The sequence below is a fragment of the Garra rufa genome, chromosome 21, assembly GCF_049309525.1.
Source record: "Garra rufa chromosome 21, GarRuf1.0, whole genome shotgun sequence".
In the NCBI taxonomy this organism is placed as follows: domain Eukaryota; kingdom Metazoa; phylum Chordata; class Actinopteri; order Cypriniformes; family Cyprinidae; genus Garra; species Garra rufa.
In genome coordinates, this window is record NC_133381.1 from 3,543,501 (window position 1) to 3,612,557 (window position 69,057).

Genomic DNA, 69,057 nt, shown 5'->3' on the forward strand with positions numbered 1-69,057 from the left:
CCATTGTGGGCGAGGTGCAGGAGTGGGGGTCAGTGATTGAATAGGCCTCTGGAGCAGACCCAGATCACTCAGCATCCACAGAGTTCAACTTAACATTGGCAGAAACAATGTCGAGGAAAAATGTTCAGCTATAAACATGCTTAAGGGCAGATAAACGCAACGAAGACGTACAAAAAAAACCCTGCAACATACAGGATGAAAAACACCGTTTGGTTGGGAGAGAGAAGCCGCTGCGTGTGCAAGCGCCACCATCTTGATTCACAATTTTCAGCCACAATCCTGCAGAATTTCACCCCAGTTTTGAAACTTAACCATCCTGTAGATCCAGTAACGCTTAGAGCTTTGTTAGCTTGTTCAGGTGTTTGATTACAGTTTGAGCAAGACTCTGCAGGACTGAGGTTGGCCACCCCTGTTCTAGTCACGTGAAGGGATTAGAAACTCAAGAACAGCAACGGTTTAGATCTTGCCAGTGATTATCAGTACCAGGTTGGTTAGAGCAAATCTTTAGCCACTTGATGCTACAGAGTTGACTTCAAAAGATAACATGGCAAGACAAGAGCTAGTAATTGAACTGAAATTAGTCACTTAGAGTTGGTACAAAGTTAAGCGACTCCACTTTCCCACCAAATTCTCAATGAAATGTTGGAGCAACTCAAACTTGAGCATCATACTGTGGTTGTCAACCAGGAAGCCTACTTTAAGCAATTCTTTATAAAATAGAGTTCACATAAGGTCTGTCTTTAGGGTTAAGTCAGTCAACTTCCCCATCCCTCCTGATTAAAACCTCAAGTACTAAGAGTGCCAGTTTAGCCACAAGGACAAACACATGTTTAAGTCAAAACAAGACAGAACAAAAACCCGGAAGCAAGAATAGGTTTCTTAAAGTTTATTGAAAACCAGGTGAAGTCTTGTGACGCTCTTGAACCATTAGGGGACCAAGTGAGGCCTTGCCTTCCCACTGAACATCTAGAAAAGCAAACACCTAGGTCAAATACAGCACTTAAAGCATCAAAAGCAACTTTGAAAGCAGCTACCTACCACTGAAAGCAGCAGTTCCACTATCAGGACCACATGTTGAGTCACAACAACCACAAACCTGGTGGTTTCCATCAGCTGCAAACCATCTGCAATGAGACACAAGTTAGACACCACACCTTTAAAACTAAGGTCTTTATTGCATAAACATACCCATTGGCAAAGGAACATGACTTGTGTCCAGCATCACTAGGTACAGAAGCAATAGTGGCCTTCAAGAGACAGGTTATATAGATCTGCAAGAGACTCAATTAGGTCAAACCCAAAGCAGCAGGTAAAACTCGAATTAACTCTTGACGCTCGTAGTACATACAGAATTACTGTTTCCTCCCTGGAACATGAATGCCTCCAGCTGGAACTGGACCTTGTCATACTGGGTTTGAGGCATGAACCGGGAGCTGGAAGACGTAGCCTTGGCATCCACAAAGCACCTTAAAGAACAAGAATGTGAGCTCACAGTTATATGACCTTAAAGGCATAACAGGAGTCCTGAAGAGCCTCAGGCCTGCAAAGTTTAACCCTAAACCTTGATTAAAAGCACTTTGCTTGTGGCATTTCAGTAAACTTTAGAGCTTGATTAGGTTCAGGAATTTGATTAGCGTGGGAACTCAAATGCACTTGATTTTTTTTCTGAGCTTTGGTGTTGTTGACTTTACACTTTAATCTTCTCTTGGAGCTGAACTCCGCAGTCCAGTGCAGGTCAAGATTTGAAGAATCCTGCTTTAGAGCATCAAGTGCAAAGGCTCCACGATGTACTCGGTGACAAAATTACAAGATGCACTTCAATCATGGAGTCACTTGACGCTATAGAGTTGACCCTAGTTATCAATTAGGACTAAGTTGCTATAAATGCCAAAAGCAAGATCAACTCAACAGCATCAACCTCAGCTACAAAGATTGACTCGGTCAACTACAGAACCAAGTGTTGAGACCTTACCCATCATCGTCAGGTGACAACAGCAGATACAATGAGCAACTCAATACCAAGAGTTCAACTTACCCATGATTATCAATGAAGGCATATCTCGGAAGGGAGTTCACATCAGGTACTTGGGTAGCCACACAGCTGTCCACAAACACACGCAGAGGCACATGATTGTACACCTTCACAGACGCCTCAATATTGAAGACATTACCCAGGAAGTAATAGTTTGAAGGCCTCTCATAGGACCAGTCATCTGCAAGAAGAACAGAGTTTAGGCAAAGCCACATTCACAAGGCCAAAGGTCCAAAGAAACTGCACCTACCCAACATGATCTTCAAGGAGAAGAGCAAGACATCTTCACCAACCTCTGTTGAGGCATAAGGAACCCAAGTTGGAACCAAGGCATTGCTGCTTACATTTTGAAGCCTGCAGTTCAAGACACAGTTAGTTGATCTTACAGTTGCAACAAGGCAAGAGGCAACAGTCACTTAAAGGGTCACTTACCTTTGATAGTGGCATTGAACGCCAACAATCGCGCCATCGGCACGGGTAATTGGAGTGCCAGCAAGTGCCTCGGGAGCGTAGGTAAGAGAGAACGTGTAGACAAGCTCATCCTGAGTTACCTGTAAGAGATGGAAGTTGTTACCAAGAGCATTCAACTCAGCCATGCTCTTGAGGTTATGCCACAGAATACTCATTTTGGGTTCCAAGGAACCTTTCAGTGAACGGTTCTTAAAGAACCAAACTCAGAGTGAAGAAATCTTCATTTAAGGGTTTAAAGGACATTCACAGAGTCACAAGTTCTTACCATCAGCACACTGTTGCAGTTCTGTAGTTCATACTCAAAGATGAGCACCCTAGATTCTGGATCCTGACCGACAACAGAACACCCTCCCAAAGACAAACCAGATGGCTGGATGAGGTGACCATTGCTAAACAAGTCCTGCTGTACCTCCACAAGAACACTACTCTCACTGCATTGAACAGCTACGCTACTGGGAGTCACGGGTTGCCTGATCTGGAAATCCACTGCCAACTCACTCTGAACCTCTGGAACAACTGGAAACCTCCAATCTAGAGGCTTGACTGGACCCTGCATCAGCTCCTTCTCCTGAACTCCAAAAGGACTCTGCAAGGCAGAGGTCATTCCCATAGGGTTCCAGAGTCCTCGAGGAGAAACAGCAGGACCTCCGGAAGCTAGATGTGATTTTGGGCTCATGCTCCTTGGACTTTGATGGTACTTCAAACTTCCCTGTGCATTGCTCAGATCAAATACAACAATCACAGCCAGCACTAACACACCTTGCAGGAATGCCATCCTAACAAACCTGGAATCAATGCCACAATACTCACCAGTGCTTGACTTTGCCTTTTATACAGCTTTGAATTAGGATGCCCCCCCCCCCATTTCAGCTTAATTGATTACACTTGATTCTCCTCCGGACCTGGAGAGTTTATCTATTAGCAAATGAGAAAAAACAAACTGGAAACAAGAACAGGTTTAACAAATTTATTGAAAACCAGAAGTCTTTCATTGCTCTTGAACCATTAGGGGACAAAGTGAGGCTTTGCACCTGGAAAAGCAAACACCTAGGTCCAGTACAGCACTTGAAGCATCAAAAGCAAATTTTGAAAGCAGCTATCTACCACTATCAGGACTAGGGGTGGGGAAAAAAATCGATATTGCAATATATTGTTGTGCTCTCTGTCGCAATAAATAATCGATACACTAACGGCCAATATCGATATTTTATTACAACACAAAATGATTAATTTACCCGTCGTCAGTGTCACTGTCACTACCCAATATCTACCATTCTGTTTGCGGGGGGCGCTGTTCGAGTAAATAGGGGTAAAGTGGCGGAAGCAGCGGCCAGTGAAGAACACAAGTTATCTAACAACAACAGAGAAGAAGTGCAGAAAAAAGAGAAGTGAGAAGAATGGCGGAAAATAACGAAAAACAAGTCAAAGACGCACCCGCTAGTTGCCTGTTTCACACATACTCCGTCTGCAATGCGTATGCGTTGAGTATTTTTTTCCGCACCCATGTTAACGGATTAGAGCGTTCACGCTGCACGCGGTTGCTGTCCGGCAGTACGTCCCAGAAGCGGTGTGCAAGTGCATTCAAGTGCATTGAATAATACGTTGTTTATAATACGTTGAGTGTAAACATGAATATATCTAGTATTGTATTAGTGTACTGTGATAAAAGAGTATCACAATGCTGAAAAAGCACGTGTGTATTTGAAATCAAAATAACGGATAAATGGTGTGTTTGTGGTAAACAGCCGCGGATCAGGAACGGACTGCAAACGTGTCCTGTGTGAAAGCAAAACGAGTCCGTGCTGCTTCTGCATCGCATACGTAACGCACACGGACTGCATATGCACTGCAGACGGAGTATGTGTGAAACAGGCGTTAGTGTTCCTCAAGAAGAATATGCCTTGATGAGACCACTGTCCAGGTTAACATAAAGCACTTTACAGTAACTTACTACTGACGTTTCAGTATCATGGTTTACACATGTTAGTTAATGTTCATGTTGTTTTTTAATGTTCAGGCACTTTTATCTGTCTGGCTGTACAGTGTTTACATTTAAGACCAGGAGGCAGTGAGTTATTATGCAAATGCATATTTCTTTGCACAGTGTTGGAAATGTTGGCATTAATAAATGCATAAGATTTCCTTATTATGGGTATTTTTTTCTTTTTCAGTCACATATATCATGATATATCGTTGATGAAATTTCTTCCAATATATTGAATATCGTAGATATCGTGAATCGTGATATTATCATTATCGTGGGCCACATTTCGCCACAGAATTGAATCGTGAGTTACCTGTATCGTCCCACCCCTAATCAGGACCATGTTGAGTCACAATGACCACAAACCTGCTGGTTCCCATCAGCTGCAAACCATCTGCAATGAGACACAAATTAAACACTGCGCATTCAAAACTATGTCTTAAAAATAAACATACCTATTGGCAAAAGAACATGACTTGTGTCCAGCATCACTAGGTTTAGAAACAATAGTGGCCTTTAAAAGACAGATGTAGATATGCAAGAGGTTCCACAGACTATTAACTTCTAATTCTTGTAGTACAAACACTGTACCCTTCCTGGAACATGAACGGCACCCATCCATGGGTTTGAGGCATGAAGCGGGAAATGGAAGACGTAGACTTGGCACCCGCAAAGCACCTGAAAGAACTTAATGTGAGCTTGAGCATTAAGTCACTAGATGTACTCCCAATTCTCAGTGACAAAGAGGTTAGAGTAACTCAAGAAGGGGTAGTTGAACAACTCAAACTTCTAGTAAAGGGGTGGCCAACATTGGTCCTAAAGAGTCAAAGTCAACTTTATTGTCAATTCTGCCACATGTACAGGGCATACAGAGAATTGAAATTGCGTTACTCTCAGACCTATGGTGCAGACATTAAATACAAACAGTAACATTAAATACAGTGAAAAAATACGAATAAGTACAAAAAAACATATAATGTATAAAAATGAAAAATACAATATACAAGTAAGGGCACATGGTAGAGAGTGCAAACCATGTAAACAATATAGTGCAACAGAGCTTGTGTGTAAAAATGTAAAAGTGTCAGAGCAGTCTTGTAACAGTCCTATGAGTAGTGTGAGGTAGTTGGCAGACCAATGCTGCGCAAAGTGACTGGTGCAGGTCAGTGTGTGTGTGTGTGTGTGTGTGTGTGTGTGTGTGTCAGTTCAGAAAGTTTGTGGGGCAGAAGAGGGGAGTGAGGGGAGTGGGGGCAGAGCAGGGAGAGAGTTGAGCTTCCTGACAGCCTGAAGGATGAAGCTGTCCTTCAGCCTGCTGGTCCTGGTCTGGAGACTTTGCAGTCTCCTCCCTGATGGCAGCAGGCTGAAGAAGCTTTGCATTGGGTGGGTGGGATCAGCTGCTATGCAGAGGGCTTTTTTGATGAGACGTGTGCTGTAGATTTCTTGGAGGCTGGTGAGAGGGACACCAATGATCCTCTCAGCTGCTCTGACTATGCGTTGGAGAGTTTTTTGGCAGGATGCATTGCAGGCTCCAAACCACACAGTGATGCAGCTCGACAGGATGCTCTCGATGGTTCCTCGGTAGAATGTGTACATGATGGGGGCTGGTGCTCTAGATCTTCTTAGTTTGCGGAGGAAGTAGAGATGTTGCTGTGCTTTCTTGGCCAGTGCAGTGGTGTTGTTTGTCCAGGAGAGATCCTCAGTGATGTGCACACCCAGGAACTTGCCCTGAGGGGCCCCCGTGTTAAGAATGATGGTGCTGGATGTGTTACTGCCGACCCGTACTGCTTGTGGTCTTCCTGTGAGGAAATCCAACAGCCAGTTATACAGTGAGGTGTTGAGCCCCAGCTGGATCAGTTTTTGAGAGAGCTGTTGTGGGATGATAGTATTAAATGCTGAACTGAAGTCTATGAACAGCATTCGGACATATGAGTCTTTTTTTTTTTTTCAGATGTGTGAGAGCTGAGTGGAGTGCAGTGGAGATGGCGTCATCGGTCGAGCGGTTGGGCAGATACGCAAACTGGAAGGGGTCCAGTGAGGGAGGCAGGACAGACTCAATGTGCTGCATGACTAGCCGTTCAAAGCACTTCATGAGGATGGGGATAAGTGCAACTGGACGGTAGTCATTAAAGCAGGAGGGAGATGACTTTTTTGGGACCGGAATGATGGTGGTGGCTTTGAAACATGTGGGGACGACAGCCTGGGAGAGTGAGATGTTAAAGATGTATGTGAAGACATCAGTGAGTTTCACTGCACAGTCTCTCAGTACACGACCAGGAATGTTGTCAGGACCCGGAGCTTTGCGAACGTTGATCCTGCTGAGGGATCTCCTCACACTGTCCGTGGACAAAGTCATCACCTGGTCACCAGGAGGGGGTGGGGTCTTCTGTGCTGTGGTGCTGTTTTGCACTTTAAAGCGAGCGAAGAAGGTGTTTAGCTCGTTCAGCAGGGAGATGGAGCTGTCACAGGTCTGTGATGGGGGCTTGTAATCTGTGATGGTCTGTATGCCCCGCCGCAGGCTCTGTGTGTCTCTGCTATCTTTGAGGTGACGAGATATTCCTCTGGAGTACTGTCTCTTAGCCTCTCTGATGCCACGGGACAGGTTGGCCCTAGCTGTCTTCAGGCTCGCCTCGTCTCCAGCTCTGAAGGCAGCATTCCGAGCTTTCAGCAGCCTGTATCCATGGCTTTTGGTTGGTGCAGACAGTGATGGTTTTGGTGACTGTTACATCCTCAGTGCATTTGTTAATGTAGGCTGTAACAGTCTCTGTGTACTCCTGCAGGTCAGTGGTGTTGTTGTAAGTGGCAGCCCGCTTAAACATATTCCAGTCTGTGGTGTTAAAGCAGTCATGTAAAGCCTCTGAAGACCCCTCTGGCCACACTTGTATCTGCTTACAAACCAGTTTGGTGACTTTAACGAGCGGTCTGTAAGAGGGCATTAGCATAATAGTGATGTGGTCTGAGGCGCAGAGGGCGAAAGCTTTGTAAGCGCCTCTCTGGGTGGTGTAAACAAGGTCCAGTGTGTTATTTCCCCGTGTTGGAATGTCAGTGTGTTGCTGGATTTTTGGAAACACTCTTTAAGAGGGATGTACACAGCAAACAGCAGCATAGCTGTATATTCCCTCAGTAGATAGAACGGCCGGCACTTAACCATAAATTCCAACACTGGTGAGCAGTATTTGCAGACTACAACAGCATCGTGGCACCAAGCATCATTAATATTGCTCTGTCGGCACGATAGCACGTTAGCTGGTCGAGCTGAATGGCGCGGTCCGGGACACTGTCGCTGAGCCATGTTTCTGTGAACACAAAAACACAACAGTCCTTTGAGATGAACATAGAAGTCAGATGTAGTCCAGTTTGTTATCGGAGCGTACGTTGGCCAGAACGATGGAAGGGATAGTGGGTTTGTGTGGACTAGCTGCTAGCCTAGCTCGGAGACCTCCGCGCTTACCCCGCTTCTGCTTCCTCTCACACCGCTTGAGGTGCCTCCATTGTGGGCGAGGTGCAGGAGTGGGGGTCAGTGATTGAATAGGCCTCTGGAGCAGACCCAGATCACTCAGCATCCACAGAGTTCAACTTAACATTGGCAGAAACAATGTCGAGGAAAAATGTTCAGCTATAAACATGCTTAAGGGCAGATAAACGCAACGAAGACGTACAAAAAAAACCCTGCAACATACAGGATGAAAAACACCGTTTGGTTGGGAGAGAGAAGCCGCTGCGTGTGCAAGCGCCACCATCTTGATTCACAATTTTCAGCCACAATCCTGCAGAATTTCACCCCAGTTTTGAAACTTAACCATCCTGTAGATCCAGTAACGCTTAGAGCTTTGTTAGCTTGTTCAGGTGTTTGATTACAGTTTGAGCAAGACTCTGCAGGACTGAGGTTGGCCACCCCTGTTCTAGTCACGTGAAGGGATTAGAAACTCAAGAACAGCAACGGTTTAGATCTTGCCAGTGATTATCAGTACCAGGTTGGTTAGAGCAAATCTTTAGCCACTTGATGCTACAGAGTTGACTTCAAAAGATAACATGGCAAGACAAGAGCTAGTAATTGAACTGAAATTAGTCACTTAGAGTTGGTACAAAGTTAAGCGACTCCACTTTCCCACCAAATTCTCAATGAAATGTTGGAGCAACTCAAACTTGAGCATCATACTGTGGTTGTCAACCAGGAAGCCTACTTTAAGCAATTCTTTATAAAATAGAGTTCACATAAGGTCTGTCTTTAGGGTTAAGTCAGTCAACTTCCCCATCCCTCCTGATTAAAACCTCAAGTACTAAGAGTGCCAGTTTAGCCACAAGGACAAACACATGTTTAAGTCAAAACAAGACAGAACAAAAACCCGGAAGCAAGAATAGGTTTCTTAAAGTTTATTGAAAACCAGGTGAAGTCTTGTGACGCTCTTGAACCATTAGGGGACCAAGTGAGGCCTTGCCTTCCCACTGAACATCTAGAAAAGCAAACACCTAGGTCAAATACAGCACTTAAAGCATCAAAAGCAACTTTGAAAGCAGCTACCTACCACTGAAAGCAGCAGTTCCACTATCAGGACCACATGTTGAGTCACAACAACCACAAACCTGGTGGTTTCCATCAGCTGCAAACCATCTGCAATGAGACACAAGTTAGACACCACACCTTTAAAACTAAGGTCTTTATTGCATAAACATACCCATTGGCAAAGGAACATGACTTGTGTCCAGCATCACTAGGTACAGAAGCAATAGTGGCCTTCAAGAGACAGGTTATATAGATCTGCAAGAGACTCAATTAGGTCAAACCCAAAGCAGCAGGTAAAACTCGAATTAACTCTTGACGCTCGTAGTACATACAGAATTACTGTTTCCTCCCTGGAACATGAATGCCTCCAGCTGGAACTGGACCTTGTCATACTGGGTTTGAGGCATGAACCGGGAGCTGGAAGACGTAGCCTTGGCATCCACAAAGCACCTTAAAGAACAAGAATGTGAGCTCACAGTTATATGACCTTAAAGGCATAACAGGAGTCCTGAAGAGCCTCAGGCCTGCAAAGTTTAACCCTAAACCTTGATTAAAAGCACTTTGCTTGTGGCATTTCAGTAAACTTTAGAGCTTGATTAGGTTCAGGAATTTGATTAGCGTGGGAACTCAAATGCACTTGATTTTTTTTCTGAGCTTTGGTGTTGTTGACTTTACACTTTAATCTTCTCTTGGAGCTGAACTCCGCAGTCCAGTGCAGGTCAAGATTTGAAGAATCCTGCTTTAGAGCATCAAGTGCAAAGGCTCCACGATGTACTCGGTGACAAAATTACAAGATGCACTTCAATCATGGAGTCACTTGACGCTATAGAGTTGACCCTAGTTATCAATTAGGACTAAGTTGCTATAAATGCCAAAAGCAAGATCAACTCAACAGCATCAACCTCAGCTACAAAGATTGACTCGGTCAACTACAGAACCAAGTGTTGAGACCTTACCCATCATCGTCAGGTGACAACAGCAGATACAATGAGCAACTCAATACCAAGAGTTCAACTTACCCATGATTATCAATGAAGGCATATCTCGGAAGGGAGTTCACATCAGGTACTTGGGTAGCCACACAGCTGTCCACAAACACACGCAGAGGCACATGATTGTACACCTTCACAGACGCCTCAATATTGAAGACATTACCCAGGAAGTAATAGTTTGAAGGCCTCTCATAGGACCAGTCATCTGCAAGAAGAACAGAGTTTAGGCAAAGCCACATTCACAAGGCCAAAGGTCCAAAGAAACTGCACCTACCCAACATGATCTTCAAGGAGAAGAGCAAGACATCTTCACCAACCTCTGTTGAGGCATAAGGAACCCAAGTTGGAACCAAGGCATTGCTGCTTACATTTTGAAGCCTGCAGTTCAAGACACAGTTAGTTGATCTTACAGTTGCAACAAGGCAAGAGGCAACAGTCACTTAAAGGGTCACTTACCTTTGATAGTGGCATTGAACGCCAACAATCGCGCCATCGGCACGGGTAATTGGAGTGCCAGCAAGTGCCTCGGGAGCGTAGGTAAGAGAGAACGTGTAGACAAGCTCATCCTGAGTTACCTGTAAGAGATGGAAGTTGTTACCAAGAGCATTCAACTCAGCCATGCTCTTGAGGTTATGCCACAGAATACTCATTTTGGGTTCCAAGGAACCTTTCAGTGAACGGTTCTTAAAGAACCAAACTCAGAGTGAAGAAATCTTCATTTAAGGGTTTAAAGGACATTCACAGAGTCACAAGTTCTTACCATCAGCACACTGTTGCAGTTCTGTAGTTCATACTCAAAGATGAGCACCCTAGATTCTGGATCCTGACCGACAACAGAACACCCTCCCAAAGATAAACCAGATGGCTGGATGAGGTGACCATTGCTAAACAAGTCCTGCTGTACCTCCACAAGAACACTACTCTCACTGCATTGAACAGCTACGCTACTGGGAGTCACGGGTTGCCTGATCTGGAAATCCACTGCCAACTCACTCTGAACCTCTGGAACAACTGGAAACCTCCAATCTAGAGGCTTGACTGGACCCTGCATCAGCTCCTTCTCCTGAACTCCAAAAGGACTCTGCAAGGCAGAGGTCATTCCCATAGGGTTCCAGAGTCCTCGAGGAGAAACAGCAGGACCTCCGGAAGCTAGATGTGATTTTGGGCTCATGCTCCTTGGACTTTGATGGTACTTCAAACTTCCCTGTGCATTGCTCAGATCAAATACAACAATCACAGCCAGCACTAACACACCTTGCAGGAATGCCATCCTAACAAACCTGGAATCAATGCCACAATACTCACCAGTGCTTGACTTTGCCTTTTATACAGCTTTGAATTAGGATGCCCCCCCCCCCATTTCAGCTTAATTGATTACACTTGATTCTCCTCCAGACCTGGAGAGTTTATCTATTAGCAAATGAGAAAAAACAAACTGGAAACAAGAACAGGTTTAACAAATTTATTGAAAACCAGAAGTCTTTCATTGCTCTTGAACCATTAGGGGACAAAGTGAGGCTTTGCACCTGGAAAAGCAAACACCTAGGTCCAGTACAGCACTTGAAGTATCAAAAGCAAATTTTGAAAGCAGCTATCTACCACTATCAGGACTAGGGGTGGGGAAAAAAATCGATATTGCAATATATTGTTGTGCTCTCTGTCGCAATAAATAATCGATACACTAACGGCCAATATCGATATTTTATTACAACACAAAATGATTAATTTACCCGTCGTCAGTGTCACTGTCACTACCCAATATCTACCATTCTGTTTGCGGGGGGCGCTGTTCGAGTAAATAGGGGTAAAGTGGCGGAAGCAGCGGCCAGTGAAGAACACAAGTTATCTAACAACAACAGAGAAGAAGTGCAGAAAAAAGAGAAGTGAGAAGAATGGCGGAAAATAATGAAAAACAAGTCAAAGACGCACCTGCTAGTTGCCTGTTTCACACATACTCCGTCTGCAATGCGTATGCGTTGAGTATTTTTTTCCGCACCCATGTTAACGGATTAGAGCGTTCACGCTGCACGCGGTTGCTGTCCGGCAGTACGTCCCAGAAGCGGTGTGCAAGTGCATTCAAGTGCATTGAATAATACGTTGTTTATAATACGTTGAGTGTAAACGTGAATATATCTAGTATTGTATTAGTGTACTGTGATAAAAGAGTATCACAATGCTGAAAAAGCACGTGTGTATTTGAAAACAAAATAACGGATAAATGGTGTGTTTGTGGTAAACAGCCGCGGATCAGGAACGGACTGCAAACGTGTCCTGTGTGAAAGCAAAACGAGTCCGTGCTGCTTCTGCATCGCATACGTAACGCACACGGACTGCATATGCACTGCAGACGGAGTATGTGTGAAACAGGCGTTAGTGTTCCTCAAGAAGAATATGCCTTGATGAGACCACTGTCCAGGTTAACATAAAGCACTTTACAGTAACTTACTACTGACGTTTCAGTATCATGGTTTACACATGTTAGTTAATGTTCATGTTGTTTTTTAATGTTCAGGCACTTTTACCTGTCTGGCTGTACAGTGTTTACATTTAAGACCAGGAGGCAGTGAGTTATTATGCAAATGCATATTTCTTTGCACAGTGTTGGAAATGTTGGCATTAATAAATGCATAAGATTTCCTTATTATGGGTATTTTTTTCTTTTTCAGTCACATATATCATGATATATCGTTGATGAAATTTCTTCCAATATATTGAATATCGTAGATATCGTGAATCGTGATATTATCATTATCGTGGGCCACATTTCGCCACAGAATTGAATCGTGAGTTACCTGTATCGTCCCACCCCTAATCAGGACCATGTTGAGTCACAATGACCACAAACCTGCTGGTTCCCATCAGCTGCAAACCATCTGCAATGAGACACAAATTAAACACTGCGCATTCAAAACTATGTCTTAAAAATAAACATACCTATTGGCAAAAGAACATGACTTGTGTCCAGCATCACTAGGTTTAGAAACAATAGTGGCCTTTAAAAGACAGATGTAGATATGCAAGAGGTTCCACAGACTATTAACTTCTAATTCTTGTAGTACAAACAGAATGACTGTACCCTTCCTGGAACATGAACGGCACCCATCCATGGGTTTGAGGCATGAAGCGGGAAATGGAAGACGTAGACTTGGCACCCGCAAAGCACCTGAAAGAACTTAATGTGAGCTTGAGCATTAAGTCACTAGATGCACTCCCAATTCTCAGTGACAAAGAGGTTAGAGTAACTCAAGAAGGGGTAGTTGAACAACTCAAACTTCTAGTAAAGGGGTGGCCAACATTGGTCCTAAAGAGTCAAAGTCAACTTTATTGTCAATTCTGCCACATGTACAGGGCATACAGAGAATTGAAATTGCGTTACTCTCAGACCTATGGTGCAGACATTAAATACAAACAGTAACATTAAATACAGTGAAAAAATACGAATAAGTACAAAAAAACATATAATGTATAAAAATGAAAAATACAATATACAAGTAAGGGCACATGGTAGAGAGTGCAAACCATGTAAACAATATAGTGCAACAGAGCTTGTGTGTAAAACTGTAAAAGTGTCAGAGCAGTCTTGTAACAGTCCTATGAGTAGTGTGAGGTAGTTGGCAGACCAATGCTGCGCAAAGTGACTGGTGCAGGTCAGTGTGTGTGTGTGTGTGTGTGTGTGTGTCAGTTCAGAAAGTTTGTGGGGCAGAAGAGGGGAGTGAGGGGAGTGGGGGCAGAGCAGGGAGAGAGTTGAGCTTCCTGACAGCCTGAAGGATGAAGCTGTCCTTCAGCCTGCTGGTCCTGGTCTGGAGACTTTGCAGTCTCCTCCCTGATGGCAGCAGGCTGAAGAAGCTTTGCATTGGGTGGGTGGGATCAGCTGCTATGCAGAGGGCTTTTTTGATGAGACGTGTGCTGTAGATTTCTTGGAGGCTGGTGAGAGGGACACCAATGATCCTCTCAGCTGCTCTGACTATGCGTTGGAGAGTTTTTTGGCAGGATGCATTGCAGGCTCCAAACCACACAGTGATGCAGCTCGACAGGATGCTCTCGATGGTTCCTCGGTAGAATGTGTACATGATGGGGGCTGGTGCTCTAGATCTTCTTAGTTTGCGGAGGAAGTAGAGATGTTGCTGTGCTTTCTTGGCCAGTGCAGTGGTGTTGTTTGTCCAGGAGAGATCCTCAGTGATGTGCACACCCAGGAACTTGCCCTGAGGGGCCCCCGTGTTAAGAATGATGGTGCTGGATGTGTTACTGCCGACCCGTACTGCTTGTGGTCTTCCTGTGAGGAAATCCAACAGCCAGTTATACAGTGAGGTGTTGAGCCCCAGCTGGATCAGTTTTTGAGAGAGCTGTTGTGGGATGATAGTATTAAATGCTGAACTGAAGTCTATGAACAGCATTCGGACATATGAGTCTTTTTTTTTTTTCAGATGTGTGAGAGCTGAGTGGAGTGCAGTGGAGATGGCGTCATCGGTCGAGCGGTTGGGCAGATACGCAAACTGGAAGGGGTCCAGTGAGGGAGGCAGGACAGACTCAATGTGCTGCATGACTAGCCGTTCAAAGCACTTCATGAGGATGGGGATAAGTGCAACTGGACGGTAGTCATTAAAGCAGGAGGGAGATGACTTTTTTGGGACCGGAATGATGGTGGTGGCTTTGAAACATGTGGGGACGACAGCCTGGGAGAGTGAGATGTTAAAGATGTATGTGAAGACATCAGTGAGTTTCACTGCACAGTCTCTCAGTACACGACCAGGAATGTTGTCAGGACCCGGAGCTTTGCGAACGTTGATCCTGCTGAGGGATCTCCTCACACTGTCCGTGGACAAAGTCATCACCTGGTCACCAGGAGGGGGTGGGGTCTTCTGTGCTGTGGTGCTGTTTTGCACTTTAAAGCGAGCGAAGAAGGTGTTTAGCTCGTTCAGCAGGGAGATGGAGCTGTCACAGGTCTGTGATGGGGGCTTGTAATCTGTGATGGTCTGTATGCCCCGCCGCAGGCTCTGTGTGTCTCTGCTATCTTTGAGGTGACGAGATATTCCTCTGGAGTACTGTCTCTTAGCCTCTCTGATGCCACGGGACAGGTTGGCCCTAGCTGTCTTCAGGCTCGCCTCGTCTCCAGCTCTGAAGGCAGCATTCCGAGCTTTCAGCAGCCTGTATCCATGGCTTTTGGTTGGTGCAGACAGTGATGGTTTTGGTGACTGTTACATCCTCAGTGCATTTGTTAATGTAGGCTGTAACAGTCTCTGTGTACTCCTGCAGGTCAGTGGTGTTGTTGTAAGTGGCAGCCCGCTTAAACATATTCCAGTCTGTGGTGTTAAAGCAGTCATGTAAAGCCTCTGAAGACCCCTCTGGCCACACTTGTATCTGCTTACAAACCAGTTTGGTGACTTTAACGAGCGGTCTGTAAGAGGGCATTAGCATAATAGTGATGTGGTCTGAGGCGCAGAGGGCGAAAGCTTTGTAAGCGCCTCTCTGGGTGGTGTAAACAAGGTCCAGTGTGTTATTTCCCCGTGTTGGAATGTCAGTGTGTTGCTGGATTTTTGGAAACACTCTTTAAGAGGGATGTACACAGCAAACAGAAGCATAGCTGTATATTCCCTCAGTAGATAGAACGGCCGGCACTTAACCATAAATTCCAACACTGGTGAGCAGTATTTGCAGACTACAACAGCATCGTGGCACCAAGCATCATTAATATTGCTCTGTCGGCACGATAGCACGTTAGCTGGTCGAGCTGAATGGCGCGGTCCGGGACACTGTCGCTGAGCCATGTTTCTGTGAACACAAAAACACAACAGTCCTTTGAGATGAACATAGAAGTCAGATGTAGTCCAGTTTGTTATCGGAGCGTACGTTGGCCAGAACGATGGAAGGGATAGTGGGTTTGTGTGGACTAGCTGCTAGCCTAGCTCGGAGACCTCCGCGCTTACCCCGCTTCTGCTTCCTCTCACACCGCTTGAGGTGCCTCCATTGTGGGCGAGGTGCAGGAGTGGGGGTCAGTGATTGAATAGGCCTCTGGAGCAGACCCAGATCACTCAGCATCCACAGAGTTCAACTTAACATTGGCAGAAACAATGTCGAGGAAAAATGTTCAGCTATAAACATGCTTAAGGGCAGATAAACGCAACGAAGACGTACAAAAAAACCCTGCAACATACAGGATGAAAAACACCGTTTGGTTGGGAGAGAGAAGCCGCTGCGTGTGCAAGCGCCACCATCTTGATTCACAATTTTCAGCCACAATCCTGCAGAATTTCACCCCAGTTTTGAAACTTAACCATCCTGTAGATCCAGTAACGCTTAGAGCTTTGTTAGCTTGTTCAGGTGTTTGATTACAGTTTGAGCAAGACTCTGCAGGACTGAGGTTGGCCACCCCTGTTCTAGTCACGTGAAGGGATTAGAAACTCAAGAACAGCAACGGTTTAGATCTTGCCAGTGATTATCAGTACCAGGTTGGTTAGAGCAAATCTTTAGCCACTTGATGCTACAGAGTTGACTTCAAAAGATAACATGGCAAGACAAGAGCTAGTAATTGAACTGAAATTAGTCACTTAGAGTTGGTACAAAGTTAAGCGACTCCACTTTCCCACCAAATTCTCAATGAAATGTTGGAGCAACTCAAACTTGAGCATCATACTGTGGTTGTCAACCAGGAAGCCTACTTTAAGCAATTCTTTATAAAATAGAGTTCACATAAGGTCTGTCTTTAGGGTTAAGTCAGTCAACTTCCCCATCCCTCCTGATTAAAACCTCAAGTACTAAGAGTGCCAGTTTAGCCACAAGGACAAACACATGTTTAAGTCAAAACAAGACAGAACAAAAACCCGGAAGCAAGAATAGGTTTCTTAAAGTTTATTGAAAACCAGGTGAAGTCTTGTGACGCTCTTGAACCATTAGGGGACCAAGTGAGGCCTTGCCTTCCCACTGAACATCTAGAAAAGCAAACACCTAGGTCAAATACAGCACTTAAAGCATCAAAAGCAACTTTGAAAGCAGCTACCTACCACTGAAAGCAGCAGTTCCACTATCAGGACCACATGTTGAGTCACAACAACCACAAACCTGGTGGTTTCCATCAGCTGCAAACCATCTGCAATGAGACACAAGTTAGACACCACACCTTTAAAACTAAGGTCTTTATTGCATAAACATACCCATTGGCAAAGGAACATGACTTGTGTCCAGCATCACTAGGTACAGAAGCAATAGTGGCCTTCAAGAGACAGGTTATATAGATCTGCAAGAGACTCAATTAGGTCAAACCCAAAGCAGCAGGTAAAACTCGAATTAACTCTTGACGCTCGTAGTACATACAGAATTACTGTTTCCTCCCTGGAACATGAATGCCTCCAGCTGGAACTGGACCTTGTCATACTGGGTTTGAGGCATGAACCGGGAGCTGGAAGACGTAGCCTTGGCATCCACAAAGCACCTTAAAGAACAAGAATGTGAGCTCACAGTTATATGACCTTAAAGGCATAACAGGAGTCCTGAAGAGCCTCAGGCCTGCAAAGTTTAACCCTAAACCTTGATTAAAAGCACTTTGCTTGTGGCATTTCAGTAAACTTTAGAGCTTGATTAGGTTCAGGAATTTGATTAGCGTGGGAACTCAAATGCACTTGATTTTTTTTCTGAGCTTTGGTGTTGTTGACTTTACACTTTAATCTTCTCTTGGAGCTGAACTCCGCAGTCCAGTGCAGGTCAAGATTTGAAGAATCCTGCTTTAGAGCATCAAGTGCAAAGGCTCCACGATGTACTCGGTGACAAAATTACAAGATGCACTTCAATCATGGAGTCACTTGACGCTATAGAGTTGACCCTAGTTATCAATTAGGACTAAGTTGCTATAAATGCCAAAAGCAAGATCAACTCAACAGCATCAACCTCAGCTACAAAGATTGACTCGGTCAACTACAGAACCAAGTGTTGAGACCTTACCCATCATCGTCAGGTGACAACAGCAGATACAATGAGCAACTCAATACCAAGAGTTCAACTTACCCATGATTATCAATGAAGGCATATCTCGGAAGGGAGTTCACATCAGGTACTTGGGTAGCCACACAGCTGTCCACAAACACACGCAGAGGCACATGATTGTACACCTTCACAGACGCCTCAATATTGAAGACATTACCCAGGAAGTAATAGTTTGAAGGCCTCTCATAGGACCAGTCATCTGCAAGAAGAACAGAGTTTAGGCAAAGCCACATTCACAAGGCCAAAGGTCCAAAGAAACTGCACCTACCCAACATGATCTTCAAGGAGAAGAGCAAGACATCTTCACCAACCTCTGTTGAGGCATAAGGAACCCAAGTTGGAACCAAGGCATTGCTGCTTACATTTTGAAGCCTGCAGTTCAAGACACAGTTAGTTGATCTTACAGTTGCAACAAGGCAAGAGGCAACAGTCACTTAAAGGGTCACTTACCTTTGATAGTGGCATTGAACGCCAACAATCGCGCCATCGGCACGGGTAATTGGAGTGCCAGCAAGTGCCTCGGGAGCGTAGGTAAGAGAGAACGTGTAGACAAGCTCATCCTGAGTTACCTGTAAGAGATGGAAGTTGTTACCAAGAGCATTCAACTCAGCCATGCTCTTGAGGTTATGCCACAGAATACTCATTTTGGGTTCCAAGGAACCTTTCAGTGAACGGTTCTTAAAGAACCAAACTCAGAGTGAAGAAATCTTCATTTAAGGGTTTAAAGGACATTCACAGAGTCACAAGTTCTTACCATCAGCACACTGTTGCAGTTCTGTAGTTCATACTCAAAGATGAGCACCCTAGATTCTGGATCCTGACCGACAACAGAACACCCTCCCAAAGATAAACCAGATGGCTGGATGAGGTGACCATTGCTAAACAAGTCCTGCTGTACCTCCACAAGAACACTACTCTCACTGCATTGAACAGCTACGCTACTGGGAGTCACGGGTTGCCTGATCTGGAAATCCACTGCCAACTCACTCTGAACCTCTGGAACAACTGGAAACCTCCAATCTAGAGGCTTGACTGGACCCTGCATCAGCTCCTTCTCCTGAACTCCAAAAGGACTCTGCAAGGCAGAGGTCATTCCCATAGGGTTCCAGAGTCCTCGAGGAGAAACAGCAGGACCTCCGGAAGCCAGATGTGATTTTGGGCTCATGCTCCTTGGACTTTGATGGTACTTCAAACTTCCCTGTGCATTGCTCAGATCAAACACAACAATCACAGCCAGCACTAACACACCTTGCAGGAACACCATCCTAACAAACTTGGAATCAATGCCACAATACTCACCAGTGCTTGGCTTTGCCTTTTATACAGCTTTGAATTAGGATGGCTCCTCCCCTTTCAGCTTAACTGACTAAACTTGATTCTCCTCCGGACCTGGAGAGTTTATCTATTAGCAAATGAGACCGTTTTAGTGTCACTAGCCAATCTTTGCTTGTTCTTGATTTAACAATTAAGAAAATATGACAGGTTGTCCATTATCTAAAAGTTCATTAGTACTCTCTTTTGAGTTTTTAGTTTCATTCGGGCTCAACGCTAATATATATATATTAGCGCTGAAAATATAAAATTAGTAGGAGAAAAAATATATCAGTAAATTGGCAAAATGGGCTGGACTAAGCAGCCCAAATGTCATCCCTAATTGGTCAGGTACAATAAAGTGGGCATAAACATTAATTGCCCCATTTTTACTTTTAATTGTATATTTTTAATTGAATGGATATCTAATAATAGCACTTTGGTGCACTTTTGACTCAATCCCTGTAATGTATGGAGATTTCAGTGAGAGAAATTCATAAATATATTGCTAAAATATTTTAGATATAAGAAAATAGAAATATTAAGTCTCAACATCTTATAATGACTGAAACTGTTTTAGAAACACTGAGATGCACTGACAATGACAATGCATTTTAATGCATCCACAAAACCATTACATGAGACATGGCGCCCTCTGGTGGCTGCTGGGATACATTGGAGCTATAAATAAAATTAATCTTGATACATTTAAACTATAAAAGAGTTTGTAAAATCAGTAGAATTTGTAGTACCACTTTTATTAATACAATAATTCAATAAGTATTTTTAATAACAATGTTACAGTACTAAAATGACTACAAACCTTTTAATTTAAAAAAAATGTAAATCTAATTAAAATACATAAAAATATATTTAAAAAATAATTAAAATAATTATATTAAATAAATTTGCCAATAAAAAATATGCACTTCAAACCATACAAAGGATAGAGACACAAAGCATTACTTTAAGAATTTAAAATATTTATTTTCTGAATGAAAAATATAGATGTTTACAGTGGGATATAATTTAGCTTTTGACAGCTGTACAACATCAGAACACGCACTTATGATGGCGGCAGCGGCTGAGATCTCGCTCTACACGACCAAACCAGATCAGAATCCATCCGGGGTAAACAGCAGTTTTACTAGCTTCAAATGCAATGTGGTTAAAAGGTAATAACACTCAAAAATAAGCAATAAAAACAGTATCTGCTTATTAATAAACATGTATTTCAAAAAGCAGCTCTGGGAAGGGCTTGTACAGTCCAGTTTTCAGCTTTGTTCATTACTGTCTTGAAGTTTTCCAGTTCAGATGAACACTGATCATTGTCCACTCACATCTGCAAACCTCAAACATCGTAGCAGTTCGTCTAAATCTAAACTGACACAACTCAACGTGAAAAGGGTTTGAGACAGACATTGTGCTTTTACAACCATTTATTCCAAAACAAATGACTTTACCTCATAGTAATGATGGATTAAAACCATTGAAGGAACCCAACCTGTGGATATGTTTGGTTTTTGAATGTTTCATGATATTCAGATGCACAGTATAATGTGAAAAAGTGATTGTCCTTCACACACACACACACACACACACACACACACACACACACACACACACACACACACACACACACACACACACACACACACACACACACACACACACACACACACACAAATTACAGTTTAACCAAAACCCAACAAGGACACACTGCTATTGTTTTAGGCACCAGTCAGAAATCAATGAGAATGATGACTCTTACAAAGAACATTTCTGATCATATTTCAGCACAAAATCAAAAGAAAAAAACTTAAATATAATTAATTTTATATTTAACCTGGGACAATTAAACTTTCTTTTTGTTAGAATACTGTCATGTGAAAGAAATCTCATCCTACTTACTGAAATTCAGTAATACATCAAAACTTTACAAATTGATTTTATTATTATTTAAATTGTACTGCTTTTTAATTCTTTTGATTTTTGTAGTGATATTTGACCTGGAAGTTTCTTTTAAGTTTCTGTGAAATTCACCCGTGGCTCCACAAAATCTGTAAATATCTAAATATTAAAAAATAAAAACCAAACCAAGCCTTTGTTTAAAAGGGACACTGTATGTACGCTTGGACTTAAAGGAATAGTTCATCCAAAAATGAAAGTTTGCTAAAATTTTAATCATCTAAAATGTAGGTTTGCTTTTTCATGAGATTTGGAGAAATATAGCAATTCATCACTTGGTCACCAATGGAAGTGAATGGGTGCCGTCAGAATGAGAGTCCAAACCGCTGATAAAAACCTCACAATAATCCACAAGCAATCTAGTCAACCAGTTAACATCTTAAAGAAGCCAAAAGCTGCATGTTTCTAAGAAACAAATCCATTATTAAGGCAAGACAGTGCAGGTGAATAGGATAAAAAAAAAATTAAAAAAAAACTAATAGTTATCGCCTTGCTTACTCATTACATTGATAACCGCAAACATTTTTTGCATTATAAGTTTTCTAAAATGTTAGGTTTAAATATGCAAATGATGCATTATTTAATGGAATATGCACTAATTTGCATACATTTCTAGTACAAACGTCAAAACACTGAAAGAAGTCAGTTTCAAAAGTCTTGATTAATTTTTTTGACATATTAGAGTCAAAAGATTTTACAGAGGGTCTCATTTTTTAATTCGGATATTTTCAGAATTTATGGGGGAATAAAATTTTGTATATAATCAAGCTAATTCTATATGAACAAACCCTTCTGTAAAAACCTTCAGGATATAGACAGGAATGCAAATGTAAAGTTTGGTGTGTGTAAGTGCTACTGAAGTGGAGATTTAAGGCTCAGTGTAGGAGAAAAAACTCATTTTGAGAAAACGAGATTATTAATTGTAACTGAAATCTATTGACACAAACAGATAAAGTGCTATAAAAGAAACACTTAACAGTGTTTTTTGGATGTGTTCTTTCTACCAGTCTGAAAAAACACTTTATGAAAAACCAAAAAGCCCAAAATCTCAAACTTGACAGATGCCTGAGAAAACAGTGTTTTTGCCTGCAGTGTCTCCCCTTAAGACATTTAACTTTAAACCGTCGCTTCAGGCCAAAAATAAAAAAATCAGACAAAATAAAAGTCCTTTATATTGCTTTCAAAAGAGACTTATCTGAATCAGGAGAGATCAAGCACTGTTTACAAGCCAAATATGTGGCTGAACAGACACAGAAAGAAGAGTTATTATCGATTATGGAGTCATGGAGTTTAGCCTGAAGCAACAGTCTAAAGTTAAAAACGTCTTAACAGATTTTTCTCTTACAAACACAGCTTTTGGTTTCTCAAGAGGTTAACCGATGGACTAAAGTGGTGTGGATTACTTGTGAATTATTGTGATGTTTTTGCTCTCATTCTGACGGCACCCATTCACCGCAAAGGCGAGCAAGTGATGGAATTGTACAGTTTTGGGAGAGCTATTTCTTTATAAACATGTAACAGCACCATTATGGTGGAATGTAGCATCAATCTGCACTGCTTTATCATAAATAGCAACCTGATTGAAAAGATTAAAAGGGCCTAATGATTTGCTATGGCACAGTTCCTCCGCAAACAGAATGGATAATGCAGTTTCACAGTGTTTTAAGACATTTTGCTGAAAACTCTTTGGTAAACCATCATGGCTGGTGTGTGTGTGTGTAAGATAATGAGGTCACAAACCATTAACGCTGTCTGTGACGCTCTTTGGTGTGTCAGGTTATTGAATATTGCTGGTGGAAAAATGTGGCAAGAGCTGGAAAAATACAAAAATCATCCCTAATGCAATGAGAAAGCCTTTCTGATTATTATTCGTAGAATACAGTTTTCATATACAATTTTAATACATATTGTAAATTATTTATAGGTTGCGTCTGCGATCAGAAAATAAACCCTCCCGTCTTTGGCCACGTTCAAACTTGAGATGCATTTGATCGGCGAAACCCGTTTTTGGGTTAAACAATAAAATCTCTCATGCTTTACCATGCCGCGTAACACTGGACGTAGTCGTAATCCTGTTATATCCATCCCATGATGCAAATGGGTGAATCTCAAGAAGAAGAAATAAGCATTTAGACATTTTGCATACAAAAAAAAAGCATGATTTCGTGAGATTCATCCATCTGCTGAAGTTCACACGTCTTTAAACACTGCGTCCGCTGTTTTCGTTTTGGCTCGCTAAACCTTCATGCGTATAAACTAATAAAAAATCCACGAGGAACCCGGTATAAAACAACCACTGCAGTTCAGCGGATCGTATTAAATAACAGAGCTGCGTCACTGGCGTCTATGTACAGCCAAATAAAAGTGCTGGGACTGACATCCGTGTAAAAGCCCACAGTGAAATCTGTGAATAATACTGGTAAAATAGAGCGCGGCGCAGCGTCCTTCATACTTGCCCCGGCTCGCGTCTCGCCCCGTCACTAATACTGTGAGGAAGCGCTCGGGAAGCCAAGCTGCGCCGGAGCCGGGTCCGTTGCGATGCGTTGTCGGCTCCGGCGGGGACTGAGGGGGTTGTTAGAGGCTCGTGGGACGGAGGACGTCTCGTCCTCTGCTGTTAGCGCTGGTGTCAGATCAGTCTGGAGTTTCTCAGGAACTGAATGAGGACTTTGTAAATGAAGGTGTACTGGGAAAGCGTCTGTACCATCATCATGCGTTGCTGCCGCAGCAAGTTCAGAACAGTCGGGACGTCCAGCATCTGTTGGGAAACGTCGACACATCAGGGAATGTCAGTATTAAAATGTTACTATTTTACAATACAATCCAAATTTAGAGTCTGAACTATGCGTTCTATATTAAACTACACTACTGTTCAAAAGTTTGGGGTCAGTACATTTTTCTTCTTTTTTTGTTTTTTTTTTTTGTTTAAGAAATTAATACTTTTATTCACCAAGGATGTATTAAGTTAATAATTAAAAGTTTATTAAAAGTTAATAATAAATAATTTACATTGTTATAAAATATCTATATTTTGAATAAACACTGTACTTTTAAAACTTGTTATTCGTGAAAGAATCCTGAAAAAAATAATAATAATAATAATAATCACAGGTTCCAAAAAGTATTTGGCAGCACAACTGTTAATATTATAAAACATTGATAATTCTAATAATAAATCAGCATATTAGAATGATTTCTGAAGGATCATGTGACACTTAAGTCTGGAGTAACAGCTGATGAAAATTCAGCTTTTCATCACAGGAATAAATTCTATTTTAAAGTATGTTAAAATAAAAAACATTATTTTATATTGTAAAAACATTTTGCAATATTACTGTTTTTTTTCTCTGTATTTTTAATCAAATGCAGCCTTGATGAGCATAAGAGAATTCTTTAAAGACTATTATAAGTCTTTCTGACCCCAAACTTTTGAATGGTAGTGTATATAAAAAGTCCATCAAGACAAACTTTAAGTTGGCTTGAAAAAGCCTGATCAGAAAGTGTGAAAAAGTTTTAAAGCTTTAGAAGTTGTAGAAATTTTATGGGTTTCAGTTTAAAGTTTAAAGTAGTTTTAAAGCTTAAAGCTTGAATGTTTTGAATGTTTTTTCTTTAAGTATGAACTCAAGTGTTTCATTAGTGTTTTATATACAAAACCTGTATATAAAAAGGTAAATAAAAATATATAGCTACTTATGAATATTTTAATAATTATATAACAATTATTAATATTAAAGTATGATAATTATTTATAAATATAAAAAATTTTAAGTCTTTAATCTGAACTCAAGTCTTTAATAATTTACTACAAACAATTTATATAATAATTTCAATCTGTACATAAAAAGGTACATGAAATAAATATTTGCATAATATTAACGAGTTAAATACATTTAATGAAATAACATTTAAAGGTCACATATTGTACACCTTTCTGGAGGTTTATTTTAGTTGTTGATGTCCTTAAAAATATATATATTTGCAGTATAAGTGCCAAAAACCAATATAATGCAATATATTTTTACAGCTCCTCTCTTAGGAGTTCTGTCAAGAACAGGTAGATTTTGGCCCGTCTAATTAATATTCATGAGCCTCTCTTCTGATTGGCCCGTTGTTTTGAGTGACGCACAGTCAGGCCAACCACAGGTAACTAGGTCATGAGTAATGTAGCCTGCTGTGGCTTGGTGATATTCAACAGGATGTTTCAAAATGATAATTGTTTTTTGTTTGCTAGAGTGCCTTCTGGGTGAAGTACAGTCTGTTCAATGTGTCTGTCTTAACATCTCTAGCTTGCGTTACATCATTGCAGTCAATGTTTGGAAAATTGTGAAACAGCTTTTTCAGTGTTTGATTGGCTAAACGACTGTCCTTGAGTTACACAACCATCATCGTCTGAACTTCTGTGCCTCTGGGCTGTGATTTCATCACATTAAATGTGTATATACTAGGTCTAAGTGCAATACAAACCCATCTGCAGAGAAGGCCGTCATCTCTATTCCTAGCAACCGTGTGTTTGTAAGCTCAGCAGAAGTGTAACATTTCTTTCTGCCAGCGGTGAGCAGTGTATGTCGTTAACCCTGGAAAGCGTCACCAATCCGCCCTGAAACGCTGCTGAAAGCCACTCAATCTCTCATGCGTTCATGCCACTGTAAGCACAGGACATATGTACCTCATTATGTTCCAGACAAGCTATCATGATCTCAGACAGGATGACCACACCAGTGCGTCCCACCCCTGCGCTGCAGTGCACCAGGACCGGCAGGTTTGTGTTCTTTGGGTCGCTGGAGCTGTTGGTGTGTCGCCTCACCGACTGGATCTCCTCCAAGTATGCTGAAGACACAGAAATAGAGCGCTTTAAAAGAGCCACGCCAGGCCAAAACACACAAGCTGCACAACAGAAAGGCCGGCTATGGGGCATGCCGCAAGAATACTGTTCTTGAAGCCTAAAGGCATGCATGATATGAACAGCATTACAATATATATATATTAGGGTTGCACGGTATACCGGTACTACGGTAGTATCGCGATACTAAAGCTTAAAAATACTCGCGGTGCCTTTGCATTTTTGAAATGGTAGTATGGTCTGTACGGTAGCACCGTATGATACGTTGTATGCACGGCAGGAACACTGTTTAAAACGTTCTTTTCGAACATGCACGCCAGCAGAAATCATTTATTAAACATCAAAATATTTTACTAGAAAGAATTTTCGGATTATAATAATTCGTTTCTGGAAGCATCTTTGCGATCACAAATGCAATTCCATTCATTAACATAGTGGTTTTGCAATTGGTTTGTATCAATCATTATATATATGTATTTTTTTAACATTATAAATGAATACGTTTTAATATACAAGCTGCTAACTTGGAAATTTTAAGATATGGCAGCAAAAATGCTTGTGACAGTTCAGCAATATGACACGAGCAAGATGTTTTTTGTTTCGTTTCTGTGTTCGAATCCGCGTTGGTTTGGGCGAATCACTGATTCATTACGCCATTCATAAAAACGAGTCATTTGATTCACTTCTGAATGATTCAGCCGTTTTGAAAGAATCGTTTGAACAACTCAGTGATTCAATCATCAACACTGCTGCCACCTGCTGGCGGTTTTAAGTTTCCCGTCATGTTCCATTCTTTTTCAACATATTTCTATAATCAGAGTTTTGTATTTAAAACATTAATCTTACAACATTATTTATGCAATTATAAGTACAGTCTAAATGTATAAATACCACATTGAAATGTCACTCCATGAAGCTTCTATGCAGTGCTAAGATGAGTTTTGTTTACATGATTTCACGGATAACAATAGCCAGTCATTCATTCACATTAATGAAGTACTCAGAGAAAAATCTTGTCTGTTTTCATTTACATCTTTTTATTTATGAAATTTTTATTCATTTTGTAGAATTGAATTTTAAATGAACAGAATACTGCATGGTATCGTGATACTTCAACTGGTATAGTATCGTAAGTCATTTTTATGGTATCGTGACAACCCTAATATATATTATATGATGTCTTATGGTTATTGGGCTGCAGTCAGCATCAGTAAGGGCCTTAATTTGGGTCGAGGATCGACCTGTGTCTTCACGGACAACCCGTTGGATCCTGCGGCTCAGTGCAGGTGAAATTTTTTTGGGTCTACCACTTGACTTTTTTGTCCCATAACTCTCAGGATCTTTTAAGAAATGTAAAATGACTGTCTTACTGCGTCCAACCTCGGCAGCGATGGCGCGCTGCGAGGGGCCTTGCTTGTGCAGCTCAACAATCCTGCTACGTTCAAAGAGAGAAACCTTTTTGCCTTTGCCATCAGGAGATCATGACAGTGTGACTGCCTGAAGAACAATGACATGAAAGCCATATTTTTGTGCAGATTTTACCTTTTTATGGCTATGGTCTTAAACTTTTGATCAACTGATGAACAGCCTGTTTGAGTTTAAATGCCGTTTTCAATAAATTGCCAACTTTCTATTTTTTGTCTCTTGCTCCTGTTTCTTCTTTTGGCATTCTGAAGCAGTACTTACAACCCACTTATGATCCAGTTGAACGTTCTGAATCAAATGATTCGCGATCCGATTGGAGCACTTCGAAACAGTGAATCTTTTTGCGACGCAGTGGTTTACTGATTTCGGAGTTTCCAAAAAGCTCCGTTGATACTTTGCTCACCTTCTCTATAAAATGTATTCATCGTTTGAAAATAAATCACTACTATTAATAGGCCTAACTTACGATGTTTTTATTAAATTGTGATCACATAATACAGCTTCCGTCGTATTAAAAACATGACCTGACACTCATTATCTGTTTTTTGCCTAAAAAGACGGGTATATATTGCGCGTTGTTAACAGATTACACTAACAGTTTGGTCAACCTCTGCCTATGGAGAGAGAAAAAAAAGTTTTCAAAAGCATCCCCCCCTCTGTTTTTTTCACAAATCGCACACTGCATATACACACACACACACGACAACCTAAAAAAAAAAAAAAAAAAAAAAAAATTTATATATATATATATATATATATACACACTAGGGGTGTGCAAAGCAGCCGGTATTTGTATTTGTTAAGGGGGGAAAAGTATTTGTATTTGTATTCGAGTAAAATTCAAAATAGGTTTAAAAATCCTGTTTTGTTTTTTTGTGCGCTAAACTTTTAATTTACGTTATAGTGTAAGTATTCTTTAATTATATCCATTATAATAATTATGGATATGCAATATTGGTTGATGTTTTTGAATATGTAACAAGGAACGTCATTGAAAAAAAAAAAAATAACATGACAGCCATTACCTCATCCATGGTTAAACCAACTAATAAAATACCATTATGAACATTATGAACCCCACCACCACCAGTCCTTGTTGGAGGATGCTGAACAGACAGAATTAAAATAAAAATAAAAATGTTCTTCTTCTGAAAGAACTTCTTTCTCGTGGCGTCTGCCGTTGCTAAGCAACCATGACCTGATCTCTCAATGACGACTCGGAAGTTTCAGCAAAGCATAAATGGATTTCCAGCATTAAAAATCGCTTGCATTAGCTCTGCTATTAAATGTCTTTAAAAATGGTTATTCATGTACAGATATGATCAGCTGTTCCTCCAACTTGGCTGTTTTTTCAATGGTATAAGGGAAAGGGTGAAGCTGATTTGTTGGTTCTTGTCACATGACCTGCGTGCGCATGTGGCATTCTGAAAAGTTGAGATGTATTTATCCAAAGACTATAGAATATTTATCTCGATGCGGCGCGGACGCGCCTGGAAAAAACGAGCGCGTAGCACCGTGTGAGCGTTGCTTTCATTATGAGCGCGCATACCGCATTTGAACGGCCCCTAATAGAATAATCTCCCGATCAAACTCTGCTTCCCAAAGTTATAAACCCAGTTAAGGTACAGAAATATATTCATCAAAAATAGTGACGCAGTGAAGTCTTTTTTCACCCAGCCGAGTCTTCTCTGTTGCTGTGTGGAGCAGCCTGTGTCAGTCACCTCTTTTACCCCCACCCCCCGACTCCTGAATGTCACTCACTCACTCATGCGGGCATACACTGACTGCGGTCTCCTGAGGAAACGCAGCTTTTTTGATAGAAAGTTTTTCTTGTTCCCGAATACAAATATTTATTAAGGTATTTGTTCGAAATAAGTATTCGTTAAAAACACGCTATTTGTGCCTTTCCGAATACCGTATTCGGGTTCGGCTCCACCCCTAATATATACACACTACACTATACAACAAAAATATAATAATTACGAATATACTTTAAATATATAAAATAATTTAATTTAGGAGAAGTATTTTTTTAACGGTTTATATATAATTGGTTTATTTTATATTTGACTGGCTTATAAATAAACTATGCATATTTTTCTTAATGCAAAATTATTATTATATTTTATTATTATTATTATTATTATTATTATATTAAAGTGAAATCCGCAAAATATTTCTCTATATATAGTAATATTATATATAAATAGTATTTTTCTTCTCCCAAATAAGTTAAATAATTTATTTTGTATAAGTATATTAATAATTCCTATATTTTTGTTTTTTTACTCAAGTTTAATGTTATGATAATACTAATAATACATTTTTGTATTTTTCTTCTCTCAAATAAATTAAATGATTTATTATATATATTTAAAGTATATTTATAATTATTATATCTTAGTTTTTATACTCTAGTTCAATGTTATAATAATTATATTTCTAACTCATAATTGTATTTTTTTTTTCAAATAAATGTAATATTTTTTTGTAAATTATACATTTATTATATTATTTTGACACTACTGTTTGTGTTACATGTTGTGAGTTATAATAACAGATTTTTGACTTAATTGTATTTTTCTTCTCCCAGATAAATTAATTTATTTTATGTTTACAGTATATTAATAATTATATTTTTGTTTTTATACTCTAGTTCAATGTTATAATAATAATAATAGTAGATTTCTAACTTAATTTTTTTCTTCTTCCAAATAAATTAAATTATTACTTTGTATATTATATTTATTATATTATTTTGTTTTTCAAACTATAGTTCAAAGTGTTTTAATAATAACAACAACAGATTTTTGACTTAATTGTATTTTTCGTCTACCAAATAAATTAAATTCATAATATTATATTATTTTGTTTAATAACAACAACAATAATAGATTTTTAACATATAATTGTATTTTTCTCTAATGCAATAATGCTAATAAAACATAATAATTTTGCATTAAGAAAAATATGCATTATGTGTTTATTCATAATATACCAATTAAATATAATCACATATTTTAATGCAAAATAAAATACATTTTTAGGTATACATATTTTTGGTATATATGACTCGGAAATATGAGCTGGATTAGTATTTCAGCAACAAGAGAATACTTTCACTTTTGTTTCTGGTACAAAACAGAAACTACAATGTCTTTATTTTATCACAAGCAGATTCTAACACCATCTGTAATGTCCCGAGTGCCAAAAGCAGTACATTTAATATAAAAAAAAGCCCTGCATCTGTGTTGTACTTACAGAGAAATCCTTTAAAGTCCTCCGGGCAGCCGTGGTCGGGCCAGTCCGTGTACTGCAGGTGCCAGACGGTTCGCTCCTGTCCCGTCAAAAGGTGTTTGATCTTCAGGCCCGTTGTGGCGTAGCACCCAGAGTCTGTGCGGAAGCGTGTGGTGATCTTAAATCGACCGTACGTAACAGTGTTGTGGCGAGAGCCCAGACGAGGCCAATAGCGGAAACTCTTCTCACGACCTCCTTCCTGCAAGACAGGACACAAAACAAGCAGGATTCACATCAGGTTCAAGAGTGACACTGTGTATAAAAGCCACATTTCTGTTTTGATTTTCACCTCCTCTGCTGTAACCATTGCGATGATGGAGATTCCTTGTTCCCAAACCATCTGCCAGAAGTCTTGGCAGGTGCTGGAGAGCGGACCCTGAGACGCGATATAACTCCACTCTTTACCTCTGACCGTAACCTGATGAGTAGAACGTCAGAAAACAATAGGAAAGCTGATTAACCAGATATAAAACAAGCAGCAATTTTAATAGTGTTCAAGCACTTTAAGACTTATACTTTATGTATAATTTAGCAAGCCTGAACTGACCGAAATCAGAAATAAAAAAGGTGATTTAGATTTCAGGCAATTTAGAATAGAAATATAAAAATGTACTTCTGTAATGGTTATATGCATGATTTCTAAAGCTTTAAGCTTACCTTATTTAGTGAAGTTCAACAGTTTCATTAGGAAGTCTTCGAAAAATTATGCAAATTTTAATGTCAGATTTCTATGATAGTGTATTTTTCTTCTCACAAATAAATTAAACATAATCCAATAATTATTTTAGATATTTATTATATTTATTTTTTAATACTCCAGTTCATTGGGTTTTAATAACAACAACAACTATAGATCTTTAACTTTGAATTGCATTTTTCCTTTTGCCAAACAATTTTAATAATTTATTATTTAATATATTATATTATATTTATTATATTATATTATTTAGTTTTGTATACTCTAGTTCAGTGCGTCTTAATAATAATACATTTTTTACCTAAAATTTTACATTTCTACTCTCAAATAAATTAAATAATTTATTTTATATATTATATTTATTATATTATATGAAATTTAGTTTTTCTATACTTTTTTTAATGAGATTTTTAACTTACATTTTTGTTTTTATACTCTAGTTCAATGTTTTAATAACGATAGATTTTAAACTTAACATTTTTATTTTTCTTCTCCCAAACAAATTTATTATTTTACATTTTATATTATATTATATTATATTATATTATATTATATTATATTATGTTTTGTTGTAAAAAAAAATAGCATAATGATAACTACATTAGAACAATTATTATTTTAGGGCATAATAATAATAATAATTATAATAATAATTATTATTATTATTATTATTATTATTATTATTATCATTATACAACAAATTAATTATTATAAAACTTATTACAACGTAACTTATTTTTAAGATTACAGGCTTTATCTGCATGGTGAGTTTTGGGTCAGAATATTAATTATGAGGTTATTAATAATATTAATAATGTAAACAAGCTAATTAAATAATTTACTTATTTATTATTATTACTATTAAACTTACTAATAAATATATATATATATAATAAACGTATATGTATTATATATAAACGTCTTAAAAAACAGCAAGGTTAAATACATAATACACTGACCTAAAGCATCAAAGCAAAGTGTCCCCACAAGATTATATCATAAAACATATCTACAGCTCACCCTGATGTGTGAGGCGTTGATGTAGCCCGTGTTGTTCTCTTTGGTGGGCACCAGCTCCACACGTGTGTCGTCGTAGGGCAGGACGTCCTGGAAGCGGTTTCTGTCGCCGTTCTCTGGCATCTGAGCGATAGAGCACTCACAGTTGGGCCGCTTCTTGGGCACCTGCTCGTATTCTGTGAACACCATCCCCTGCTCCATGCGCTGCTCCAGGACCTTACACTGCAGGAAACACACAACACAATGTGAGGATCTGCTCACCCCAGATACACCTACAGCACACTAACAGCGATTAAAGGTGTATTTGACAAAACAGTTGACATCTCTCAAAATTCCCCACCTAAAAGTCAATTAGTATCTTAGTTGCTGAACCATATTAATGAACAATCTGCCCTTAACAGGCTGCTGCTTGATGTGATGATTTTTAACTAACACTTGTATTTTTCCTCACCCAAATGAATTATTTAATATTTTATATATTTTATTATTTAGTTTTTTTACTCTAGTTCAGTGTGATTTAATAATAATAATAACAGATTTTAACTTAGAATTGTATTTTTCTTCTCCCAAATAAATTAAATAATTTATTTTTTATATTATATTATTTAGTTTTTTTACTCTACTTCAGTGTTTTATTAATAATAATAATAGATTTTTCTTCTGCCACATAAATTACAAAAAATATTTTTTATATTATTTTATATTTATTATATTATATATTATTTAGCTTTTTATAATTATATTATTTAGTTTTTTTATACTCTAGTTCAGTGTTTTAATAGTAATAATAATAATCAATTTTAACTTAGAATTGTATTTTTCTTTTTCCTCATGAATTAAATAATTTATTATATTATATTATATTATATATTTTTTATATTCTAGTTCAGTGTGTTTTAATAAAGATAATAATAATAATAATAATAAGTTTTAACATATAATTTTATTTTTCTTCTCCCAAATAAATTAAATAATTTTATATATTTATTATATGGTATTATTTAAATTTTTTATACTCTAGTTCAGTGTTTTAATAATAATAATAATAATACTAATAATAATAATAATAATAACAACAACAACAACAAAATATATAAATGTTTTAATTACACTTACAATAATAATAATAACTCAATATATTCCAGAATATTAGAATATAATATAAAGTATTAGAAATACATAAATAACATTTAAAAATATAACACAGTTTTATAATATTAGAACTATATAAATGTTTTATAACACTTACAATAATAACAATAATAACAACTTAATATATTCCAGTATATTAGAATATAATATAAAATATTAGAAATATACAAATAATAATATTACATATAAATATTTTGATGACTCAGTCAACCCAACATCAAGTATAAAAAAACAAAAATAAAAAACAAAAACAAAAAAACAAAAATAAAACATCTTAGTCATCCACAAGCCACCATTTGACTAACCATCATCCAAAGTGAAAGCAGTACTCACTCGCTCATCATTAGACGCGTTCTCCGGGTCGTCCTTCCCTTCATCGGGCAGAGGCATTCTGGACAGGGTCAGGCCGTTGAGGGCCGCCATTTTCAGGGGACCCACCTTTTTGACCTCGGAGCGTCCTTTCTTCATGCCCTTCATACCCAGATCGAGCGATGGAGACAGAAAAAGAGAAGCAGAGAGTCTGAGGATCAGAGTCTGAGTGACACAGTCGACAAGAGACACAGAATGCAGTCGTTCGAGTCTGACGGCCTGTTGGACTGCATTCTTTACGTCACGCGTATAGTGTGTCAAACGCTCGGCCTCACCCACAGCACTAACGCATACTGTACATTAAGAGGAAATGCAAATAAAAGCCACACCAGCTGGATCAAGTGCCATCACAAGTCAGATTGCATTTCTTTAAACAACTGAGCTAAATGGACCATTTGTATACCTGTGATTAAAATCTCTGTAACTTAATTAAAGAGCAGCATGAACATTCTGATAAACATCTTTTTTTGTACTCTACGTGTTAAAGTTAAGAAAATTACTGAAATCTTATGCTGAGGTGATTTTAAATAAAGAACCCAGTTTGTGAAAACACAATGCATTATTAAAATTAGTCACTAGAGAGAAAAAAACTGATCTGAACTTGTTGTATTAATGCCAAAACTTAATAATTTACTACAGACAGGTGACAGGAATCATTGTTATTTTAGTATTAAGTATTATAATCAAAAATAGTCTTTTTATATTGTCTTTTTATTTTAATTTAAGTTAAAGTACATTTTTGTAGTTTTGTGTTTATATAGACAACTACAAAAAAAAAAATGTGTATATATATTTATTTATTTAATAACCATGATATAGTTGTTAATATTTTATTTTTATATATTTATAAATTATATTTATTTAAAAATTCATAAATTCTATTATATATTTATATATTTCCAAAATATTTTTTTTATATTTAATAACTATAACAGAATTATTAATATTTTAAAATACTCAATTTTTTTATTTTGTCTTTTATTCAAATTTTAAAGTACATTTTTGTGATATATATATATATACAGTAGTCAACATTCGAAGTGGATCAAAACCTTTTATCAAATTTGTCCTAAAACCAAAAAGAATACCCGTTCCTATCTTAGGACAACTTTTGATAAACGTTTTTGATCCACTTCGAATGTTGACTACTGTATATATATATATAGAGAGAGAGAGAGAGAGAGAGAGAGAGATAAATTATATATTTATACATTTCCAACACATATTTTTTAATATATTTAATAACCATAATATAATTATTAATATTTAAAAGTAGTCTATTTTTATATTGTCTTTTTATGTTAATTTTAAAGTACATTTGTGTATTTTTGTGATTTCTACATACACACACACACACACACACACACACACACACACACACACACACACACACACACACACACACACACACACACACACACACTCTCAGAGTCAAATTATATATTTATATATTTCCAAAATTATTGTTTTATATTTAATAACCATAATAGAATTTTGTTTTTTAATTATCAATTTTTATATTGTCGTTTTATTTTAATAAGACAGTCATAAATTATATATTTATATATTTCCAAAATTATTTTGTTGATATTTAATAACCATAATATAATTATTTTTAAAAATATAGAATTATTTTAAAATAATATTTTAAAGTAGTATATTTTTATATTGTCTTTTTATTTTAATTTTAGTTAAAGTACATTTTTGTGATTAGTCATATATGGTCATATTTATTTATACATTTCAGTTTAGTTTCAGCTTTTGGTAACTACAACTAAAAATAGATATAAATGGAATTTGGAGGTAACATTTAGTTCATAGTTAAGCTTCATTAGATGAGACTGTGCAGCTAATTTTGGCACTTCTTATTAGTGAACACCTAAAAACACTCCTGAAAATGCTTACATAATCACTTAATGAACTCATCTGGGTGGCTACAAAAACAATGACGCCTTACATTGTGCTTCCACATAGTAAACACGTCACTAAAACAGAAAAAAAAATAAAATAAAAAAATAAAAAAATTAAAAAATAAATAAATATAAATATATATATATATATATATATATATATATATATATATTATAAATAATATGTAATACATAACTATTTCATAATAATTTTATTTAATAAAAATATAATTTTATGCTACACAACAAATAATATTTATGTCTTATATTTTGTTTTAGCATTTTTCAGTTTTCAGTATTTTTCATGATTTTTCAAGTTTTATTGATATTACGTCTCATTAAAGATGCAAATACATGGGTAGTTAAATATTAAATTTTCATAAAATTATTTAATTACTCATTTGCATGCTCATGGTTCTGAAGCTGGTTAATAGTCACATGACATACTTAAATATAAAATATGTATAAAAGTGTTTTATTTTTATTTAAACAAACCTTTTAAGTAATAATTATTTATTTATTATAAAATTGCTGAATATGCATAACTTCTGTAGATAACAATTAAAAAATAATTCGATAAATATAATCGCTTTAAAAAATATAAAAATTATATTTTACAGAACAGGTTACAATAATATTTGTCTAATATTTTTTATTCATTTATTTTTTTTTCAGTTTCTCTGTATTTTTCATGATTCTTATTCCATTCTAATCTTTAGGTGAAGTGATTCATCTTTAAAATTAAAAAGTTTTATTTTGAATTTGTACTTTAAAGTGGACTCAAAGCTTTAAAATAATAATAATAATAATAATAATAATAATAATAATATAAAAAATAAAAAAATATTATTTTTTAAATATTTATAAAAATACTGAATACATATTACTTTTGCAAATAACAATTCTAGTATTTAATATTAAATAATAATAATTGTATAATTATATTTTTATTTAATAAAAAGTATGTATAATAATTATTTTATTTGACACTATGTTACAAAAATATTTCTCTTAATATTTTTTTTGTGTGAATGTGCAAACAAGCCTAAAACCTAGAGTCTGTTGCATTACCAAACGCATCTTTAACTGATTCTAAAACAGTTCTGATCTTCAAGTGAACTTACCGCTGGAGGAAGACCCTCGATGTTCCTTCTGGCAGGTGGCACGTCAGAGACGGGTCTCTTAAAGACGTCTCTTTTCTGTCTCAAGCGTCCCTGTCCGCTCAAATCCCCCTCTGACACTGAAGGCACCATGTGTCCGGGCTCTCGCAAAGGCGGCAGCTGCCCCATGTCCTCCGGTTTGCGGATCATGGGATGGGCTTGGTACGCCAGAGGGCCCGTCAGGACCGTCTCCATACTGTGGCTGAACGGATAAGCGGGTGGATCCATGAGTGGCCGTCCAATCGGCGTCATGTGATGCTCGGGACCCACCGCATCCTGAGACTTAGGTGTGTGTCGGCCGCTGTCGTCCTCGAACTCTTCTTCCTCACCGCTGCTGTGCACCAGCATCGTGGCATCAGACAGGGATTTTTTGTGGCCATAGATGACGTCCTCTTTGATGACCCCGTCCTCGGGCTTCGTGACATCCAGGACGACATTGATGTCAGAGCCGGATGCTGTAGGTGCCATCACCTGGGACACCGGGGACGGAGTCTCAGCCGCAGATGCGGATACCTGGGAAGTAAAAAAAAAAAAAGTCAAAAAAAAAGTCAATAAATAAATTAATAAACCAAAAAAAAAAAAAACCTTAAACATAGATAATTCAGAATCTTAGGTTATTGCAAATAACTATATAAGAAATATTAAATATTTATAAATGTTCTCATATAATACAATCTCTGATTATCAATAATTCTATACAATTATCAATAATTAAAAATATAATTTATGATTTCATTTAATTATACATATAAATGATAAATTATATTAACTATTAAGAATGGGCAGAATACTGTTTAAATGTTTTGACGCATAAAATGTCAGTGAATCGAAAAAATAAAATTCAAGAAAAAAAAATCAAAAACTCAATTTAAAACGTAAGATCACTGTTAGTGATATTAAAATTATAGAACTATTAGTCTTTTTATTCATTATTGTCCATTTTATATTAATTATTTTTATTATATTATTTTGCTTCTTATACAATTCTATAGTAAATTAATAATATTAAAAGTAGTTATTAAATTTGTGTAACATCAAAAAATTTTATTGTGTGTAAAATATATTCTCTTAAATCCAGTTATGTTATTATTTAAATTTCATTTGAGAATTATTAATTTAATAATAATAATATTATAATTATTAATATTTTAAATTAGTCTATTTTTATTCTGTCTTTTTATTTGAATTAAAATTTAATTTTTAATTAAAGTTAGTACCCAAGTTTAAAACGTAAGATCACTGCTAGTAATTATACAATTATTAGTCTTTTTATTTATGTATATTCATTTTATATTGATTATTAATTCATATTATTTTATGATTCGTATACAATTACAAATTCATAATAAAAAAATGAACTACATGCTATTGAAAATAAATAAATGTTTTAAATGTGTTCAACATAAATGTTTTTTTTTTAAATATGTCTAGAATCTAGAATCAAACTACCGCTAATAATTATATAATTTGTAGGATTTAATTGGTAGGATTGTGATACAAGCACGAAAACAAGCATATAAAAATTAGCTGTAATTATACAATATTAAAAAAAAAATCTTCTAAATACAGTTCAATCTAGAATCATGCTGCTAATTATTATATGAGAATTAATTCTCATTAGCAGGAATTTTATAGCATATAAAAATTAGTTGTAGATATTATAATCATGAAAAAAGAAAAATCATTAATAAATGATAAAAAAAAAAAAATATATATATATATATATATATATATACACACACACACACACACACACACACACACACACACACACACTTGAAACATTTAAAAATTATTAAATACATATATTTATATTTAATATAAATTATATGAATGTAAATACATACATATAAAAAAAGATTTTCAAAACATATTCCATATGTGTGCGTCTTAATAATAAATATACATAGTACACACACATAATATAAACAAAAAACTTATTTTGGATGCGATTAATTGGTGCCCAGCACTAGAAAACATATTTACACGTGTATAAAGTCACACCGAAACTTCTCAAAATGACTCACCTTCCTCTCCTTCAGCCTCATGTTCTCCAGGCCGTAGGCCAGGCCGGCGATCTCGATGGAGTTGCGCTTGTGCATGTGAGGCCGTCGGGTCGTGATGAGCGGTGCGCTCATTTCCTGCAGCGAGTGTGCCACGGGCAGGCTGTCCTCCTGGAAGGTCTGCACCGAGTGATGGACGCGGCGCGTGATGAGATCCGGGTTGCTGCTGCTGACGTAAAGATGGCGGGACAGGTCCGGGGTGCTGTTGGCGGGTCGAGGGTGAGGGTAGGGATAAGGCGGCGGGGGCCAGTACACCTGATTCCTGATGATGTTGGGCGGCGGGTATTCCTGCGCCTGCTGGAGCTGGACGTTGGTGAGCTCTGGGACGCTGACGGCGCCCACTACAGGGCGTCTCTCGGTGGGATAGGGGTACGGGGAGGGACTGTGGAAGCTGTAGTTGAGGTGGAACGGGTACTGGCCCGTGCCATGCTCTCGAATCTCCGGCTGGCTGTAAACGAGCGGATCTGGGCGGCTGTAAGCGTACGAGTTGCCGATGTTGAGGTTCCTCATGGAGTGGCTCTGGCGCTCGGCCGGAGGGATCATCCCGAGGTTCTTCTGCCTCATGACGGTCTCGTAATCGGGCGTGGCGCGGTAGGACGGCGGGATCAGGGCGCTGTGGCGGTGGGATGGCACGTAGTCGGGCCGCATGAGGTCACTTCCTGTGATGCTGGGGTTGGACGACATGGGCGACGGCTGCAGGTAGTGCTGCGGGTTGTTGAGGGAGCTGGTGCTGTGGGCGCTGTAAACGCTGCCGTTACGGATCCGGCCGTTGTACTCGTGCGGAGAGCGGTCCAGACTGGTCTGGGAATGGTAGTAGAAACCATTCTGGTTGTTGATGTAAAGATTATCTGTTGGAAATACAAGACAGGCGAGTCAGTTCTGCTACAAATATCTAATATTTCTTTAAAGTGACCCTGAACCACAAAACTAGTCATAAGGGTCAACTGAGATTTATACATCATCTGACAGCTGATAAATAAATAAATAAGCTTTGCATTGATGTTTGGTTATGTTAGGATTGGACAATATTTGGCCGAGATACAACTGTTTAAAAATCTGAGGGTGCAAATATTTTAAAAATATTGAGAAAATCCCCTTTAAAGTTGTCCAAATGAAGTTCTTAGCAATGCATATTACTAATCAAAAATTAGGTTTTGAAATATTTAGGTAGGTAGGACGTTTACAAAATATCTTTATGGAACATTATGTTTATTTAATATTCTAATGTTTTTTTTTTTTTTTTTTTTTTGACCTATACAATGTATTTTTGGCTATTGCTACAAATATACCCGTGCTACTTAAGACTGCTATTTTTGGACCAGGGTCACAAATTAAGATACCTTGAGAAGTCAGCATCACTGTGATGCTATAATGCAAAAATATTGTAATGTTTATTATTATTATTATTATTTAAATAAATATTGTTTTTGATTTACTGCCTATATTTCTTCATTTAAACTAAAAAAAAAATAAAAAATATTTTTTTTCTAGATTTAAAGAAAGAAAATTTAACATAATATAAAAATAAATGAATATCTTACTTGTATTTTCCAGTACAAAGTTGTTGATTTTAAATCAGGATAAATGAACTTGGTATATGTTTTCAAAATAAATTACTTTTTCACCCCAACTCTCCATATTTTAATTAAAATATTTATTAAAAATGTTAGTATTTGATATACTGTCTATAACTGATCTTGTTTTAAACATAGAATATATTAAATAAAAGATTAATTTCTTATTTAGTATTTCTGCCTTGTTATAAAAACACTTAAAAAATCATTCTTGTTATTTTCTTGTCTTGTATTCAAGTACAAATATAAACTCTAAAAGAGATCAATTACCTTTACATATTACATTAAGTCTTGTTTTTAAACATTTTAAATTTTAAATTAAGTGAGTTTATGCTTAAAACAAGAACAAATGTCAGTGTGGTCCAAAAACAAACTTGTTTTCCTTTCGAATATAGTTATTTTTTCTAATCACATTGAATGGTTTAGCTCCTCAGTACTTGAGCGAGCTCTTATCATATTATAGTCCCTCATGTCCGCTGCGTTCTCAAAATTCCAGCAATTTGATAGTACCTAAAATATCAAAATCAACTGCAGGCGGCAGATCTTTTTCACATTTAGCGCCCAAACTCTGGAACAATCTACCTAACACTGTTCGGGAGGCAGACACACTCTGTCAGTTTAAATCTAGATTAAAGACCCATCTCTTTAACCTGGCCTACACTTAATGCATTTCATAATCCAAATCCGTTAAAGGATTGTTTAGGCTGCTGCATTATTTAGGTCAACTGGAACCAGGGACACTTCCTATAACACCTGATGTACTCGTTGCATCAGAAGAAGAATGGCATCTACGCTAATATTAGTATCGTTCCTTCTTATTCCGAGGTCACCGTAGCCACCTGTATCCAGATCAGACGGTCACTGCAGTCTCCCGGATCTAGTCCGTGCCCATCAGCACCCAGAGATATCCTCTACAGCCCTGAATGTCAGCAGAGACCACATCAGAGACAGATCATCAGTGAAGACCTCATCACCAAGATGGCCATCGACGCAAGACAGCGAAAACAAGATGAGTCCTCTCCAATCTGATTTTGTGGCAACTTGGAACTCTTGCATCTACATTAATATTAGTCTGTTTGTTTCTTATTCCCAGGTCACCATAGCCACCAGATCCAGTCCGTATCCAGATCAGATGGTCACTGCAGTCCCCCGGATCCAGTCCAAACCTAGACCAGATGGTGGATCAGCACCTACAGCTGAATGTCAGCGGATACCATGTCAACTAGTTGAGCCCCAGAGACAGATCATCAGGAAAGAACTCCTACCCTAAACAGCCACCGGCACAAGGCCACGGGAACCAGATGAGTCCTCCCCAATTTGACTTTGTTGCAATATGGAACTCTTGCATTATTATTGACATTTTACTTTATTATTTTAATACTGTAAGGGTGCTTTGACACAACTTGTATTGTAAAAAGCGCTGTATAAATAATTTTGACTTGACTTGATTTTTTTTCTTGCTTCAGGTTTAAACTCAATAATTTCTGTAATTTTGCTTTTATCTTAATTTAGATGCAACATACTTAAATTAAATCATTTTTTTTAACAAACAAAGCATTTTTGGGCTGTTGCTGATGGGAGATGTTCTACCTTGTGAAGACGTGTATGGCTCGGTGTAATGACCGTTAAAGTGCATCTGAGGTGGCATCATGTAGGGCTGCGGTTTTGGCTGCATCATAAAACAAAACAAAAGCAGCATTATTCAGCTGGACAAACTCCAAAACGATCTAGACTTTGTATTTGAAGTCATACAATTGCTCTCACGTCAAACACTGCTTTAAAATGCATTAAAAGTTCAATTAAAACTATTTTTGTTGTTTTTTTATGCTTATCGTGACATTTATAAGGTTACATTGTAGTTAGGATGCTGCCTTAAAAGGCAGCTGCCTATGTAGAGAGCAAGGTTTTGGAATAGTGCTACAGTAAATCACATCAAAAACAAATGAGATAATGCAGAGCCGACAAAAACAGACACATCCTACAGAACAAGCTCCACAGCAAAACTGTTGTATAGTCATTGAATAACTGGTGTAACGCTGACCAGAGACATTCTCGTCGAGGACCGTCGCCTCACTGCGTTTACAGGAGCGGCCTGAGTTTGTCTGTAATAAAACACAAAACAATAAAAGATGAGTGTGAAACAAACCAGAGAGTAATAAAGTGCAATCATTTATTTGTCACATGCACTGCGATAGTATGATATAAAGTCAGCGGTTTGCATTTGGCACTGCATTACATTTTTTTGCATTGCAACACTTTCATGAGAACTTTCAGCCACATTCTCAGTGTTTAACATTTTCAATATACACTACCGCTCAAACGTTTGGGATCAGTTAGACTTGTAATGTTTCATGCTCATCAAGACTGCATTTATTTGATCAAAAAAAAAAAAAAAATATATATATACAGCAATAATACTGCAGTGTAATACTTTAATATACTTTAAAATATAATTTATTGCTCTGATGCAAAGCTGAATTTTTATTAGAATGATTTTTCAAGAAGTAACAGCTGATATGCTGATTTATTATTGTGTTGCTTAATATGTTTTGGAATCTCTGATATTTTTCCAAGATTCTTTAAATAAAGTTAAAAAGAACAGCTTTTATTTAAAATATATATAAACTATATACACTACTGTTCAAAAGTTTGGGGTCAGTTCATTTTTATTCTTTCTGTTTCTGAAAGAAATTAATACTTTTAGTCACCAAGGATGTGTTAAATCAATAAAAAGTGATAGCATAGATTTAGATTGTTAGAAAAGATTTATCTTTTGAATAAACGCTGTTCTTTTAACCTTGTTATTTATCAAAGAATCCTGATAAAAAGTATCAGGTTCCAAAAAACTGTTTCTAGCATTGATCATTCTAATAATAAATCAGCATATTAGAATGATTTCTGAAGGATCATGTGACACTAAAAACTGGAGTAACAGCTGATGAAAATTCAGCTTTGCATCACAGAAATTAAAATAGGACATTAAAATAAAAATCATTATTTTATATTGTAATATAATTGCATTATTATTGTTTTTTTCTGTATTTTTGATCAAATAGATGCAGTCTTGATGAGCATAAGTGACTTCTTAAAAAAAAAAAAAAAACATTACAAGTGTTACTGATCCCAAACTTTGAGCAGTACTGTATCATACATTTTACTTATCAGAATTTATACTGTAAAGTTAAATTATTTGCAAAACACTTGAGATAAAAAATATGTATCTTGATGATTAATTTATTATCTATTTAATTTACAAAAAAATAATAATAATAAAATAAAATAAATAAAATAAAATAAAATAAAATAAAAAAACAGGGTAGATTTTATTTTGTCAAATATTCTTCTTTTTTAATATTTGCTGTGCAATGTGACCAGGGCATGTTGACATGCCATTCCTCCATTCCTTTAGGGAGTTTCCTGTCACTCTTTAGCTCAGGGGTGCCCAACCCTGTTCCTGGAGATCTACTATCCTACAAAGTTCAGCTCCAACCCTGAAGAATCACACCTGAACCAGCTAACTAATCTCTTAAGCAGCACTTGATAATTACAGACAGCTGTATTGGAGCAGGGCTGGAACAAAAATCTGCAGGTAGGTAGATCTCCAGGAGCAGGCTTGAGCAGCCCTGCTTTAGCCCATGAAAAGCTCTGAGCTGTAATGCATTCACAACCTCATGCAGTCAGGCTCACCCCTTGTCAGCAGGCACAGAGGGACGAGAGAGGTTTGGAAAACGAGGAAAAGAAAGAGAGAGAATGGACCTCTGGGAGCCCTCAGAGTTTGGGCCATCAGACAACTCTCTGGAGACAGTAAAGGACAGCAGTGAAGGAGGAGACACACAAAACTACAGATGCACTGATGGAGCAGCCAACCATTTAAAACAAATAAATTAACAATCAGCTTTTTTGCTGTTGTTGTTGTTGTTTTTATGTACTTCTTTTCAGCAAGGATGCATTAAATTGATCAAAAGTGACATGTATATTAAAATAAATTCTGATGTTTTGAGCTTACCATTTGTAAAATACATTTCTACAAAAGTGTGAAGTCAAATAACTAATCATGCGACATTGAAGACTGGAGTAATGATGCTGAAAATTCAGCTTTGATCACAGGAATAAATTACATTTTACTATATATTCATATTGAAATAGTTATTTTAAATAGTCGTTAGCATGTTGCAAGCATGATTAACAAGTTGCTAGCATGTTTCTAGGCTGACTAGCAAGATGCTAACACGATTAACATGTTTCTAGCATTTTCTAGCATTATTAACAAGTTGCTAACATGTTTCTAGCATGATTAGCACATTTCCAACATGATTAGCAAGTTGCTAGCATGTTTCCAGCATGATTAACAAGTTGCTAACATGTTTCCAGCATGATTAGCATGTTATTTACATGTCATTAGCATGACTGACAAGTTACTAGCATGTTTCTTGCATGATTAGCAAGCTACTAGCATGTTTCTAGCATGATTTTAGTTGCTAGGCTAGGCTAGATGATAAATATCTCACTGCACCCAAACTTTGGTTTGAATTTTTTGCTAAATTATGATTTGAAAATAGTTGTTTGGGGAAATAAGAGAGAAATGAACAACAAGCTATAGATTAGTTGAACTCATACTGGCCCAAATTAGTGCATCCCTAACAAACTCACAAACACGAAAAAAAACACACACAAACTTACAGACTGCTGTTGTTAATTTTGTAAAACTTGTGCCGCGCCAGCCACATTCTGCACACATATTTGGACGTCTCCATGTCCTCCTGAAACACAGCCAGAACATTTTTACTCAATCAAATCAGGCCAGAACATTGACCTAACTGAGTCCAAACACAAATCTATTCACTGAATGGACATTCGCACAGGCATTTATGGAATAGCATATATCTAGCTTCATTTAAAGGGGTCATCAGATGGCCATTGTCCACAAGTTCATATGAATCTGTAAAGTCTTAAAGTATAACTATTGCCAAAATGCAACCTGGGCTGTTTTTTTTACTGTAAACGAGACAAACTTATATCTAAAAGCATAATCACGACAAACGAGCCGTTTTTGAGATTGACCGTGATTTCGATTCGCGGTCAATGGCCGGTGAATGGGAGTACTAGGGGCATAACTTTGAGCGCATCAAAATCGATATTTTTACAACACTAAGAAGGCTCGACACACCATGAAACTTTGCTCAAAGTATCGCCTGGGTCTCTACACATGAACTCCAGCATTGAGAACATTGTTTGTGTACACAGAGTTTACTAAAAAGAACGTTTTTGAACAACTCACTTTCACTGTGTGAGTTTCCGCTCGCAGCCGTCTTGCCAGTCAAGAAGTGTCGATCTCTGAATGCGAATGAATGGACTCCACAGGACGAAATATTAGGCTAATATGAGGCTCTTTTTAAAATCGAGATGGTTAATATTGTTTTTCACTTGCGAAAAAACAATGAATTAGCCGTGCATTTATATGGAAATATGTTTTAGGAGCTATCCATCCTCGCATTTGGAGATCGACACCTCTTGACTGGCAAGATGGCTGTGAGCGGAAACTCAAACAGTGAAAGTGAGTTGTTCAAAACCTTTCTTTTTATTAAACTCTGTGTACACAAACAATGTTCATGTGTAGAGACCCAGGCGATACTTTGAGCAAAGTTTCATGGTGTGTCGAGCCTTCTTAGTGTTGTAAAAATATCGATTTTGATGCGCTCAAAGTTATGCCCCTAGTACTCCCATTCACCGGCCATTGACCACAAAACGAAATCACGGTCAATCTCAAAAACGGCTCGTTTGTCGTAATTATGCTTTTAGATATAAGTTTGTCTCGTTTACAGTAAAAAAAAAACAGCCCAGGTTGCATTTTGGCAATAGCTATCCTTTAATGAAAAGTCAATAATATACTTTGGTTAAAAACTCTCAATAGTAGTGTAAAAACACCCTTTTACCATGTTAAAATCAGCTCTGCAAAAGCTCAACTCATTTTATTGCACGGTCCCTTAAAATGCAAATGAGCTCTGCTCTCCCCTCTCTGCCATGAGATGAGACGTGATGTTTACCTTAGCCTTATTTAGCCACGAAAATTCCCAACAAGCACATTATTAAGAAAGGCCATTTGCAAAGATGCATTAAAAAAAACTTAGTGACTTCTGCTGTGGGTGAAGCTGCCACAGGAATGATTTGCACGAACATAGACGCATATGTAGATCGGGTTCGGTGCTTTCCTTTTAAAAACGAAAGTAATGTTATCGTCTTCAGCGGCTCAGATGTCGCTCAATTAGAGACATTCTTGTCTTCCTCTGCACCTGAGTCACACAATGGCGATCAGAGTCGGGCTGTTTGAGCTCGGTGAGGGCGGGTCTAAAGGTAAGGCGCTCATGTCAATCAACTATCGTGGGAGGGGCCTCTGTTTGTGTGCCGTCACCCACAAGAAGCTGAGAATGAGCTGATTTTAAAAAGAGGATATTACTTTTAAAGATAATTAAAAACACACTGGGTGGATTTTAATCATTGTAGGGTGGTATCATTGTACTGCCAACACACATTAATGTTCAAACAACATGGAAAAGTTAGTTTTGCATCCGATGACCCCTTGGCTATTTCAGGCAAAGAAAAGCATCTGAAGCATCTGACTTACGGTCTGGAACTGGATTGTGTCTTCTTTGTTGGCGAGCTCCAGGGCAAAGAAAGACTTATTATGAGTCATATTATTAATGTCATTCCACCTGCAGAAACAATGAACAGCTTGAGTCAGACACATGACGGTAAAACAACATGCTGGATAATAAACAACCTTTTGAAGAGCACAATAGTACACCAGCTGAAATCTTTTGACAATATCTGTATTTATTTTACTTGCTCTGATCATTTTTCCCTCAATAGGTAGTAAAATACAGAAATAAACCTAGTTGCATGTTTTGCACACTTTCATATTTATTTATTTCTAAGCTCTGATATAAAACATTGTAATTAGCAGTAATATTACCTAAATATATATATATATATATATATATATATATATATATATATATATATATATTTTTTTTTTTTTTTTACACATTAAATAAATAAAATATATATTTAAAAAAATTAGGTAATATTACTGCCAATTACAAATTAATTTTTTTTAACTTTATTTGTATTATTTATATTAAAACAAATTATTAAAATAATTACATTTATTTTTATTTTAATGCCAAAAATCATTAGGATATTAAGTTAAGATCATGTTCCATGAAGATACTTTGCAAACTTCCTACTGTAAATATATCAAAACTTAATTTTTGATTAGTAATATTTATTTCTAAGAACTTTATTTGGACAACTTTAAAGGTGATTTTCTCAATATTTAGTTTTTTCCACATCCTCAGATTGCAGATTTTCAAATAGTTGTATCTCGGCCAAATACTGTCCTATCCTAACAAATAGATTGCATATATCAGTGGAAAGTTTATTTATTCAGCTTTCATATGATGTGTAAATCTAATTTTTTTTAAAACTGACCCTAAAAAGCATGCACACATACCGAAACATGAGAGGTGCTTTCCCATTTTTGTGCTTGACAAAAATCCCGTCCAGACAGGAGCCGATGATCACATCTGTGCTCTGAGCATCCTGTTTAGAAACAAGGAAGAAAATCTTAAAATATAGTATCATGAAATAATTATTAATTTAAAAGACTCTTAGTATCTAAAATAATTCAGCAATGCAGAGAATGGAGAATGGAGTCTATAATCCATAACAACACTTCCTCCAGTGAAAAAAGACTATCTTCTGTTGTCTCTCACATCAAAATCCACACACATATTTGTTTAGAGCTGTTTTGGCTTGTAAACGGTGCATATTTCTCTCCTGATTTAGACCAGATGACTTTTTCAACAAAAATAGCACTATTATGGATAGAGGACTGTATTTTAGCTTTAGTATTTTAGTCTTAATGATGGATGTGTTTGTTACAAACACGCAGCTTCTGTCTACTCAAGATGTTAACTGATGGACTGGAGTGGTGTGGATTATTGTGATGTTTTTATCAACAGGCTTTCATTCTGACGGCACCCATTCACTGCAAGTGATCCATTGGTGAGAAAGTGATGGAATGCTATGCTACATTTCTCCAAATCTAATGAAGAAACAAACTCATCTATATCCTGGATGTCCTGAGAGTAAGGAAATTTTCAGTAGCTTCGAAAAACATCACCAACAGACACCAAAATGTAACACCCCTTGGTGATATTTCTTCTTTTTGATGACTTTTGATGTCTATTATAAAGTAAACTACTTGATTCTTAATACTGCCTTGTTACCTTAATGATCCATGACTGTTTTTTTTTTTTTGTTTAGTGATAGTTGTTAATGAGTCCCTTGTTTGTCCTGAACAGTTAAACTGCCCACTGTTCAGAAGAATCCTTCAGGTCCAACAAATTTTGTGTTTTTCCAGCATTTTTGTGTATTTCAACCCTTTCCAACAATGACTGTATGATTTTGAAATGCATCTTTTCACACTCAAATACACAAAAATACTGGAAAACCAAATAATTTGTGAGACCTAAAGGATTTTTCAGAAGAACAGAGAGCAGTTTAACTGTTCAGGACAAACAAGGCACTCATGAACAACTATCACTAAACAAAAAAACACAGCTGTGGAACATTCAGGTAACAAGAGTATTAAAAATAAAGTGTATGTAAACTGTTAAACGGGGTCATTTTTATAAATTCAACTATTATTTGTAAACATCTTTTATGTGAAATCTCTGATTCAGGTCAGTACTAAATAAACAATAACATGCATTTTGTTTGATCCCTCTTATTTTGGTCAAATAACTAACATTTTGCAGAATATACAAGGTGCATGTAAACTTTTGACTTCAACTGGTATTTCATGTGCATGTATTTCCCACTGTCAAAGCAGTCACATGCACTCTTGCAAAAGGAGTTGTCACCCATGAAAAGGAACTTGAATTGCACAAGGAATAGCTCTTTGCCGGTTTACCTTCGCTTGGACACTCTCCTCGCCGTACCCCTCCATCTTCTCCACCTCCTGCATGTAGAGTAACTCCGCCTCCGGTGCAGACAAACCTCTGAGAAAGAGAAAACACACAGCACAAAGGTCACATTCAACAATGCACTTGTCATCTAATGTCATTATCAGACTCATCTGTGCTGATTCTTCCTCAATCTTATAGTGCACAACACAAACAAACAACATCAGAGCATTGCAATGCGGATGTTAAGTTCATCCAAGACACTGAAAAAGCATGTGTCATATAAAACCGAAAAACTATATTACATACAGTACAGATTATTTTTAATTCATTACAAAAAATCATAATATGTAAAAAAAAAAAAAAAAAAATAACAATAATTTTTAATGTACCTTGAGTTCATGCTGCAAAAAAAGAGATGTTCTTTCTCAGTATTTTTGTCTTATTTCCCAGTGCAAGTGTCTAAAGTTGCTTAAATAGAAGCAAAATTAAAAGAATTCTTGTTTTCTGAGTGATGTGCCATAAAGAACTGAAAAACTATATTACATAATGTATACATTCTCTTTTAATTCATTACAAAAAATCTTAAAAATATGTAAAAAAAAAAAAAAACTAATGCACCTTCAGTGCACCCTGCAAAAAAAGTGATTGTATTTTTGTCTTAATTCCCAGTGCAAATGTATAAAGTTGCTTAAATAGAAGCAAAATGAAAAGAAGTCTTGTTTTCTGAGAAACTGAATTAAATAAAAATTAAACGAGTTTATGATTAAAACAAGAACAGCTGGCAAAAGGAAGGAACAAACTCACTTTTGTTCAGTTTTTCAGAAAACAACACATCAACAATCTTCATTTTGCATTTTAAGTAAATGCATCTTGATTTAAGGCTGTTTGGATATTTTGTAATGGAAAACAAAGACAAAATACTAAGAAAATATAAATACAGAAACCCGGAAAAATATATATTTGAAATCAACTCATCAAATGTAACTGGATTTAGTTCCTAAAATTTTAAATTTAGCTAAAAATGAACCATCTTAAACCATCATAATATAAAAACATCACAATTTAGATAAAGGATTTTCACATCAGGAACAAAATGTGGCAAATATTTTGATATGTTCCAGCCTTAACGTGTGCCAAGCCTCATCTGAAAGACCTTCTGAAACTTCTGCAGGAAAGCCAAGAGCTTTTATGTTGCTCTGAGCCCAAAGCTGAAAGTCTGGTCATAAGTCACGCCAGGGGTTTGACAGCTGCCTTTGAAATCCACTAACAGGAACCATCTGAACACATCTGATAATCTAGAAGCCTTCTCGCTGAGACTTATGTAAACTGCAGCCAACAGTTTTTCAGGCTTTTCCCATTTCGCAAATAACTAGTTTCTCACCGGTAGTTTTGATAGAGCATGGTGACTTTCTGAGTGGCCTCTTCCACAACTCTCTCGTCCTGGATCCATGGCTGAGGAAAGCGGAGAAACAGAAGAATTAACAGATTTATGAAACATTCTGTCTTCAATACTTTAATAGACAATAAAATGTTTAATGATTACATACCATTGGAAAAAGCACGATTTTTTGAAGGAATTCCTGGGAGTCATATCGATTGAAGTCTCCAAGGTCAGCTGGAACCAACAGACAAAAACTTATGTTTAGTGTTTGTTTTAAAAAGCCTCCAAATGACATTGATGCCTCAAAGAAAGACCCATGGGGCGATACTTTATATTTTACTTGATATACATGACTTTGCACGACTGTCTTTGAAAACACCAATTAAATTAGAAGAGTTTTAATCATTTTTATTTTACAAATAGTTTTTTTGCATTCCACTTTACAACTTATTTTATGTATTTGAATATTTTTATTTTACAATAAATTTTATGCATTTTTGTTATTTTACAAATTATTTATTTATTGTTATGGTAACACTTTACAATAAGGTTCATTAGTTAAACATTAGTTAATGTATTAACTAACATGAACTAACCATGAGCAATACATTTGTTACTGTATTTACTAATCTTTATTAACGTTAGTTAACGGAAATACAGTTGTTCATTGTTTGTTCATGTTATTTCACACTGCATTAACTAATGTTAACAAAATTTTAATAATGTATTAGTAAATGTTGAAATTAACATTAACAAAGGTTAATAAATGCTGTATAAGTCCAGTTCATTATTAGTTCATGTTAACTAATATGGTAAACTAATGTTAACTAATGAACCTTATTGTAAAGTGTTACCATTGTTATTATTATACACTTATTCTCATAGTATTTTATTTTATTAATTTATTATTTAAAAAAATATTAATTATTTTATTTTGCAAATTATTTAATATATTTGTTATTTTACAAATTTCATTTGCTTTTATTTATTTTATACACTTATTTTTTGTATTTTGCAAATTATTTTAGATTGAATTTTATTTAATTTTACTTATTTATAGTTATTTTATTTATTTAGCTATTATTTTACAAATGTTTATTTTTATTTTACAACATATTTTAATTATTTTTATTATTATACTTATTTTTTATTGTATTTTGCAAATTTTTTTGTTTTCATTTTATAATTTTATTTTACAAATTATTTTATATGTAATTTTATTTTATTTTACTAATTTATTAGTTTTTTTTTTTTAATTCACTTATGTTTTTATTTATTTTATTTTTTATTTCAAATTATTTTATTGATTTTTACTTTATTTTTTCTTCAAAATTGCCATTCTGAATAAAGATGCATTGATTTTAGGAGTTTGATGCTGATTTTGTACATTATTTTATTTATACTTTTATTTAATTTTACTAATTTATTTATTATTTAACAATATTTTACGAATGTTTATTTATTTTTATTTCACAATATATTTTAATTATTTTTTAATATTAGACTTATTTTTTAATTGTATTTCACAAATTATTTTATTTTTATTTTACTGATATATTATTTTAATTTATTTGTTTTAATTGTATTTTACAAATTATTAATTTTTTTATTTTACAAATTATTCTATTCATTTATTTTTAATTATTATACACTTATTGTATTCAGTAAATTATTATATTTATATAATTTATTTTTTCATTTTACTAATTTATTTATTTGTTATTTTACAAATTATTTCACTTGTTTTTTTATTTTATTCCGCAAATTATTTAATTTTTTTATTTATTATTATTATTATTTTTTTTTTTTTACAAATGCTCCTTCTGAATAAAGATGCATTGATTTTATTAGTTCGATGCTGGGTTTAAAATGTAAAATGTGCACTGACACTCCTGCAAAATCATCTACAACATTTATAGAAATCACACATCTAAATTTAGAAAAGCTGAGAGACGTTTGTTATGGAGGGAATCGATTTAGCTTTTGTAACTGTAGTAGCTCAACATTAACAGCATGTCTAATCAGCCCGTTAGAAATGTTCACAGCTATGCCGACAATCCGAAACATTACCATTGCGTGAAGCCTCCTTACACAGCAATGCTGGTGCACAAAAATAACTCCAGCTGAACGTCCGGCCTCATCGAAACGACACAAACCATGCAAAGACAAAGGCCTTTTGACGGTGCAACTATGGGAAATATTTTTTTGATCTGGCTGCAGCAATGCATGATGTCAGTTCCTCTGCTATGCTAACAGCAGTCCAGTAACTGGTGCTGCCAGATATATCTTTGCCAGCAGCGTATGAGATTCTTGTGTTGGGTAAAAGCTAAGCTGAGCCTGGCAGCACAGCTTGATAAATGGTGCTCTGATTTTCTAGACTTGCAGCCCATAGAAATGTAAAACCATACATTCATGATGGAGTATCTGAACCCATGAACCAGACACTGGCTCGATGTTATCTTAAGAATGTTAAAGCAAATGTTCTCTTGCAACATCAACTCTCATAACACCTTTCACATTATATTAAAAGCTTTGAGGGTGAAAGGGAAGATTTTCATTGAATGAAAACCTGAATTTGACTGCAAAACACTATGTAGTGCTGTTTGTTGACACAAATTTCACTATTTGATTTGATTCAATTGACAAGCTTGTAATTCAATCTTATTTGATTCGATATTGATTCATTTGTATCAATTCATAATAAATCGATTCATCTGATTTAATACTAATTCACAATTAAAGAGATTTGTATATTTAACCATTAAAATTGCATATATATATTATAATAATAATAATAATGTTATGAAATAACTTTTTTAATAAAATAAAATAATAAACAGTAACAGTAATTAATCAGTGTTTTAGAATGATTTTTTAAAAAAATCATGTGACACTGAAAACTAAAGTAATGGTTGATAAAAATTCAGCTTTGCATCACAGGAATACATTTTTAAAATATATTAATATAGAACAACATTATTTTAAACTGTAAGAACATTTCACAATATAATTTTTTTTCTTTAAAAACAAACATATTTGTGCGTATATATTTTTTTAGCAATTATTTCATTTGTTTTTAATTATTATACACTTATTTTTGTTTGTATTTTGTTTGCATTTTATTTATAATTTAATTTTACTATTTATTTATTTAGTCATTTATTAATTTTATTTTACAAATTATTTCATTTATATATATATATATATATATATGTGTTTTATTTTACTAATTTATTTGTTATTTTACACATTTTCATTGTTTTTGTTTTTTTACTAATTCTCATTTGTTTTATTTATTTTTAATTATTATACACTTTTTTATTTTACAAATTATTTTATTTAATTTTACTAATTTATTTATTATTTTACAAATTTTTATTTTCATTCTACAAATTCTTTCATTTACTTTTTATTTTACTATAAATAATAATTAATTATTATTTAATATAATTAATATAATTGTTTTTTTTACCTTTACATTTTTATTGTATTTTGCAAATTATTTCAGATAGATGACAGACAGACAGACCTAACTGAACAGAACCAGCTGCATAGAATATTAAAATTACAAATGCCCCAAAAGATTAACAATAACTAAATCATCTGAAAATGAGGAGAGCGAAGCATTAGACCTGAATCAATTATAATATCTTATTATACTCAAATACCTGAAATGCCAAACATAATAATCAGAAAAAATACCTTGCACAGCCAAGCTGGCCAAATGAATGGCTTGCTCAATGGAGCATGGAATCTTCCCCTCCAGAACGTCTTTCTTCAGCTGGAGATAATACTGATATCTGTGTGGAAAACAGGAAGTGAGTAAAAGCATTCTAACAGCACTGCTGTGGATCATTTTTTAACTTATTCTCGTCCTTAACCTGGTTATCTCTTGTTGTAACTGGGTAACAGACGACACGTAGAACACCACCCCAAAGTAAACGGTCGGCTCCAGTCCGTACTTGTCAAGCTGTTTCTTCAGCGGCTTCTCCAGATCAATCCATCTCTGCTGGTTTTGTTTGTTGCAGTACCAGAGGCTGAAATACGTTATCTGGGGAATGAACAGAATTTCACTGATTGCCCTTTCACTCGTGAGAAACAACAGGCCAGGATGATCAACATTCATGCGGTTTCTAGAGGTGAAGACTGGGCCTATTCTCAACGGCTCTTTGGCAAAAGATCTGTAGCTAAAAGTTTCACACTATGACCTGAGGTGTGACATCCTAAAACTTATGATGTAATTCCTTAATATAATTACACATGATGATCTTATGAGCTCAAACTAATTAAGATACTTTAAGTTCATGTCACACAGCAGGATGGTCACTGATCTGCAAAAAAATAAAAAAATAAAAATAAAAAAAAAAGCTTAATGGTGATTAAGCATCACAACATTTTTTTTGTTTGGCATCAAGATTTAAGGTTAAATGTATAACCTTAAATCTTGATGCCAAAAAAAAATGTTGTTTCGATTTAACTATTTTAAATATTTTTTTCCAAATAACATTAAATATTTATTAAAAATGTAGTTTGTATGATTCATATTAAGCTTTAAACTACATGCATAGAATATTTGTACTTCTAAAAATGTATGGTAAAGTTCATTAAAATTCATTAATCTATTTCTTAAAGTAAAACCAGTTGAGAACTATAGCTAACAAAAAAACTTGATGTTGTAGGTTGTTACTATTAATTAATTAATATAAATAAATCTGTAATTTTAGGGAAATTTGTGCAATTTTTTCATGATAAACAATTCAGGTCATCGCTCAATATCAATTTTAAATTTATTTCTTAAAGCAAAACCATAGCGTAATGGTAATTAAGCATCATTAATCACATTTGATAAGTGACATGTACATATACATATTACTTGTGTAATCTAAAACACACAAGAGGGTTTTCAAACAAAAAAAAACGTAGGAAAAAATATATGATGCATTAAAATAAATCCATAAATATATTTAAATAAATAATAAAATTGTATTTAAAAATAACAACAAAATGAAGTTTAAATAAGAATCTGATTTTAAATCTATTTCTTGAATAAATTAAATAGAAATATATATTAAAATAAATGCATAAATATCTTTAAATAATAAAATCGTATTAAAATAACAGTGAAATAAAGTTTAAACAAGAATCCAAGTTTAAATCTATTTCTTGAAGCAAAAGTTGAGGACTATAGCTTAAAGGTGATTAAGCATCACTTAATTTACATTTAATCTAAAATCTTGATGCCAAATAAAACAGACGCGTTTTGACTTTTATAAATATTTTTCCAAATAACATTAAATACTTATTATACACGCAGTTTGCATGATTCATATTAAGCTTTAAAGTACATGCAGAGAATATTTGCACTTATAAAAATTCATAGTTAAGTCCACTAAAATGTATTAATCTATTTTGTGAAGCAAAACCAGTTGAGAACTATTGCTAAATGGTGATTAAGCATCACTTAATTTACATTTAAAATCTTGATGCCAAATAAAAAAAAAGTGTTTTGACTTTAATATTTTAAATATTTTTCCAAATAACATTAAACATTTATCATACACGCAGTTTGGATGATTCATATTAAGCTTTAAACTTCATGCATAGAATATTTGTACTTATAAAAATTCCTATTAAAGCACAGGACTATAATTGATCTACAAAAATGGCTAAACAGTCATTAAAACAGGTGAAAACCTAAAAAGAAAGTGTCCAGTTTCAGACCCTAAAATATGCACTTAACTTTATGAGTTCATAAAAGTATGTGCTGATTAAATCAGTCTACTAGTTAACTTTACTATGCAAACAGTGTGACACACTAGACGTCATCTAACACTATTTTAAACCATTTTTTAAATTTACTTCATATAGTTATACTACATGACTCATTCATTCAGACTACATGCATGAAATATTTGTACTTTACCTTATGCATTCATATAGGGTTACCCTACATTCTTAATGCTAAAATGAGCATCATACCCGTCAACTTTATAGATTACAAATGTTTTTCTAATTCTAATTAATACTGCTAACCCTAAATTAAAAATCACAAAATCTAAAACTTAAACTACACATGATTTTAATCAACATTTTTCAGATTCCTTAATACAATTACTGTACAAGCTGTTTTATGACTCATTAAGTAAATATTTGTGCATGAAAAATCCATATCAAAATGCAAGATTAAATGATTTAAATGATTTATTCCTTCAAATTCCTTTATGCATTTATTATATAAGCAACTTTATGACTTTATGAAAAATAGCTAAATGATAATTAAAATGGTCTAATCTGAACAAACTGGTGACCAGTTTCAGCATCTTTATCTTATGCATTACTTCAACCTGCAATCCTGAAGCTGAACTGGACATGATATTTGTCAACTCTATAGACTCTAAGGCCTGGTTTCACACACAGGGTTTAGACTAAGCCAGGATTAAGTCATAGTTCAATTAAGACATTTAAGTCATTTTTATAAATGTGAGTTAGAATAAAACATTATTGGTGTGCATCTCGAGACAAAACAAAGGCACTGATATATTTTAGGATCAGTTAGTGCAAGTTTCTTTCAGTTGAAACAGCTCAGACTTGCAGTTTAGTCTGGGACTAGGTTTAAGCCTCGTCTGTGAAATCGGGAGTAAAAGTTTTTTTAATTGTCAATACTGTATTTTTGCTTTAACATTAACCTTGGAAATATATTGTAAGCATGCACAATTAGTACATGCTGATTAAATCACTCTACTTGTCGACTTTAAGCTACTGAAAAGCCACAGTTGGTTGGTAAAGAAAATGAGACGTACACAACATGCCTGAAAAGACACAGTGATCTATAACTAGATATAGATGGCTTACTAACACGATAATCTGATTCAGACTTCTCTAATGCTGCTGACTGCATGCAAATGAAGCACACAGAGTCCAGGCCGAATTCTTGGCACACATGCGTTTAGGGTGTTTGACAGCATTTTGGTTGCGGTCCTAGAATAGCCGAGACACCAGACGGCACCGGCGAGCTAAAATAAACACACGCCCATGCTGCGTTAAGGTGATTTCGACCAGATTAAACCGAAAACGACGGCAATCCTACCTCCCGTAACTCGAGTCTCTGTGCGACCGCCTCTAGACATTCCTGTCCCGTGCTTTCCACTGAAAGCGTGAACTCCACATATTCGCCGTTGAGCAGCTGAATGCGGGTCACCAGGCAGCTTTTGCTGGACACCGTGTATCTTCTGGTTCTCTTGAGCTTTAATCCGAACGGAAGGGGCATGATGCACCGATGCCGCGACCCTCCTCGAGCAGAATGATTGGATTCAGCTTTTCTCTGCGCTTAATCCATGGAGGGGTGCCGGATTATACAGGGCTCCACAAGACAAACACATGAGTCCCTGGATAAAGACAAACCACAGCAAAACAGATTAGAAACGACATTCACAGATAATCAAATCAAATTCGCATATGTGACCCTGGACCACAAAGCCATGCATAAGGATCATTTTTTAGCTTTCCATTGATGTGTGGTTTGTTAGAATAGGACATTTTTTTGGCTGAGATGCAACTATTTGAAAATCTGAAATCTGAGGGTGCAAAAAAATCTAAATATTGAGAAAATCACCTTTAAAGTTGTCCAAATGAAGTTCTAAGCAATGCATACTATTAATAACAAATTAAGTTGCAATATGTGACCCTGGACCACAAAACCAGTCATAAGGTTAAATTTGACAAAACTGAGATATATACATCATATGAAAGCTCAATAAATAAGCTTTCTATTGATGTATGGTTTGTTAGGATAGGACAATATTTGGCTGAGATACATCTATTTGAAAACCTGAAATCTGAGGGTGCAAAAAATCAAAATCCTGAGAAAATCACCTTTAAAGTTGTCAAAATTAAGTTCTTAGCAATGCATATTACTAATCAAAAATTACATTTGGATAGGTTTACAGTAGGAATTTTACAAAAAAATCTTCATGGAACATGATCTTTACTTAATTTCCTAATGATTTTTGACATAAAAGAAAAATCAATAATTTTGACCCATACAATGTATTTTTGCTATTGCTACAAATATACCCCAGCGACTTAAGACTGGTTTTGTGGTCCAGGGTCACATATATGTATGGTAGGAAAGTCTCATGCAACATGATCTTAATATCCTAATGTTTTTGGCATGAAAGAAAAAATTATAATTTTGACCCTTACAATGTATTTTTGGCTATTGCACCAAATATACCTGTGCTTCTTGAGACTGGTTTTGTGGTTCAGGGTCACAAATACATATTGTAAATATTGATCTAAAACACACAAGAGGGTTTTCAAGTTGAAAAACGAACAAAGAATAAATAAAAAGATTATATATTAAAATAAATGTATAAATACAATTAATTATTTATTTAAATATATTACAATATTAAAAGTAAGATAACAATAAATACTCAAACATTATAGCACTATATAAAGAGTAAACTAAAAACTTAATGTAACAACAAAAAATAAATATATTTCAAATAGTATACCAGTTTAAACAAGCATAAACTAGGTTTTATACATAATGTATTGCATATTAATATTAACATATCTGTAAATTTAGGGACTTTTTTGCTAGTCAATATCACATTTTTAATCTATTTCTTAAAGCAAAACCAAATGAGAACCACTATAAATAATGCTTTTATTAAAATCTATTTTAGAACCATGACATAAAACGAATTCACACAGAAAACACAAATCTTAAAATACAGATCAATAGCAAATCAATCACAATACTGCTAATTTATTAACAGTATGTTATGCATATGCATCATTACTTAAATACACAGTTATGCCTTTCATGATTATGATATGAATACAACTACATATTTATTACAAATGTATTTAATTCACTACAACAATGGTGTGTCTGATTTTGATAAGACCGAACAACAAAAACAAAACAATAACAGAAGAACCGTGATTTAGACCTAAGGCCTTCAAATCTCTCGAAACAAGCGTTTAATTATATAAAAGTACATTGAAAGCCTTAAACCTGCTGTCGATGTTAGAAAACCATCAGTTTTTCTGCTTTTCCGAAATATAAACAAACATCAAAAATGTCTGACTAACTTTTGGAGCAACAAGTGACCACAAAACCGCACGCATCCAGATGGGACTTTTACACTTCACGAAATAAGGCGTCAAAGTCTTCAAACAGATATTTAACAGTCTAAATAGGTGTTGTTTATTCGGATAACTGAGTTTTAGCTTTATTTAGAGATTAATAGCGCGCTGGCTAACGCTGCTAACACTTTTGAGTAACGTTAAAACTGTGGAAAAGAATGATTTGAAAAGCTCTCCGGCGCTTACCTGCTGGATTATCTGATTTATTATATCCTTGAGTTATAGCATGAATAGTTTTAGAGTAGTTATTACGGTTTGTGATAATAATCCGACATTTGGTGGAGTTTGTTTTTTCGGGATTGACGCATGTTTGAGGTTCCTCGGGTCACACTCCTGCTGCTGCGTCACATCCGCTCGGAATACCAGAGGAAAGGTGACCGGGAGCATATTAATCCACGGCACTATTTTCTCTCACACCCATGACGGTCTTTTCGGTTTCGTCACACTCATGAGATCTAATTTCGATGGAGAACGCGTAAAAGTTAATTTTTGATTTTTTTGGAGTACAAAAACAAGCTTATGTTTGATAGAAAAATCTAATAAGATTAATAAATTGAACAATTGTGCTGCGCCTCGATGCAGGTCGCGCACTTGCGCGCATTACGTCAGACGCGTGGAATGCGTGGAATGAGAGCAGCTGCTGTAAAGCCATGTGAATAACTGCACATTATTTACCACTGTGACTTCTGGAAGGAGTGTTTGCCATGATAAGCAAGCCTTTATCAGCTCTTGAGGATTTGTGAGGTGTGTAATAAAACAGAGCTGTCATATTTGAATTGTTAAACTTTTACTGAGTATTTAAGTTAAATGATTATTACTACTGTGTCATGGGTTAATTCTCAAGGACTTATTAAGATGTAGGCCTACAATAAACATAAACACAAATAAATCGTGATTGCAATCGAATGTTATTGTCTATATCCAATATTATTCAACAAAAATACCGTAGTCAGGTCATTTGAATGTATAAAAGTTGTCATGTTTCATTTCTCATTAGTTGAAAAGGCAAAACATTCAATGGACAATTAAATCAACAGGTGCTGAAAGAAATTTCTAACTATATTAAACTATATTTTGAAGTAAACAGCTGTTTAAGCCACTTGTGGTTAGCTTTACAGACATGTTTCTGATTATTAATCTATTGTACGTGTATACTGGCATTTTTAATATATATGCATCTTAAAAAACGAAAACAAATGAACACATTTGAGAAAGACGCATGGTTTCGATGAATTCCTTAATTGGGCATTTAATGGTTACATTTACAATCCTTTGATAATTAAAAAAAGTTCTTTATTTTTTGTGATTTAATTTAAAAAGCAAACTTATATTCTAGATCCATTGTGTAGCGCTTACTCTATGAAATACCCGGACCAGCGTTTCAGAAGAAAATAGATTCGCTGCTGAGAAAGATGCCACAACAACAGTGATCAGATCTGACTCGGAAGATTTTGATTTAACAAGCGAATTGTATTTGCACAGACCACACTTGGTAAGTTGTTCAACATTTAGAACAGTGACAATGAAAAACAATATGTTTACAAATTTTCAGGCACTTAATTTTCTTTTTGTCTTTGTTTTAGGTTTTAAAAACCTATCTTTGGTTTCTTTTTCCCAGCAAGGTAAGTTATTAACTCACTATTTGTTCCTTTAAATGAACCAACAAAAAACAAACAGCATAAAATCAAAAAATAAATAAAATTACAATTTCAGTTGTAACTCAACAATTTGACAATTTGAATTTTCAATAAAACAAAGTTTCCCTATTTCAACCTTAAATTGTCCAGTCTCTCAGAAAACCAGATTTTGAATTGTCCATAGAGTTTATCCGTCACGAGGAAAGAATGTCTTCATCCAAGAAGAAAGAAAAAACAGAAGAAAAGTCATTCGATTTCCTACCCTTCGCAGAGTTCACTAAGTGGTCTTTTTTCACAGACTATCCAAGAACGGAATCCAGGGGGCTCGCCAGTCCAAACCCTCCTAAGCACCAACAGAAGGTCGGGACAGATCCAAGATACAGACTTCGACAGAGGATCGACTCATGGAAGGACAAAACCACAACAAAAAACCTGACCTTGAACAAACAAGGTCATAAAACAATAATGAATATCTTCATTGTAACAACAGTCAATAACATTGTATCAAAATAAACTCATGAAAATAAACTAATCGTTGTACATATACACATTTTAAACACAACTTGAATATATGTAAATGAATCCTTCAAATAAAGAATATTTTCTTTATATGTAACATGTCTGTGACTGTTTTTCTACTTTCCAAATACAGCTTTACACAGTTTCACATACATAAATCATACTCACAGATTTAATTCCTCCTATTTCCCTTCTTAAACAATAATAACAATTTGATTTGTAACTAGTAATAAGTCAGTTGACTTACCAAGGAGATCGTTAAATACAGAAATTTCCAGAAGGCACCTCGTCTCCTTTAAATCCGTTTCTTTCTCCTTTTTAATCAAAAATACATCCTGTAAACACTTAAGCATTTCTCTGATGCTTATAAAGTACATAAATATCAGCATATCTTTTGATATTCATGAAATAGAATGTGTTTCACTCGATTACATTACTAATTTGCTTTTATGAGTATTACAAAATAAAGTTTGTCACTTTACTTACAATATCCTTTATCAAAGTTCCTCTAGGAGATCGTTTCTCTTTCTCAATTTCTCATGAAGCAAAATGAAAATATTCTCTTCAGGAATCAAATGCAAAAATAAAGCAAAAACCGTTCTCCACATAAATCGATGCAATTGTTAAGCGAGCTGCTGCTAACTCTGCGTGCATTCCATGTGCGAAACCCGGATATCAATTTCTCTGCCGTGCCGCATTCAGCGCTCTCATTGGTCCTTCTTAAATCAAAGACGGCTGACTATTGGCCACATATACAACCAATTAATAGTATGTGTTTACATAAAATTAAGATTTTCTTTTAGAAATAAACTTATTTTAAATATGTTTTAATACTTTATGTATTATTAGATTTCCACTTAAAATTTATAAATTAGTTTTCTTCCTCTGTTACTCTCTGGTAACCTTGGTTACACTTCCCCCTCCTAAATCACAGCACGTCCCTGTGCGTGGGAGTCACACAGGTGAATCTACACTGGGTCCAGTATTGTTATATGCAATATGATCATGTTCATCTACTGATTCTGATAGTGCAGAGCTCAAGCCTTGCAACAAAGACTGAATGACTGAAATCAATGGATTTCCCAACCGTGCATACTGCAGCTTGTCTGGTGGTCTACTCTGTCTTTTTGAGCGTCTTGGTTCCATATCCCCTGCCTCATCTGCCACCGTTGGAATGTCTGGAAGATGTCTGACAGAGGGTGATGGAGGATGGGTGTTCTCTACATGTGCATCAGGTCCAACTTCATTCACCACTTCAAAGGACTCATCTGGTACCTCGCTTGAGTCATTACATTCTTGCTCTGAGATTACTTGTACTAATTCATCTTCTCTATTCTTTTCAGGCTCAACTCCAGAGGCATCCGGTTCTCCATGACACATCTCAGGTGAGTTTCTCTCTACCCCAATACTGGTTAAGTTTCTTTCAGCAGGTGCAGATTCCCTTAACCGATCCAGGACAACAGATGGCGAACTCTCGGACACAACTTCAGGTAAGTTCCTTGTAACCAATGAACTCTCTGAATGGTGAGTAGGTCTCCCTTCCAGAATAACTTTAGTAGTGAACTCTAATGACTCTCCAGGTACATCAAAGTGAACAGATTCACTGTCTGATTCAGACTGAGAATGCACAGTCTCTTCTTCAGCAGCATTTTCAATTCTGGACTGAGCTCGGGTTCTTGGCCTACGATGTTCTTTCTGCTGGGCAGAATCTGAAAACTCAGTGTTGGGTAAAAACCCACAGGGCAACAGCAAATCACGATGCAAAGTACGCATCGGACCTTCCTTTCCTTCCGGGCAAACCGTGTAGACGGGGATACCACTGTTTTTCTTTAACACAACATAGACGTTAGGTTCCCATCTGTCCGCTATTTTGTGTTTTCCTCTTAGCCGGACATTCCTTACTAGGACTCGATCACCTACATCCAGAACAGAGGCAACTACATTCCTATCAAACCTCCTCTTATTTCTTCCAGCCACCTTCAAAGCGTTGCGACTGGCAAGGCGGTAGCTCTCCTCTAGCCGGTCCTTGAGAGATTTTACATACTGCGAGTGAGAATGAGAGGAGTCACTGACTGGAAGTCCAAACGCGAGATCCACGGGTAACCGAGGTTGTCGGCCAAACATCATTTCGTAAGGCGAGTACCCCGTCGCATCATTTTTTGTGCAATTGTAAGCATGCACAAGCGGTTTAACAAATTCCTTCCAGTGGGCTTTCTTGTCATTCTCCAGGGTTCCCAGCATTTGCAGCAAGGTCCTGTTAAACCTCTCTACTGGGTTCCCTCTCGGATGATAGGGCGTCGTTCTCACCTTACGGATACCCGCGACTTTGCACAGTTCTTGAATGGTCCGTGATTCGAAATCTGGGCCCTGATCACTATGCAATTTTTCTGGGAAGCCGTAGTGTAGTAAGAAATGGTCCCAGAGACATCTGGCCACTGTTCGAGCCTTCTGGTCCTTGGTAGGTACTGCAATAGCATATCTTGTAAAATGATCTGTAATGACCAATATATCCTTCGTATTGCTATTGTCTGGCTCTACTGTTAAGTAGTCCATACAGACCAGCTCCAGAGGTCTGCTGGTCTTTATGTTCACTAATGGAGCTGCTTTCTGTGGTGGAGATTTTCTCCGAATGCAACGTTCACAGGTTTTTACTTTTCTCTCCACAGCATCAGCCATTTTAGGCCAATAGAACCTGGAACGGAGGAGGTCAAGAGTTCGCTCCAGACCTAAATGACCCATGTCGTCATGTAAACTGGTAAGTACCATCTCTCGAAGATCCTCGGGTAACACAAGTTGGCTCAACTCTCTACCTTGATCCATTCTTTTCCGATATAATACTCCATTCTTCACTTCAAGTTTATTCCACTGTCTCATCCACATAGACATTGTAGGTGACAGGTTCTTCCTACTAAGAGGTTTTTCACCAGACTCTAGGTACTCCAGGACTTCCTTCAACTCGGGATCTGCTCGTTGCCGGTTTACTAAATCTTCCTCAGAGAGGTAAGGGACCACAGGTAGGCCATGTTCAAATTCTTCTCGGAATTCTTGAGGTAATGCATCCGCATTCATCGTCAAGGATTCTGCTAATGTCATCCAAACAGGACAATGTCCATCCTGTGACTGGCTAACCTGATGTTTCTCACACACAGCCTTTACTGCTTCTGGCAGGATCACAGGCGAATGTTTGTCAACTTCAGCTAGATGGTTCAGAGTGAATTGCTTTATTCTCTCCTGTTCTTTTTGGGACTCTAGATCATTCATCAGCTGACCGTTTGGGCGCCTGGACAACCCATCAGCATCCTGGTTTTGGGCTCCTGCTCTATATTGGATCTTGAAATTGTATGTTGATAACCCAGACAGCCATCTATAACTGGTCGAGTCCAATTTGGCAGAAGTTAGGATATAAGTTAAGGGATTACTGTCAGTTACAACAGTAAATTCAGTCCCGTACAAATAGTCGCTGAACTTCGTGGTAATAGCCCACTTGAGGGCCAAAAACTCAAGCTTATGAGCCGGGTATCGGGCTTCACTCTTATTTAATCCACGACTAGCATAAGCAAGAACCCTCAACTGCCCGTCCTGTTCCTGATACAATGCGGCGCCTAAGCCGACAGTGCTGGCGTCCGTATGTAATATATAGGGCAATCTAGAGTCAGCGTATCCCAAAACCGGAGCAGTTGTTAATTTCTCCACAATTGTTTCAAACGCCTCCTGACAAGAAACATCCCATCTGTCTCCCAGCTTCCCTTTTGGATCATAGTATTGTCGGTTTGTGTCCTTACTCTTTCTTCCCTTCCGAAGTGGGGGATATCCTGCCGTGAGGTTGTTGAGAGGCTTAACTATTTTCGAGAAGTCCTGAACAAACCTCCTGTAATATCCGGCAAATCCCAAGAATGATTTCAGCTCTTTAAGAGTCTGTGGCCTTGGCCAGGTTTTAATGGCCTCAATTTTGTCTGGGTCCGTTTCCACGCCATACTCAGAAACAATATGCCCCAAATATCGCACTGATGTCTGAAAAAATTTACATTTTTCAGGCGAAAGTTTCAAGCCATATTCTTTTAGACGTGTGAGGACCTGCACTAGTCGGTGTTCGTGCTCTTCAAGGGTTTCTGAAAAAACTATAAGGTCGTCTATGAAAACTAGCACCTTTTTTCGGTTCAGATCGCCCATACAGCGCTCCATGAGCCTTTGAAAGGAACTGGGAGCATTTGTAATCCCTTGTGGCATTCTATTAAACTCCCAGAATCCTTGGGGGCATACAAAAGCTGTCTTGTGTTTATCTGTTTCCTCCATCTCGATCTGGTAGTATCCCGACTTCAGATCTAAGACGGAGAACCATTTCGAACCAGTTAAAACAGAAAACACCTCCTCCAGATTGGGAAGCGCATAGGCGTCCTTTATAGTTTGTGAATTAAGTTTCCTGAAGTCGATGCACAGGCGCACTGAATTATTCTTCTTCCTCACTACCACTATAGGGGACGCAAATGGGGACTCAGATTCACGAATAATTCCAGCAGCCAACAGATCTTGTAAGTGTTTGCGAACAGCATCGACGTCCTGTGGGTGAATAGGCCTTGGGCGATGTTTAAAGGGAGTTTCATCACTAAGTCTGATGCGATGCTTTACTTTATCCGTGTGCCCATAGTCCATGTCATGTAAAGCAAACACCTCAGACATTGTGTTCAACACAGCTGATATTCGGCTCTTCCACTCTGCTGGTAATGGGGAATTTCCAAAATCAAACTTTATCTGCAAGCTGTCAGAGTTTGTTTGAGTCTGAGAAACATCATGTCCTGGCTTTGTCTCAATTGCACACTGAATAGCATGCATTTCAGCAATCACAGCTTTTGGTGGGACAGCTATGTCATGCTGCGTGTCATTCCTCACCAATACAGGTAAACTAAAGGAGCGCTTAGCAGGCAAAGTGTAAAGACCACTGGCTACCAATAATCCGCCTGGCATAGACGACATTACTGGCTGTTCTAAAGTTGTGAAGTTTTCTGTAGGACAACTACTTAAATGAACAACTCCATCAAGAACAGCTACACTTCCTGCTGAGACAACTTTAGAAGCAGTTCCTGCCAACATTACACATCCCAGGACTTCAGTGTTCATCTGTTTGTGTCTCACATCCAGAATTTTTAGGACCGCTCGATACCCATTAAAAGCTGGACTGAGGTTCTCTGGGTTTTCTTGAGCATGGTTAGCATAAAGAGCATCGAGGGAGTTGGTTCCCACAAGAACTTGGGGAACGTGTATCAAATCAGGGACCACTAGGGCTAAAGTGTGAACTTCCGCTTTTACTCCTAAGAATTCCTTGGGGAATGTCAGAGTGAGTTCTACATAGCCCAAGTAGGGAACTGACTGCCCATTTGCTCCTTCTACTTCCAGTAAAGACTCCAACGACTTCAGAGGGTGACTTGAGAGATGATCTTGATAAAAGGAAAGTGGAATGGTGGTTACCTGGGAACCTGTATCTAGCAAACAATTCACAGGAGTTCCTTCAACAAACAGCTGGGCAGTACATTTCAGGCCAACCAATCCTCTTGGTAATTTTTCCTGCTTCACTGTATCACAACATTTGTTAAACACTCTTTCAGGCTTGTTAGGGCATGTGGGTCTTGCTTCAGTTTCTGTAAGCCCTGCTACAGAGACTGTTTGTAGTTTAACCGTGGGGACGCACCTCGGTTTTTCAGGTCCCACTGAGCTTGTTTCTCTCTCAGCTGATATCGTTTGGTTTCTACTTTGGAAGGATTTGGTTCATTTTCACAATTCACAGAAATATGACCGTCCTCTCCACATCGAAAGCAGTAGCCTGGACGAGGTCGAGCTAAAGTCAATCCACCACTTCCGACTGATTTACTTTCTTCATGTCTAGCTTGCTTGGGCTGTGACATTGCAGAAGGACTCCTGAACTCAGATGTTCTCCCTGACGGATGTTTCTGTGATTCTGAGACAGTTAATTGGGCTTTTAACTCTGCAACAAGTCTTGTAAGTTCAACAATTTCCTCAACCTCTGAGTTTCTGTTTGGAACCTGCTGAGAAACTGCAGCTTCCACAGCTTGAATCTGAGCTCGCAGTTCAGTCAGTTCTTTTTTTAGTGAAGTCACCTCCATAGCTTTGGAACAAGTGGGCTGGCACTTCTGGTGAGTCAGTGGTTGCATAGAGGCAAGTTGGGCATGAATTTCTGAGATTTGCTTTCTCATGGAATCTGTTTCAGTGACTGCTCCAACGATTGCATCAGGTGAGTGAGCGGACAACTGATGAGTGGCAGCTCGTGGCTTGGAAGAAGCTAGACCTTGTTTAGCCACCCCAAAATAACTTCTCATCCGATCCTCTTTTGAAGCTTGTCTGTCTTCTTCTGTTCTGACAGACACTACTAGTTCCGCAAATGATGGTGGGTTAATCTTTCTTCTTTCTAGCTGAAGGTTGGCAATTAAGCCATTATCCCAGCACCCACGGCAGAACTGCTTTAACAAACAGCGATCACGCTCACTCTCTGCAATACCACCCCTCCTTACTGCTGCACTCAACATCACTTGTAATCGATGCAGGTAGCTGGAAGGCTTTTCTCCCTGATTCTGCAGCATCGTCATGAACTTCGCCAGCAACTCTTCTCCATCCTCCACTGATCCATACACTGATTCTAGCAACTCTAAAT

The 69,057-nt window shown here is 36.7% G+C and overlaps 4 protein-coding genes across 4 annotated transcripts; all 4 read right to left on the reverse strand.

Annotated features, from left to right (window-relative positions):
* Positions 1–886: 886 nt before the first annotated feature.
* LOC141296234 (zona pellucida sperm-binding protein 3-like) lies at positions 887–3,278 on the reverse strand. The gene is made up of 8 exons (XM_073827506.1): positions 2,769–3,278; positions 2,465–2,583; positions 2,283–2,386; positions 2,036–2,213; positions 1,349–1,466; positions 1,189–1,271; positions 1,039–1,124; positions 887–966 (listed from the first exon to the last, which is right to left on the reverse strand). Exons 1-8 carry the CDS (start codon positions 3,276–3,278, stop codon positions 887–889), a joined length of 1,278 nt encoding a protein of 425 aa, XP_073683607.1.
* A 5,580-nt stretch (positions 3,279–8,858) lies between these two features.
* LOC141296237 (zona pellucida sperm-binding protein 3-like) lies at positions 8,859–11,250 on the reverse strand. Its single transcript, XM_073827507.1, has 8 exons — positions 10,741–11,250; positions 10,437–10,555; positions 10,255–10,358; positions 10,008–10,185; positions 9,321–9,438; positions 9,161–9,243; positions 9,011–9,096; positions 8,859–8,938 (listed from the first exon to the last, which is right to left on the reverse strand). The coding sequence occupies exons 1-8, from the start codon at positions 11,248–11,250 to the stop codon at positions 8,859–8,861; spliced, it is 1,278 nt and encodes a 425-aa protein (XP_073683608.1).
* A 5,576-nt stretch (positions 11,251–16,826) lies between these two features.
* LOC141296238 (zona pellucida sperm-binding protein 3-like) lies at positions 16,827–19,218 on the reverse strand. The gene is made up of 8 exons (XM_073827508.1): positions 18,709–19,218; positions 18,405–18,523; positions 18,223–18,326; positions 17,976–18,153; positions 17,289–17,406; positions 17,129–17,211; positions 16,979–17,064; positions 16,827–16,906 (listed from the first exon to the last, which is right to left on the reverse strand). Exons 1-8 carry the CDS (start codon positions 19,216–19,218, stop codon positions 16,827–16,829), a joined length of 1,278 nt encoding a protein of 425 aa, XP_073683609.1.
* A 1,009-nt stretch (positions 19,219–20,227) lies between these two features.
* On the reverse strand, positions 20,228–60,563 carry ptpn21 (protein tyrosine phosphatase non-receptor type 21). Its single transcript, XM_073826846.1, has 20 exons — positions 60,427–60,563; positions 58,172–58,469; positions 54,966–55,135; positions 54,787–54,884; positions 51,251–51,318; positions 51,085–51,155; positions 49,709–49,796; positions 48,245–48,333; positions 47,357–47,444; positions 45,415–45,494; positions 42,776–42,836; positions 42,325–42,403; positions 39,125–40,008; positions 37,062–37,610; positions 33,992–34,129; positions 32,510–32,728; positions 31,082–31,210; positions 30,757–30,991; positions 25,897–26,057; positions 20,228–23,988 (listed from the first exon to the last, which is right to left on the reverse strand). Exons 2-20 carry the CDS (start codon positions 58,349–58,351, stop codon positions 23,860–23,862), a joined length of 3,516 nt encoding a protein of 1,171 aa, XP_073682947.1. The 5' UTR covers positions 58,352–58,469; positions 60,427–60,563; the 3' UTR covers positions 20,228–23,859.
* Between the last annotated feature and the right edge of the window lie 8,494 nt (positions 60,564–69,057).

What these genes read in the sequence shown, in the direction of transcription:
- LOC141296237 (XM_073827507.1), bottom strand. Translation starts at nt 11,250, where the DNA reads ATGGCATTCCTGCAAGGTGTGTTAGTGCTGGCTGTGATTGTTGTATTT. An exon ending in GCCTTCATTGATAATCATGG is followed by an intron (nt 9,439 to 10,007) that starts GTAAGTTGAACT and finishes TTGTTCTTTAAG; the next exon opens with GTGCTTTGTGGATGCCAAGG. An exon ending in TGGAACTGCTGCTTTCAGTG is followed by an intron (nt 8,939 to 9,010) that starts GTAGGTAGCTGC and finishes TTGCTTTTCTAG; the next exon opens with ATGTTCAGTGGGAAGGCAAG.
- LOC141296234 (XM_073827506.1), bottom strand. Translation starts at nt 3,278, where the DNA reads ATGGCATTCCTGCAAGGTGTGTTAGTGCTGGCTGTGATTGTTGTATTT. An exon ending in GTTCAATGCCACTATCAAAG is followed by an intron (nt 2,387 to 2,464) that starts GTAAGTGACCCT and finishes CTTGAACTGCAG; the next exon opens with GCTTCAAAATGTAAGCAGCA. An exon ending in AGGGAGGAAACAGTAATTCT is followed by an intron (nt 1,272 to 1,348) that starts GTATGTACTACG and finishes AGTCTCTTGCAG; the next exon opens with ATCTATATAACCTGTCTCTT.
- ptpn21 (XM_073826846.1), bottom strand. Translation starts at nt 58,351, where the DNA reads ATGCCCCTTCCGTTCGGATTAAAGCTCAAGAGAACCAGAAGATACACG. An exon ending in AAAATTAACAACAGCAGTCT is followed by an intron (nt 42,837 to 45,414) that starts GTAAGTTTGTGT and finishes GTTTTATTACAG; the next exon opens with ACAAACTCAGGCCGCTCCTG. An exon ending in TCGAGGGTCTTCCTCCAGCG is followed by an intron (nt 34,130 to 37,061) that starts GTAAGTTCACTT and finishes CTGGGTATGAAG; the next exon opens with GGCATGAAGAAAGGACGCTC.
- LOC141296238 (XM_073827508.1), bottom strand. Translation starts at nt 19,218, where the DNA reads ATGGTGTTCCTGCAAGGTGTGTTAGTGCTGGCTGTGATTGTTGTGTTT. An exon ending in GTTCAATGCCACTATCAAAG is followed by an intron (nt 18,327 to 18,404) that starts GTAAGTGACCCT and finishes CTTGAACTGCAG; the next exon opens with GCTTCAAAATGTAAGCAGCA. An exon ending in TCATGTTCCTTTGCCAATGG is followed by an intron (nt 17,065 to 17,128) that starts GTATGTTTATGC and finishes GTCTCATTGCAG; the next exon opens with ATGGTTTGCAGCTGATGGAA.